The following is a 72,089-nucleotide window of genomic DNA, read 5'->3' on the forward strand; positions in this document are numbered from 1 at the left end:
ACATAACATAACATAACGTCATGTAACATAACATAACATAACGTCATGTAACATAACATAACATAACGTAACGTAACATAACATAACATAACATAACATAACTTAATATAAAATAAAGCCATACAAACTAGAATAGCATTGAGTAAAATTAAATAAAATAACAAAACATAGCAAACATAATATCATAATAAAAAGTAGGACAACACAACTTAGCTTAACATGGCATAACTCAATTATTCTGAATTACACTTCCCTTACCCACTTTGCTTAGTACTCTGTTCAGCACTCTCTCGGCTATTTACACAACGGCAACCTCGCGTGCTAAAACATATTTTTGCTCAAGGACATACCTCACCGATTTTAAACATAGTCTCAAAAAATGAATGCCCGTCTAAAAATTTAACTAACGACCCCCATACATTTCCCATGTGTACCCATGAGGCAATGCCCGTTGATGATATCTATCACTGTAATAATGGAAGATCGGTTTAGATTGATGGGAGTCCTAGTGCTGCGCCCATTCCTTCTAGATCAGACCGGCCTAGTTATCTAACAAGTGAGCTCCACGATCCACCTACTGCTTGAGAAAAACGGAATGCCCACATGTTGGGCGTAATTAACTGATTTAAGACCAATTCCCTTCCTAGCGAGCTCATCCGTGATGCAATTTTCAGAAATGTATCTGTGTTCAGGAATTCGTGCAAAATTCTACTTACATTTGCCACTTGGCCACTCGCGCTGAAGATATTTTATTTAGAGTAGATAGTGATCGGTTATTCTGACCCACAACACACCCTTCTTTATAGCTACAGCCTAAAGCTTGAAGGACGCTGCCAGCTTGTCAGGTTGCCGTAGACTTAGGTTTAGCTGCAATACTTCCGAATGGAAGAAGCGAACCAGTTCAGTTCCGATTTTCCTGCAGGGTTAGGATTGCAAGCTTTCTTTTAGGGAGCTAGAAAAAAATTCTACCATTTACAACTCTTATACTTGCTGTTTATATGTGCTTGTAAATAGATATGTGTACACATATGTATGTATGTATGTGTTTTACAAACGGTGCCTGCAGCTGTAGTTTCCTGATCTATGTACTTAATACCGTTTTTTTATGATTACAGCTAAATACTTATACATATATGAACGTTCTAATATTCATGAAATAGCAAATTAAAATTTAGGTTAATAAGGCTAAGTGGCATTTCCGAGTTATTTACCAATTTGGCGTTAGTATTTACATTATCAGAGCAGCACCCAAAGCACTTCTTCCCCCTCCGTTCTGTTGAGCTGACTTTAGTTTCATACAAAATTTACCATAGGCATACTCGTATATGATACCTTACCTCCACAAAATTGTTGCAGAACAACGCTATGCATTTCTCTTCACTTTCCTCTTACATATCTGCCTGCTGCACCGCAGGATGCTGTGCGCCCGAAATTGCTATTTTCGTTTATTGCCTGACGTCAAGCCGCACAGCTGGATTGCTGTTAGAAATTTGTACTCTAATTTGATGAGGGCTCCATTTTTGCATACACGAATGCATGCACACATACATCTGCACACATGTATGTATATACCAACTGGTGTTGTTGGTTTGCAGTTTGATGGCTTTTGATTTTTTATTGTTTCTTATTAATTGATAATATGCAAATTTGATGCTTATTTTTTATGAAAAATTTGTTGCAGTGTAAAGTCTGTATTGTATGAGCAGATGCAAGAATACATAAACTTGATTATAATCTGGGCTTTTGTTTTTCCTAACCCTTTTCATTTCTCAGCCACAAAAGTACGCTGCTCTATTTTTATTGATAGTTGTAATGTCACCATTCACACATAAAAAATATTAATTACCCTGTTTTCCAACTGGCCGCTGTTGTTGTTAAAATTCTGTATGCAATTTAAAAGGTGGCTTATTTCTTGTTGTTGTTTTATGCCTGATAATTGAACATTGCTTCCAAATTAGTTCCATAGAATTTGAATCAATTGAAAAGGGTGTGCCAAGGAGAGAGTGGATGAGTGGATAGATGGATGTGTATAAACAAAGAGTTTAAAAAGTTTATAGCGCCAACTTGCGCCCATTTTTTTAAAAGAGTAGTACAAATTCTCTACAGCACATTCACAGTGGGCTGGAAAAAATTGTAAGTATTTTCAAGTAAAAAAAAGTAGACAAGTTTACCCAACTCTTACTCTTAATCTTACCCTTAACTGCCACATACTGTGTTTTACAAATAAAAAGTTTACTTCACAATCTAATTTTCTTTCATGAACTAAACTACCACTAGCCGCCCAAGGCAGTTTGTCCCCTACCCCCTATTTTTATTGTCTTTTTTTTTGCTGGCATTCGCAAATTTGCTCATATCTTTCACTGCTCACTGCACTCGCTTTAGTAGTAACACAATTTTTTCGGAAGTGCATCAGTGCATGCATCACCGAGCATTGAATACATTTACCAACAAATTATAGCCAAACGAATACTCCCAATATGAATAGTTGGGAGCACCCAGGGGAGAGATTGGCAAAAAAAAAAACAACCAAGTCAGAATAACACCTGCTGCCAGCTCACACGGCGCAGGTCAGTGTAAGCGGAGCAAGGTACTTACTCGTATGTTGCTAGTGTGTGTTTGTACAGGGTGGGCCATTGCTTTTTGAACCACTTATTTTTTTGAGAATGGTAACACAAATGACATGTCAAATGTGTTCGTAATTTACTTAAAGGTTTGACATTTACGAAATGGGACGCTTACCGCTTGAACAAAATTGGGAAATATTGAAAACCTATTTGCAAAGTGGTGAGTCTTCTTCTTCTTTTCTGATTTTCACATCGGTGGCTACGTCTATAAGCAAAATTGTCAGATTTGGGGCTCAGAAAATCCGCACGTTACTGTAGAGAAGTGATGCATCCACAACGAGTCACTGTTTGGTGCGGTTTTTGGTCTGGCGGCATCATCGGGCCATTTTCGGTTACAGTAAATGGCGAGCGTTACCGTGACATGCTCAACAAGTTGGTTCCAAAAATTGAAGAGGATGACATGGACGACATTTGGTTTCAACAGGACGGTGCAACTTGTCACACTGCCAAAGTTACACTCGAACTTTTGGCTACCGTTTTTGAAAACCGAATAATCAGCCGAAATTCCGATATCAATTGGCCGCCTCGGAGCTGTGATTTAAGCCCGTTGGACTATTTTTTGTTGGGAGCCGTTAAGGACAAATTCTATGCGAACCATCCAGAGACGATTGATGACTTAAAACTCGAAATCGAAATTGTCATTCATGAAATTGGAGCCCAAACAATCGAAAATGTGCTTAAAAATTGGGTTGATCGAATGGCCTACTGTAAAGCCAGTCGTAGCAGTCATTTGAACGATATTATTATTCATTCATTAGGGGCAATGTTCAATCTTCAAAAAAAATTAGTTTTTTTTATAGCTGATTTAAAAAGCAAATTTTACATGGCCCCCCCTATATTTGTTTGAAGTAAGCGGAAATCATTTTCTTGATGTAAGTATTTACGAGGGTGGATTGATAAGTCTTTAGAATGAAAAACTAGACATTGGTTTCTTAACAAAAAATTGATTTATTTTTGAACATAATCTCCTTTAAAGTCAATACATTTTTTCCAACTCTTTTCTAACATATTTATATTATATTACATAAAATAAGTTTTTTCAAAACCTTCAAAATAAGCATTTGTTTCAGCTATAACTCCACTATTTGACACAAATCTTTTTCCGCCGAGCCATTTTTTCATATTTGGAAAAAGGAAAAAGTCACTGGGAGCTAAATCTGGCGAATATGGCGGATGAGGGAGCAATTCATAGCCTAACTCATTTATTTTTTCCTGCGTTTTCCAAGATGAATGTGAAGGAGCGTTATCATGATGAAAGAGGATTTTCTTCTTCTTCAAATGTGGCCGTTTTTGCTTAATATTTTGGTCCAATGTATCCAACAAAGATGAATAATATTCAGCTCTGATGGTTTTACCCTTTTCAAGATAATCTATGAAAATTATATCTTGTGCATCCCAAAAAATAGATGCCATAACCTTGCCAGCTGATGCAACGACCTTTGCCTTCTTTGGAGCACTTGAGCTACGTTCTATCCATTGTTTGGACTGTTCTTTAGACTTTGGTGTATAGTGGTGGATCCACGTTTCATCCATCGTTATGAAACGACGCAAAAATTCCGATGGATTTCTGTTAAACATGTCTAAACCAACTTTTGAAGTCGACATTCGGTTCATTTTTTGCAGAGGAGATAGCAAACGCGGCACCCATCTTGCTGAAAGCTTTTTCATACCCAATTCATCATGTATTATGTTATGCACACGTTCATAACTAATGTTCACAATGTCAGCAATCTCTCTCAATTTAATTCTTCGATCTTGTGTGACAATTTTGTAAACTTTTTCTACCGTTTCTGGAGTCGTTACCTCTTTTGGCCTCCCAGAGCGTGGCTCATCTTTGGTGCTTATCCGACCACGTTTAAACTCGTTTATCCATTTGTAAACTGTTGCATTTGAGGGTGCATGTTCCCCTAATACTGTCTGCAACTCCTAAATAATTTGTTTCTGGTTTAAACCTTTCAAATGAAAGTACTTTATAACAGCACGAAGTTCACTTTTTTCCATTTTTAATAAAAATACAATAGTGTTTTGCAAAAATAATTTTCAAAAAAGTACCGTTTGACATATGTTATGAAATTTTGACAGCTCGATTTTGACAGTTAATTTTTAACGATCACAATAATTAAGTAAATTAATGACCGATAGATGTCGCAATTCTAAAGACTTATCAATTCACCCTCGTACGTATATTGAATGGGTTCACCTGTAGATGATTCCGGTGCACCTCAAATGAATATTAAATTGGTTTTCTACAAACTTTCAGTTTTTATGATACGTATATGCGTATATTAGGTGCAGTAAAAAGCTCTGAGCGTTCAGTCATGAGTCATGATTATTAATTTAATTTTAGAACCTGGGAAATGGACTCTAATGGACTCATAAGCCACACTCGACGGTATACCTAATTTGAACGACATTTTTAGTCTACCAGACCGTCCTCTTCGATTTCCATATTACATTTAGTACTGAGTTGGTTCCATAAACAGCAAAAATATATGTTTTGGTTGTCAGCTTCGACTTTTCACTTTGGTAGAAGTGGTCAAAAAAGAAAGTAATGGCGATGTTAAAGGTTTTTTCCTGGAGACTATCCACGCTTCTCTGTATAAGATTTGCAAACTCACTTTGCATTTGCAGCGGTAGCAGGTAAATTTGCTTCAATTTGGCCATATCTGTGATTGGGCTGAGCTCCTCCTGCCAAAGACTCGAACCGTTGTACTACCAAAGGGTAGTTACGCACCAACCCTTCGGCGATCGTTCCTGTGATTATGGGCACCAATTATGATTCTATAGGTGTTAAGATAATTTTTTTTTTGTCATATTCATATTTTCTTTTTTCAAACTCTCTTTGCTTCTTACGTAAATTACAAGTCGGGTCCTTTCCTTCATATGGGTAACATTTAATTTCCAATCCTATTGCATACATTTTAATGAATAGTAGATTTCTTCTGATTATTCAGCTCCAGTAGTATCTCAGTGTCTAGTCTTCTTATGACAGAGCCACCGAAGTTCATGAATAAATAGTGGGAATTTGCGAAGAGAAATTAAAGGAACAGATCAAATAATACAGATCTGTAAACATTTTGTAACAAATTTACAGAATTATACAAACTTCCAAGTTGAAGGTTCATTTCGCACTAGATTTAAACTCGCTAGGGTTATATTGTATTTATAGTATTCTTTACTGACCAACTATCTGAATTCCTCCATATCTGCAACTGAGCAACACTTCAGGCGAGCAATACTTATCGAATACCCTTTGAGTAAAAACAACGTGAACCGATTGAGAAGGAGCGACTTAAGTTAGAGGCAGCACATGTTACTTTACCGCCGACTGTGTTCGCATCTTGAAAGAATGGATCTCTTTAATGAAAAGAATGCTTTTTAAACATGTTTGGAGGAGATGCCTCAACACTTGTTTTTGTGAGTATTTAGACAGAGGTGGGTTGTAATTAACTTTATTGATCCAAACTGATATACCGTAAAAAAGAACGATAAATCAAATCAAGCTGCTGGCGTCGCCAGTAAAGCTCATTTTCGCCTCAACAATCTCATTAGTAGCTCATATCGAGTTTTGACAGAGATTTAAGTCGCTTTACATGGCATACAAGAACGAAAGGAAATTAAATAAAAGAACTAATTGGCATAGAGGATTTGCGAAAGCAGCGAGTATTTTACGTATATATGTATGTATAAATATATACGTATGCATGCATGAATATAATGCCATGTATACCGCCACAAACATATGTTGCAACTGCTGCTAACAGCATGAGCAGTTGCAACATTTCCGTTTGCCGCTAGCCAACAACACTTGCTACCTTAACCGCTTTTAATCCTTTAGAAACACTAATCTTTTTTACTTATCCTTATTATAATATACAGGGTGTTTACGGGTGGTCATATCAATTTTATATATACATAATTTCAAAAGCAACATCAATTATTTGCTTAAAGCAACGTTTGAAAATTATTAAAAACTATAGAAATTTCTAAAATTTTGCGAGTATTGTTTTTTTTTTGGTTTAGTGCACACCTTAGTACCTTAAATATTATATACTCAAAGGTTTCAGGTGGAAAACATTTATAAATACTACTTTGCCAGCCCCTCGCAGTGCAATGCGTATCGGACCAAACTTAAAACACTGTTTTCTCGAAACTTCATTTTCTGTATTGGCCAGACTTGAATAAATTTTGACCGATCGACTTGAAATTTTAATTCCATATTCAAAGTTACATAGTTTTTTATAAATGATTTTCGGGTACTTTTTTAAGTTTTAGCTTTTTTCTACCAGACCCAGCCTTGAGGTCGGAGTATCAATAGAAAAATAAATAAAAAATATATTACAATAATAAAAAATTGAAAATTGCGGCGTAAGTCCGGCCACTCTTTGAAGAAAGCCATATTATTTGAAGCAGCAAAAATATTGCAGCTTTAGCTTAAGATTCTTAAAATCAGGTCGCTCCACGTGAGCTAAGAGCCCCTACCCTTACAAGATCAAATTACCTCAAGTAGTGAGGCCTCTTGGCCATTTGAAGCGCTGTAACTGCTCCAATTGGCTTCTGCAAAAGTTACGCAATGTTCCTATTGGAATCCTCTTTATTATGCGGCCATGGCTTCTCTTCCCCCTTTGCAGTAAATACTTAGTTAAGTGCCAAACAAAGCATGCTTTTAGTTTTAAGCTGTATTAGCTATGGTCAGATACATGTGTGTACGAGAAAAAACATCCATACAACAATGGCTCCATACTTTACAATAACAAAATCTGCTCGGTTAGCATTAACTGCTCCTTTCGGTTTATACTCGTATATACATATGTAGATATGTACACAATATTCGTGTAGCTAGTGCTTCCATGATTTGGTTTTATCTCATCCACTTTTTCAACTGTAACTCTCTCTATTTAAAAACATATACTCACACTCATACAAACGCATTTTATTTGTTTTGTTTACCTCTACTCCACTCCGATGTGTGGTGAGTTGTTCTTGCTGTTGTATTACCTGCTGCTCATTTATTATCCTTGCCCTACAGGTAAAACGTCTTTGTATCCCTTTTTCTGCCATTTATTTTTCAAATAACTGTACATACTCGTATTATATTATGTTCTCCACATCACACTTATCTGCTGTTCTTCGACTTGGTTGCAGTTGATTTTTAATCCTATTGTCTTTTAAAATAATTACAAGAATAAAGCTGAGTATAATCGTGCTAACCAATGGCATTTTAGGCAAGTGAAAGCTTAGGTTTTCAATGCTTTGGGGAAGGTGATTGAATTCAAAATGATTTGATGGGAAAGGCTTGAGATGGAAAACGGCTTACATTTTTAAAGGTTAATCAAAGAAAAATAAAATTAAAAAAGTAATACTTCTGCGCTTGAACGTACAAAGGATATTTTTTCAGCATGGAATGTAGAAAAATGAAAGTTCAAAGAAATTAGAAGTTTTTAGAATCGCCAACTTTAATAATGGAAATTGCTTAGGGACATTCATTCTGAGATACTCATAAATACTTCAGAACCAATTATCGACTACTTTTTCGAATGTTTGTTGCTGTATTTCCTAATAGCTCCAATGTAAGGCAAATAACTTAAAATAGTAACAAAATAAATATTTCAAGGACTTCAGAGTACATGACGTAAGTAAATTTCCGGAGATAACACAAAGTGAACAAATTGTATAGATCTTCAGAGCTGAACACAAGTTCAACAGACGTTATCGCAGAAACAAATGAAGTAGTTTTTATACAGCAAAATGAGGTTAGGAAGGTAAAAATGACAAGATTCAAAGACGCATATTCTGATATGTAGGGTACCGCCATCTTTTATGTCGGGATGTAAACGCTGAATAACTTTGTCATTTACCAACCGATCGACTTCAACATACGAGTACATGTTTTCGATGTGTCAATTCAGTACAATTGCATCCATGGATCGCTTTACACCGAAACGACGCACTGAAATAGTGACCCTATACATCGAAAGTAGTCGTTCTATTGCTCTAACTCAACGCGCATATCGCAAAAAGTCTCGCGGCAAACAGGCATCGTCTGACAATAAGATTCGCTGTTTGGTGTAGAATTTGTTGGTCACGGGTCAGTAGGAAATCGTCAACCCGCCGTTCTTCAACGATCAGACGTTCCAATAAACTTGTTGAAGCAGTGAGGGGAGTGTTGCCCAGGAGCCAACAGTGTCGTATCGACGTCGCACTCAGCATTTTGGCGTCAGTGAAACCACACCGCGGCGCATTTTAAAGGATGATTTAAATTTGTTTCCGTATAAAGAGCAATTGACACAAAGAATATTGCCGACAGACCATTCACGTCGCTTGAAATACGGCTATACAGTCGCTCGAATGGTTGACACAATCCAATTTTTGGAAGCAAATTTTAATGACTGACGAGGCTGCCCTCTCTGGCAGCGTGAATAAACAGAATTGCCGCATTTGGGGAACTGAGAATCCACACGAGATCCATGAAATGCCATTGCATGGCCGGAAAGTAACTGCTTGGGCAGGCATTTGCGCCAAAAATATCATTGGGCCATATTTTTACCAAGAAAACGAAACGTTCAATGGACACCGAGTCCCTTCACTGGATGGATGTTGGCTCATAATGTCTGCCCGCAAATGCGTGAGAAAGGATTAGACGGTTACTGGTGCGCCATGTCACACTACGAATGCAACAATTGAATTTCTGCAACGAAAATTCCCGGGCCCCCCCAGATCACCTGACTTAACCCCCCGGACTTCTTTTTGTAGGGATATCTGAAAAGTAAGGCTTACGCTAGCAAACCGAAAACTACTGACCAGCTTAAGGCAAACATTCGTGCCGAAATCGACGCTATAAAACCCTAAATGCTTGACAAGGTGATGACAAACGCAGAAGAAGGATCGCAGTTTGTGATTGCTAATAAAGGTGGCTTCTTGATTAATATTGTATTCAAAAAATAGTTTTAGTAAGTTGTAAATAACCAAACCAAATAAAAATACCTCACTTATACAAATCAGTTTGTTTTTTTTTTCAAACCGACATAAAAGATGGCGCGCCCTGTAGAATAACCTCAAATATGGAAAAGTATCGCGTTTTCCTACGACCGACGTGGCGAAAAGTTTGTGCGTGGCTACCATTGAGGCCTAAAACACTAAATGATTTTCTAATAATAGTCCTATCGGCAGGCTCAAAAAAGATTGCAAACCTCCGAGTGTATTTCTGGCTTTAAAAAAAAATTCCTTACAAAAACCAGTTGCCAAAAACTGCAGGTCGTCTATTTGTGGTATAACTTTAAGACGCACACCATAAATAAGTGAGGGAACTCAGTGAAATACCCAGCAAAAGATGCACTCAACAAAACACGTACCACTTATGGTATATACAGGGTGAATGATATGAAGTGTTACCTATTCAAAACACCATAACTTTTTTGTATGAAATTAGTTTTTATTGATTTCAAAGACACAATTGTTCAAAAATGATTACAATTTTAAAATATATTCACTTTAGCTCGATATGACCACCTTTTGCCTTGACTATTGCCTTCAAACGGTCAAAAATGATGAGTTGCATGCTGCACGAATGTGATCTTGAGGTATTTTGGCCCATTCTCGTATAATCGCTTTTGTCAGCACATCCATACGGGCATATTTGTTAGTCCTCACCTTGCCCTCCAAAATGGACTAGATGGAATAGTCCATCGGATATGCGTCTGGCGAATTCGAAAGCCATTGTGTGGCCGAAATGAAGTGTGGAACATGATTTTTTAACCATTCTTGGTTCACACGAGCTTTATGAGACGGTGCCGAGTCCTGTTGGAACGTCCATGGTCTACGACCGAAATCTTTGCGTGTCCACGGCTCTAAAGCAGCTTCCAAAACAATTTCCCGATAATAAGTCGCATTCACTTTGACACCAGGCTCGATAAAAACGATTGGAGAGCGTCCATCAGCGGTCACTGCGGCCCAAACCATTACTGGCGATGGGAAATTGCTTCGAGTGGCCATACGTAGGCTTAAATTCTCGTATGAGTGTTCGATCAAGTAAACACGATCGTTTTGAGTGTTTCTGAACTGCTCAATTGGGAAATTTTTTCATCAGAAAACACAATGTTATGAAATTCGCCACGTTCGTGCAAGCTCAACAACTCCTTTGCTCTTTCGCACCGAACTGTTTTTTGCTTGGGTGAAAGGCCGTGTGCTTTTTGGAACTTGTAAGCCTTGACCTTGAGCTCACTTTTCAATATGCGTCGAATGCTGTCTTGCGATATTTTCAGTTCTTTGGCCATTTTTCTTCCACTTCGACGTGGATTTCGTTCAAGTCGAGCCTTCACTTTCCGAACCATTTCTGGCGTTGTTGCGGTTTTTTTTGGTCCACCTCCATAGCTTTGTGCAATGCTACCAGTATCATTGTAACGTTTTATAGTGCGATACACAAACATTTTATTCACTTTAGGTGACTGAGCTCACGAACAATGGCTGGTTGTGATTTTCCAGCCAAATATAACGCAATTCCACTATTACGTTTGAATTCCATCACAGAAAAAAAATTCAACAAAACTGAGACGCAAATGCTTTTGATGGCTTATAAACAATATTTTTTTTTTTTTTGTTTTTAAACTTTATTTTGTATTCTGTCTATACTTACAATTCTTAGAAGACATTTTACAAATATTTGGTTACATTTAAGAGTGGCTTTGATTTTAGTATTAAAGGAATATTTCCAGTGAAATATCCTTTCTAATAAATAAATTCAATATTTTATAGATGGCTCTTGGACGAGCTGAATTGGTGTTTTTCTTTTCAACCTTAAAAAGACACGTGATGGTGACATGAGGGTAAAAGCCAGTTCATTTGGGTGCGATTGAAGTCGATTTCGGTATTTACTGGTTACATTTTGTATTTCCTCTTTTATTGAAGGGATGTCTAAGTCCCGATTAATTTGGGCATTTGTCACGTACCACGGAGCGTTGACTAAGGTGCGTAGAGTCTTGGACTGGAAACGCTGCAGGATTTCCAAGTTTGAATTTGACGCAGTAGCCCACAGTTGGATTCCGTAAGTCCAGACTGGTTTTATCACAGATTTGTAGAGGATAAGCTTGTTGTCCATTGAGAGGGTGGATTTGCGGTTTAGCAGCCAGTACATATTACGAAATATTAAACCTAGAGCTTTCCTTTTTGCAAAGATATGCGTTTTCCACGTAAGCCGTTTATCCAAATGAGTGCCTCGATATTTAGCACTATCACATTGCGGAATTGGAATACGGTTTAAGTTGATTTGTGAGCAGGTGGTTCTTTTTGTGATAAAGGTTACGTGTTGAGATTTATGTTCGTTTACTTTCAACCGCCAGCTCCGGAGCCATTTGGAGATTTTATTTATGCTTATTTGGAGCATATAAGAGGCTAAACAATATATTGAACTGACATTAGAACAATTTTGATGTTGATGCCATGAGCTGCTTTACAGATACAAGCAACACTTCATATCGTTCACTCTATATATCCAGTTGTCTCACAAATGGAGAAATCTGTAAGTTTATGCAACTTTCAATAATTTTTGATGAGCCCCTCCTCAATCATGACCTCTCTTCTTTCTTAATTGGCGCGATTAACCCTCGCGCCATTTTTGCCGAGCATAGCAAAGTGCGAAAAGCGTTTCTTTGAACACACCAGTTGAACACACCAAGTAAAAGCAACTCCTACTCCACCTGATGTTTCTATTGAAAAGGAGGCCTTCTTCTTCCGCTGCTGCCACTGGCAGATGCCACATCGAGAACTTTCAGAGCTTGAGCTTTTATATCCATTCGGACCTCAAGACCCAGCCAGCGGGGCTGTTAGAATTTTTATTCGCTGCCGTATGACTCGTGTCACTGCAAAGCTGATACAGGTCGATTGCTCTTTCATCAGCGTTATTTGCTGGCAGCAATGCTATTGTTTAATACGCGTAATGGGTATTGAAGCCAGTACCTGCTGCCGGCATTTCACATTCAATATACATACCTGTGTCTGCTGGGAGCAGGTGTGGATAGTGTCACAGAGAAATGTAATTTTGAACCCTGAATACAAACTCCACCCACCGTTCAGAGAATACAGAATGTTTTGCATGTCCCGATACCGCTGCTGGTTGGTGATTTTGACAGAGACTTGTTTACATATTTGTGTTTTTTGTGCTTACGAACAGCGTTTTTATTTGTAGTTTATTTTCCATTATCTTCTTTATTTGCATTAATCTAATCCTAATTTTTCATTTTTGTTCAGAAATCTGCGCTATTTTTTTCACTTTCTTCATAGCTCATTCGCAAAGCTCATCGCCACTAACTTCACGCTAATTTTTCATTTGTATTCATGCACTATTGTATTCTATCACTCTTGCCGCCCACTCGCATTCCCCACTATAATCCCAAAGTATTTTACGTGCTTACAATTTTTCCCTATATAATTTTTTATGCGTTCATTATTGCTGATGCGCGCAGTAAGTACTGTTATTTTATAGTGATCTGGCAGCAAACCAATTTCAAATTATTGCATATTCTCATTTCGCCAATTTTATAACCTCGATTACATTCCATTTTGGAAGACCACAAACTCTTTTTTCATTTTGATATGATAATATGGAGCGTATAAAATTTTGGTAGCTGTGTTGTTACGCTTATGCCAATGAGAATTTATGATGTGTAGCTATTCAAAATAATAAATGCATTCATATGTATGTGTGTGTATTTTGTGTTTAAGTGCTTACTTAACCCCGATTTTTGTTGAATACTCATCACTTTCGCTGCAACATATCCACGTTCACACATACATACATTCATACATCGTTGCTCTTAAAACTTTGAAGGTTTCGCATATCAAAACAAAAAGGAGAAGAAACGTATTATTCACATTAGTTGCGCCCATCAATATTTTGGGAGCATTTGCAATTCGTTTTCCTATCAATTGTCCATTTTATGTTGATAATAAGGCGCTCGCGGAATAAATACTCATCGACTGGAATGGGAGGGCAATATGAGCTCTATGAGCTCTGAACTCTTATGAGCATCGCTGGTATTGCAGCAATAATCGTTGTATAAGTTGCTAGTAACCAGGCGCTGTTATAAGTTGCTCGTATAACCCAACACGTAATTTCTTTTGTTTTTGTGAAATATCGACAAAAGAATATTTTTTTTTTTATAATTATCAACTTTTATTTATAAACCTAGTTCGATTACGTCAGATGTTTGCTCCCTAAGGAGGAGTGGTCACTTATATGGTAACTAATCTGTCTATTGGGGTACCATTAAAGAAAAAACAGGAGACCCAAAGTTTTTTTAATACGTGTGCTTTACATTTTTTCTCAATTTTTAAATTTTTACTAAAAAATATGTTTTTATTATTTTATTATTCAAAAATATGTTTTAAACATTAAAAAAGTGATGTCCCTGGGTGAATTCTAGGATCCGCTAAATACTTCAAAAATATTCCGAAATCTCGTGATCCCGGATAGACCGCTAAAGCTGGTCACAAACAGAGCACAATTCACAGCGATTTGTGCCTAGTCCGCAGCACACACACTGTACACAAATCCAGAAACCATCATTAGGTTGCAATCGTCGTACTGTTAACCTGCGAAACAAAATCAGCGGATGATGCGGTTGCTCTTGCAGTTATTTACATGAGCATTAAGAAAAAAAAATGACAACAAAAAACAGGTTTGAATGAAAGAATGGTTGCAAAATAGCATTAATCGTTCTCATATTAAGCTTTAAGGAAATATGGAAATGAGTATACAATTTTTTTTATTAACACTTGTTATTTTTCCGCTTACTCTTATCTCGGCGACGGTCAGTTACAAAAATGTGAAAATCCACAAACTGCGCCACAAAGTAGAAACAAATCCCAGGTAAATGAATATTTTCACTTATTAGCACTTCGCCATACACGATGGATTTTCTTCCAACTGCCGCAAATCGCTGGGAATTGTACCCTGTTTGTAGGCAGCTTAACATTGGCATCTCTAGTAGGTACAAAGAAGAAGAAATTTTTTTTAGATGAGTGCAAAGTGGGTGTAAAAAAGGGCGCATTTGTACTTTCGTTACCTATGAAAAATTAAAAGCTGTTTATACCAGCGAAATATGTTTCACTTTGCTTAAAGCCCCTCAAACTATGTATAATTTTATTCACTTAGATCCACTTTCTCAATATATACAGTGTCGGACAAAATATATTGAACTCATTCATTCTTCGATGTCATTATATTTTCCTAACGTGAAATGTCATTTCAAATATAAATTAAATACCCAGAAATTAAGACGAAGTATTGGGTAGTCGAAAAAGTCTTTTCGTATTTCTAATCAAACTTCAACTCATTTTATATTTATAATGAACTTTATTAAACCGAATATGTACCATTTTGGTCGACCACCTTTTGCCAGTTTTCTTCTAGAGACATTATTCCATCAGTGTAAAACTTTTGTAGTTTCTCGGCGAAAAACTGCGACAAGTAATTTTCACAGGCTCCTCTTGAAACCAACCTTACTCCATTAAGGGAGTTCTGCATTGACCGAAACAAATGGTAGTCCAATGGTGCAAGGTCAGGGCTATATGGTGGATGCATCCAAACTTCCCAGCCAAGCTCTCCCAGTTTTTGCCGAGTCATCAAAGGGGTGTGTGGCCTAGCGTTGTCCTGATGGAAGACGACGCCCTTTCTGCTGATCAGTTCTGGCCATTTTTTTTCGATTGCTTGCTTCAATCTCATCAGTTGTTGACAGTAAAGTGTATAATCAATCGTTCGAGCAGGCCAATCCCACCAAACACACAGCATAACCTTTCGAGGCGTCAATCCTGGCTTTGCGACCATTTGTTGAGCTTCACCACCCTACCGTTGCACCACGATCTTTTTCGCACATTATTGTCGTCCACTTTTCGTCTCCTGTTACCATTCACTTCAGAAATGGTTCGATTTTGTTTCGTTTCAGCATAGAATCGCAGATGTTATATTAACTCGGTCCATTAAATTTTTCACAGATAATTCACGTGGTACCCAAACATCGATCTTCTTTTTGTAACCAGCCTTTTTTAAATGGCTCAAAACCGTTTGATGATGAATGTTTAGTGCCTTGGCGATGTTATGGCAGCTTATGTGACGATCCTGGTCAATCTTTTCCATAATTTCATCGACTTTTTCAACGATAGGTCGACCGGAGCGAGGTGCATATTTCACATCGAAATTTCCAGAACGGAAGCGAGCGAACCATTGTTGTGCTACACGAACTAATGCAGCATCGCGTCCGTAAACTTCACAAATTTCATTGGTGGCTTGCGTGGCATTCTTCCCTTTTTTATGCAAAAATTTCAAAATATAGCGAATTTCTTCATTATTTTCACTCATTTTTGAACAGCTATAACTTTTTTTCAACTTCTCCGAATAAAATTTTTTTTTGGTTAAATGAAGCTTAAAATGTCACCTTTCTAACACCATATGAAATGACACAATGTGATTGGTAGCACTGGAGATAGATGACTCCAACGACATCTATTGACAAAATACGAAAAGACTTTTTCGACTACCCAATATTTATTTCTTGAAAGCAAAAAACAACTTAACAACTAGTTTACTTCATAAAATTATATGCGTAAAAAACAAAACATATGCGATATTGAGAGCGACAAAACATATTGGAATAATAATAATTAACTAATATTTTATAGCATAACCATTATTTTTTATAACTTCACTACATCTTTTTGGCATGGAGCTATTAACGTCGAGTGGAATATCCAACCAGGCTTGTTTGGCAGCTTCAGATTGCTTCTTTTTATCCCCATTTACTCCTTGCATGTCTATCCTCCTGTTGAGTATCTCCCAAAGGTTCTCAATTGGGTTGAGGTCCGCAGAGTGTGCTGGCCACTCGAGCACACTGATTTTTTCCGATGCGATCCAATTTGCTACCAACTTTGAGATGGCTTTTTTGCTGCTCCATAACTGTTCAGTCCACCTGCACATGCATGTTAGCAGTTCGGCTGCTAACTTTTAAGTTCAGCTCTTTAACTATACTTGCTGCCGACTTCTCTGGATTTTTCTTCAATTCTATCAATATTTTCGAGACTTCGTGCTGTGTAATACCTTTGGCTCGTCCTCCACGGTGAAGAGTTTCAACACTTCCAGTTTTTCGGAATTTTTTTATAATGAAACTAACTGCTGAATTTTTCACTGCGAACTTTTGATAAATCTCCTTTTGCGATAAACCGTGCTTGTAGTCGTTTATAATTAGTTTTTTCAATTAAACTGAATGCTTTTTTTCGATATTAGCACGTTTTTTTAATAAAAGTACAGAATTCTAGAATTTTCAATAGTAAACTATCATACTATTGACTCTTATTCCAACGCTCACATTAACCACAGCAACAAAAAAATATCTTAGTACACATGGCTATTCACCAGAAAATACAAGCCTCCACCTTTTAAGCTTCCTAGACTTAACAACCAGTGTCTTACTCTTTCGTCGGAAGTCAAGTATCTTGGTGTAATACTTGACCCCAAGCTCCACTGGAAGCGGCACATAAAAAATCGAGTTAAGAAGGCCAATATAGCCTTCTACGCCTGTAAATCTATGTTCGGCAAAAATGGGGTCTCCAGCCACGTGTGGTACTCTGGATGTACAACTTAGTGGTTCTGCCAATTTTGACATACGGTTGCCTAGTTTGGTGGGTAGCTCTTCAGAAGGGCTACAACACCACTAAATTAGAGAGAGTGCAGAGAACTGCATGTGTGGGCATCACTGGTGCCTGTAGAACATATCCCACCGCTGCGATCAACGTTATTCTCCACTTAATTCCTGTGGATCTACAGGTTAAATCCATTGCTGCTCAGAGTGCTATTAGGCTGAAGGAGATTGGTCTTTAGGAAACAACTTCCTGTAGGACATAGTAGCATCTTGAAGCAGATCTCTCCTTCCTTCTCTGATATTCGCACCGACCTCTCCATCCGCAAACTGTGCTTTGAGGGTTGTGCTAGGGCTATCTTTACGAGCAGGCAAGATTGGAAAGAGGGGAGAGTTGGTGCTGATATAGATGCCTCTGTTTTCACTGACGGATCCAAAATGGAGTGTGGAGTGGGAGCGGGGGTCTACTCTAAATCAGCCAGCATTTCGGTCTCCTTTAAACTGCCGGAGACAAACAGCGTCTTTCAAGCAGAGGTCTTCGCGATCCTGCATGCATGCAAAATGCTTCGGGATCGCTGTTGGGAGGGAGACATTAATATTTTTTCCGATAGCCAAGCTGCAATCAAGGCACTGTCGGCACCGTATTGCAGCTCTCTTCTCGTGAACTCCTGTAAGGAGGAACTCAAACGTCTCGAACGTGCACGAAACATTTCCCTCATCTGGGTTCCTGGGCACAGGAACATAGAGGGAAATGAAATTGCCAATGAGCTTGCCAGGAAGGGGGCGGCAGAACCGAATCCAGCTGCCCCCTTCTCAGACATCGGTATCCCCTTGGGCGTCGTTAAAGGAAAACTACACAACTTCTTTCTAAGAAAAGCGCAAGACAGATGGAGGTCTGTCTCATCGTGTGCCATTTCAAAAGCACTATGGCCTCAATACGATATAAACAGAACGCTTAAGGTGATGGGAATCTCCCGCCATTCAATTTCCAAACTCATTGCGGTGATCACTGGTCACTGGGTGATCGGCACTCATGCAGAGAAGCTTGGAATTCCGTACAACCCAAATTGCAGAAGCTGTGGGGATCCTGCAGAGAAAGAGACTGTGAAACACTTTCTCTGCAAATGTCCGGCTCTGGCGGCTAGGCGCTTGAGATTCCTTAGCGTGCCCTTTGGGGATGACTTGGTGAAATTCTCCAGCCTAGATCCCTTTTCTCTCCTCCGCTACATCAACAGCACTGGATGGCTGTATACGGTTTTCTCTCCTCCCTAAATCCTTTCACAGGTAGTGGTCCACATTATGGTATCAAAACGGCACGTAAGTGCTACTTGTAGTGTACCTGCGGTACTCTTGCCATCTTACCTACCTACCTACACATGGCTTGTACAATAGCAAAAAAATAACGAAATTTTGGTCGCCTACTTCGATAAACTGAGACGAGTCCAATATGTTTTGTCGCACTGGATATTGTATATGTTTGCCATTTTTCGCATATAATTTAATACAGTCTTATCTGAGGAAATATTTTTTATGTTTTCGTATAACACCTGTTTGTTTTTCATTTCTGTGATATTTTTTCTTATTTAAAATAATATTTGCAAGAGTAAAAAGAAATAGCTTCACTAATAGGTGATGTGAAACATGTGAAGTATTATATCTAAAACAAATCGCATTCAGAATCGATCTTGCACTTTAATTAATCTTCATATGGCCTTAGAAAAAACATTTGTTGCAGTCATTATGGGTAGAATTCTATCCATGGGTTTTTCTTTCAATTATGATTAACTTCTGTTATGTTTGATTTTACATCATGTTGCAAAACATATTATTTCACCCCCATGCGGTCCATGTGCCGCTCCTTTTGGGCTGATGCAGAATATCTATGTACATATAAAGGATATTTTTAAGCGTGGTGGCCTTCAAGTAAACTATCAATCTAAGAAGAACACAAAGTTACAATGCCGCAATAGGCCCGAAGGGTCTTAGATTCAATTACCAGCCGAAAACTCAATAATAACATGGTGTTCACACTTGCTTTATTGCACAATAATGCGAAATTCAATATTTTTAACTCACATGAAACAGAATGTGCCTAAAGCCATTTTATGAAGATGTTAAGTACTTGTACAGCTTACTTATCCGGTACTTGCGCTCATCATTTTTAAATCCGAGCCCGAGTCGCCAAAAAGTTTCTTAATCGACGGAGAATATTGCAAACAAAACGAATTTAAAGATATCTTAGGAAGTTCAAAAAATTGTGTATAATTTTTCAAATATTTCGATATCCCCTCTTACTCACCTCTCTCTCCTTCAACCGAGCCAATCTTCTACTATTTTTCTCTTAAAAAATTGTATATAATTTTTTTTTTAATTTGCTTCAATCGAGCCAATCTTCAACTATTTTTCTTTCATAAATTCTTTCAAAGCATTGGCAACTCGTCATAAGTCATTGCGCTCCATTTCACAATCGAAAGGCAGGAAGCATGAAAATAAGAATACCACCACCTGTGCCTACAGAGCAAATGGAGCGATAAGAAGCTTGAATGCTCTCAACATTAGCAACAACTATAATATCAAAATCAATAACTTTAGCGAATACCAGTCATATTCATGGCAGTTTTCGCCTTCGCCCAACTTGAAGGCATTCAAAAGTATGTAAGTAACCGCGTACACATGAATGGCTGCAGCTCGACTGGTCCTTCAGCGCACTTTCAAGTGCATGGCTTGGTGTTGCATTCAATTTCCACCGTTCTTCCTACTTGGCCACTACTCGACAGCTTTGTGTTGTTTTGCTTGTTCTTCTTTTTTTAAGTTCTCGGCTATTTTTGAGTTGCAATTTCTTTTGCAATTTTCATGTAGTTGCCACGTCCTTGTATTCATCGAACGTGCAACTAGCAGGCATTGCTACGTACTTGTGTTTAGTATGAATAGTTCTCGTCAGCTGTTATTTCTACCACTATTTGCTTCTTTGTTGCGCTTCTCACCATCATGCATACTTTTGTTATTGTTGCAGATTTCTTAGCACAACTTTTTTCTTCGAAAATTTTTATATTCATCATTATAAGAAATTTTCAGTTTCGTTTCATAGCAAATTTTGCACCTTTATTCTATATTCCTTTACAGTTTTAGTTATATTTCCATTTCTACTTTCTCGCTGGACCATAAAGTTTTCACTTTGTTCACTCTTTCCCTGCTGATTTCCTGCCACGTCTTCTACTCTCTCACACTACAATGACTCACTATTGCCAAAAGCTTTTCCAATATTTTTCCATCTTCCTGCCCGTCAGTTTGCGAACTTCTTGGAAGCGCTGAAAATAAAATAAATTATATTATCATCATCATCGAGTGGCCGTTATCGACTTCGGCTTCGTTATATTCACTAATATTATTGCAATATATTTGTGCAACGCACCGTACAAAGCGCAGCAGTTTCGTTTATCGATAATATTTTGCAACAATTTCTTCAATGATTTGTGTTTTTTGTCTTGCTCATATAACTTTTTTGCAAAGTAGGACAGCCAAAGTGCGTGTATACTTTTTCACACTATTTACAAAATTCTTTTCATACTTTCTGATATTAAAGATCAAAGAATTTCCTTTTACGGGTGCAGCGAAAATTACAAAATGAACCGTTTTGTAGAAAATAAGGGAAAAAAGAAAATCACGTGCTTTAAATTCCTGGCTTATAGTTAAATATTTATTTTCTCTCGATAGAAAGGCGATGCGAGATCAAAAAGTTTGGGTAATCGCATGTATTTTGAAGAATTTTTAGTAAAATGTTTGAGATGTCATATAAAAATCAATCAAGTGTTTCTGAAAAGGGCAGACAGGGTGGTAGTAAAGTTCCCTCTCCGATAGAGCAGAAGTGAGCTACGAGTCCTAATAGGACTGATTACGATGCACTAAAGTTGAAACGACAAATGGTCACCATAGTCATCATCGACGATCCACTGTGCACGTCTTGTATCGAATATGAAGATAGTGCAGAATATTTTCTTTGCCATTTCCGGCCTTCGCAGACATAGATGGTGTACTCTTAGGCCGAATGCATTGAGAATGGACGAGCTGCTTTCTCTTTCTCTGGAGAAACTTTTAAGATGAATAAAAAAAGTTTGCTACGTTTGCAGAGGAGCAACTAATGCTCAATTCACCTTTAATTCTCTATCCTTTAGGTCCTCTCTCTAGACTCTTATACCGGAAAATTCCGGCTATACACGATTCCATTCCAAGCTGAGATAAATACCACAGACCATTATTGCGGAGGAGAAAACCAGGTAACCAAATAGTTGATGCGTTTTTTTAAATTTTCAATCTACATCTTATTCACTGCTGCGTTATATGTGAAGACGGTTCAATGAAAGTCTAAGCATCGACACTTTGGCTAGCGCCGAGCACAGAACCCATTTGACATTAAGGGTTCAGAAATTCAAAGCTGAGCATGGCTTTATCTAGCCCAATTCTTAGAACTTATTCATTCTACGAACTAAAATTTCGGTGCATGGAAATCATATCGAGCATTGGAGAGCGTAGTGTTATGGAACGAAGAGCTCAAAGTGGTTTCTCAACTGGGTATAAGGCTCTGAAGACAAATGTTTTACTTTCTGTAGTCTTTTCAAGTGCGATGGAAAATCAGCTGCAGACAGTTCAGAAAATTGCTGGGGTAGTATTTAAGACAGTTTTGAATACCGCACATGATCATTTTGGTATGTCTACGCTTAGCATGGGAGGGATGCCGAGACCGCTCACACCACTTCGGAAGTAGTAGTGAAAATAGAAAAGACACTATAAACCGGATTGTTACTGGAGAAAAAATTTTTGATTTATCACTACGAAACCGAGCAATCAAACTTCTGTAGCATAAAAGAAGTGCAGTACAGTCTACGAAATTTAATGGAAGGTTTCACAATCAGTACAAAAAATTAAGGCTATTGAATTTGTGGGAAAACATCAAAGATGCTCACCGTAAATAGGAGGAGGAGCTCATCCAAACACCCCATACAGGGTGTAAGCACCAATTACTTATGTATATAATATTGCTTTTTGAGATCCAGAAGATAACATTTGAATTCAATTCGTGTCAATATTACAGCAGAATTCTACACTTAAGTTTTATATAAACCAACAGCAGCTATGATGTCAAGAGACACGGAAAATTAACCGAATTGACTTATTTTGCACAACAATACACCGGGTACAAAGTCCATGTTGCGATAACTGCCATAAACAAGTATGTCCTCGAAATTCTTTGAAATGAAATGGACTCTTATGCACAAACAAAATATTTTTTTTCGGAAATGCTGTTGAAGTGACAGTCCGACAATATGGGATCCAAAAACGGCTCCCATAATTTCAAGCCTCGCATTTGAAAGCATTGCGTCTATATGTCACGAAATTTCATGCAATCTTCAAGTTATACAAGCAGTTGATCCTTTTTACCGTGACTAAGAATTTTCACTAGAAATATGCGCATGGCCTATAAAATTCGGTTGCATACTAACTTAGATAATACTTTGCTTGATTTGCAGTTAAGTTCAAAAGCTCTTAAGAACCGAACCATGAGAATCACACTTAAATAATACTTAAATAGTAATAATTGTAAGTATACAGTGGAGTGAAAAAATCTAGCAGTAGAGTGAAATATAAGGCAACGCTATGAATAGTAGAAATTTATTGGTTGCTCAAAATAAAAATTAGAGTTAAGAATATAAGTTTAGATTAAAGCATTTCTTTTTTTTTGTATTTTACAAATATATTTCTTCCTCAATTTTGTTCTACAAAGCTTGAAAACGCACAATGGTGTGGTTTATATGACTCCCAAGTAAAGATGTTTATTATAAGCGCTAGTTGCATAATGGCCCGCTCTAGAGCACTGATCGGCAACATAATCCATGCAAACATCGTGGTGTCTGGTCACTCATCATATAGCGTTTTTCTGGAATCAAATATGTGTCTGGTAAAGAGTACGAGAGTACAGCTTTAGTACAAAATTTTCAAGCAGGAAAGAGTAGAGTGACCAATACCACCATACCACCTGGCACTGTAGCAGATGGTGTCTTCCCACGAGTCGGCTGTCACTAAACATATATTTTTGCTTGCTCGTTAGTTGGAGCGCCTTCAAGCCTGGAGCTGCAGCTATTATAGAAAGGCAAGAGACGTTTACATATTTACTGATAGCGAGGTTGTAATCAAAACTCGGGCTCGCACAATTTCAACGCTAAACTTGCGATAGCCGGAAGCAAATCTTAAGTAGGAGGAGGGTAATCACAGCACACTTCATTTCACAAGGGTATCAAGTAAATTTCTAATGCTCAGTTTTGCATAAAGCACTCGCTATATGGTGGTGGTCTGAATCAAGTTGCTAATGATGTTTTCTTTTGGTTCCAGATGAATACAATTACAACAGTCATTACGCTTTAAAAATATGTTGGCACTTCAGTCAAAATAAAAAATTAAGTCAACACTTATTTATGCACTTCCTATTCACTCTGCTAACATTAGTCCCAATACTGTAGTATCAGCCAACTGCTGAGGTCGCCTTATGCGCTCTAACAACTACAAAAGGCTTTTATGCAGATATTAGTAATTGATTGTATGCTTGTGTAAATGCTTTTACATATACATGCATACAAACATAGGCCTCCATCAATACAAATATGTTAGTAGAGGCGAGTAAAGACAATTTCTAGAGTAAAAGCAAAATATGCTAACTTTTCGGCTCCCATTAACCGCTGCAAGGTATTTCAGTTTTACTATATTTTACAAAACCAGCAAGTCAAGCAATCACCAATCGATCTCAGGTACACAAAGAGAAAAGCTGCAATTTCCAACGCCTCACAGAATGCACGGAACGCAAAGTCATAGAAATTATTTGGATGAAATATGGCTTGAAGCAGTGCAAAATGGTGCAATCTGTACGTGCATAAGGGGCACTCGTAATCATAATCAGTAAGCATTAACGTATATATGTATTTGTACGTATGTTTATATGCATTTGCATTAGTATGTGTATAAGTTAGTGCATGCTCGCTATCAGCAATCGCTGATACCTGATACCGGTTGCAAGTTCAGTTGGTAGTTTGATGCTTAAAGTGCAACATATTATTGCATCCTTACATGCACGCCCTCGTTCATACACATATACAAATGCATCTGAGCACACCCCTTCGCGAACAGGTTTCCGAAGTGCACTCACTCTTATTTTCCTTTTATCAGCTCTATTTAATAATATGCAATTGCTCTAGCGCAAAGATGTCTCTAGCTGAGGTGGAATTTGTGGCTTCCAACAACAAGAGGCGGCTGCTGTGGCCTAGTGTGTGTTGTGCGTAGAATGTAAACAATCGGTTCTATGTTCAGTTACCAAAAACAGATAAATTATGGAAGATCGCACAGGGTATGGTAAGATTTTAGTGAACTACTGCCGTCCAAATAACCATCTCTCGTTGGAAGGCGGTGCAAAAATTATGGGTCCTACATTTTCTAGAAACTGCATGTTATAAATTGGATGCGGAGCCTTTCAGGAGTAATGATACAAATTCCTATCACGAAGATCTCGTTTGATTTAGAGATTTATTTGGGTTGCATAGAGTAACAACAATCGAATGTAGACATACTTTTTGGAGATAGATTATTTTATTTCTTGCAATAAACGCCCTTGAGCTTCATAAAATTTAAGTTTTAGAAAAAAAAATTAATTGTGAAAAAAGAGTTAAGTTTTTTTTATCAGAAAAGCCAGGCAAAATTTAATAGCTTTCATATCATAGAGGTTGTAGAGCGATAAACAAGAACGGACTATGTGCATTTTTTCGGTCACTTCTTTAGATATACAGGGCGCGTACTGTATTAGAGCACAATTTAGGAGTAAAACTAATTAGTTAATGGAATTTCACAAATTTTGTACACTAAACTACCTCGATCCGGGTACGGAAACGATTGCATGCACGAATCACGTATTAGCCATTACGGTATTAATTGCAGCCCCCAAAGTAGAAATGGATCGAAATGTGAAATTTTACAACAGGTATGGGTAGATTCTTGAGAAATTGGCTTTCAAAAACTGTGTCGATCATTATATATACATATATATATAAATATATATATATAATTGGCGCGTACACCCTTTTTGGGTGTTTGGCCAAGCTCTTCCTCCTATTTGTGGGGTGCGTCTTGATGTTGCCACACAAAGGGACGCAGAAATACACTCGGAGGTTTGCCATTGTCTGCCGAGGGGCGACCGTTATTAGAAAAATGTTTTTCTTAATTTTGGTGTTTCACCGAGATTCGAACCTACGTTCTCTCTGTGAATTCCGAATGGTAGTCACGCACCAACCCATTCGGCTACCGCGGCCGTGTTACTGCTGTTTAAGTTTGGTTATCTTCTACTGTTGTAACTTTACAAACTGAAATTTTCATTACGTAAATTATTCTTTTGCAAGCAAATTGTCCCCATACCGGTGCAGCATACATTACAATGGATTGGGTAACTTTTGCCAGTAGTAGCCTTCTATTCTGGCTTGGCCCGCCTATGTTAGCCATTATTCGAGATAGCGCTCCCGTGCTCCTTTCTCACAAACTTTTTCAATGTGCACTTTGAAGTTTAAGCGTGCATCAATCATGACTCCCAAGTATTTCAGGTATGGTTGGGTGTTGATGTTGTGCCCGTCTATGCTTAGTGTGATGTTTTCAATTTTTTTTCTACTTGTGATCAAAACTGCTTCAGTTTTTTGGCCCACAAGCTGTTGGTTTGACGATCTAAGCCTGTTTTTTGGTTTATTGCCAACGCAACATCATCCGCGTATCCGATTAATTGGACTGCTTTTGGTATAGGGATGCGGGGGATTCTATCGTTGAGCACATTCCACAATAGAGGGCCCAGCACAGAGCCTTGCGGTACTTCCACAGTTACTCTATATTGCTTAACTCCTTCGTCTGTGTCATAGAGTAGTATTCTATCTGACAGGTAGCTTTTATCAAACGCAATAGATATGGTGGCGTGTCCAGGTTCCCTAAAGCTTGCATAATGTGGGACCAGCATGCAGAGTTAAAAGCATTTTTTACGTCCAATGTTATGACGGCGCAATACTCCTTGGTACCATGCATCCATTTTGTTCCTTCAATGGCATTTTCCGCTATTGATGTAAGTTTTTTTATTGCATCACTTGTCGAGCGCCCCCTGCGGAAACCATATTGGTTGTCGGACAAGCCTTCTTTTTCAGTAACGTGCTGCTCCAAACGATCAGCAATAAGCCGTTCTAAAATTTTACCCATCGTATTAATCATACAGAGCGGTCGATACGAGCTTGGTTGACCCGGCGTCTTATTAGGATTCGGCAAAAAGAGAAATCGTTGCAGTTTCCAAATTTTTGGGAAGACACCATCTCGAAAACACTTTTGATTGTACAGGCTGCGCCATCTTTTCTGTCAGTATGAAAACATTGAATAACTTTGAAAAAAAAAAAAACTGATTTGTATAAGTGAGGTATTTTTATTTGGTTTGGTTATTTACTATTTTTTGAATACAATATCATTCAAGTGACCACCTTTATTAGCAATCACAAACTGCGATCTTTTTTCTGCGTTAATCTGTAAATTTAGGCACCGTAACATTACGTTTGGTTCATCCCACCGCGCCAGTTCTGCTTACCAAAAGTGGCCCCCTAGGCACATTATATCATAACCTCAATCTTCATATCAAGAAAGGTGAGGTTCTTACCCATTTAAAGTTTGAGAATAGATTAAAATCGTTTCGACCCTAAGGCCTCTAATCATTCGTTTTATGGCGTCGATTTCGTTGTTTCGGTGTAAAGCGATCCATTGTTGAAATTGTACTGAATTGACGTATCGAATATTGAAGTCGATCGGTTGGTAAATGACAAAGTTATTCAGCGTTTACATACCGACATAAAAGATGGCGCACCCTGTAGTTTACTCTCATTATATTGAAATAGTATTTAACAGGTTTACTTCTTCAAATGATTAAACGGCAGACATATTTGGAGTAAGAATAATTTCATTAAAAAGTATTAACCCTCTGACTTGAATAGGGTGATTCATTTTGCGCCACCTTGTGTAACACTTTAATTAAAGTAATTAAATTGTTTTTATAAAATTTCTATACTTATATACATTTCTGGAAAGGTAAATCGAGAATAATTTAATGATTCAAGAGGACTATTCCTTGACCGCTACTACCATAAAGCTTTACTTGTTACTTTTACTTGTTATATTTTTTCGTATTTAAATGAAATGTTATTTTTAGCATCCAAATGTAAAATAAACTTTCCCGCCAATTTCCATCAAATTACCAACATATAATAAAAAAAAGCGAAAAATAAGAAAATGTTTCTTTGATAGTCACATTTTGCTGCTTCCTTTCAATCTTCTTCGTCTCTTTGCCACCTAAAAGGTAATAATATTTTCCTTTAATTTTCTTTCCAAATTCCACAGCTTTTGTCATTCAAAGGAAAATATGTAAAAATATAAAGCAACAGAAAAAATATTTATTGTGTGCCGCATAATAGACATCACTGCCGTTGCCACCTGTCATTCAAATACGGAACTTGGTCTTGGCTCTGCATATTTAAATGCAATACTCGTATGCAAGAGAAATATGTATATACCTACATATGTAAATATATATATAGTTGTATTTTGTGCAACATCTTCTACTTCCATTTCATAAAAACTGTGTGCTTTTATCAATATTTGCTTTCATGCTTGATCAAAACTCATTCAATTTTCTTACTATTTCTTATCCTTTCCAAGTGTTTGACAAACCATTGCCATCCGCGGTGAGAATACAAATGTGAATTGTTTTGTTGTGAAAATTGCATTTCGTTTGCATGCAGAATTACATTTGATTATCTTATGTGGCAAATGAATTTTTCATGAAGATGTTTGTTACGTGTATAGGTACATATGCACTTGCATATACTTACATTAGAACACTAACCTGTTCTATGGGATTTGTAAATGTGTTTATTTTTGTCACTCCTCGTGCGTTTTCGGATAGTTTGGGAGTGAAAATTAAGATGTGTAAAAAACTGAGCATCTGTAGTGCTATAAAACCAGCCCAAAAACTTACCAAAAAATGTTATATGTCTTTGTCGAGTAATATATCTTAACTTTGTCTCATAATCTCATAATCCTCATACTTATTTTTGACCTACAAGTACCCGTTATTAATTCGTAAGCGGTCAGGGTAAACCTTTTAAAAACTAATTTTTTTAACAGCAAAAAAAAAAAATATATATATATATATTGTATTAGGCCGGGTCGATTTGTGGGGAGGCAAAAAAATCGCCCATTGCTCTGTGAAAATCATATTCTAGGGACCAAAATAAGAAACTTTGCCGAAGGAACCACACCTCTAAACCGAATTCTGATGTCCCCCAATTTGGGTCGAAATTTTTAGTTTCTTTTCTCATGTAAAAGCCAAAAATGGTGATACTTTGAAATGATTGTATGGGGAACCCCCCAGGGGAGTTCCAGGGGGTGTGGCACTGGCATGGCTGGATCGGCCGTCCAAAGATAGTGGGGGTCAATCATACATTTGGACTCGATTGGAGACCCACTCTAAATGGGTCAAAGTGGGATTTTTCGTTCGACCCAAATTGGGGGGCATCAGAATTCGTTTTAGAGGTATGGTTCCTTCGGTTATATAAGCTTCATCTTGTTAATAAGAACTTAATGCAATTTCCATTTACATTTTATAAAATAAAGCCCCAAAATATGTGCGTGTGTATGCTAATAACTATGCACAGAATGTTACGATTTGCACAGGCTGTATTTTATTTTGAAGCTGATCTCCCCTTGAAGGCGTTTTAAATTACTTAAACGCACAAAAGATATGTCTCTATAACACAAAATATGATAAAAAGTCATAAACTAATTTTTCAAATTCTAACCAATGAAAAATTACTCGATTAATTGAAGCACTGTTTTTGCTGTGCAATTTTGAGACGTTGACTATCACTCTAAATTTATCAATTCTTTATTATTACCATCAAAATTTTGAAAACAAAAGTAAAATATGTTTCCACAAATTACTCTTTACTGTTTAGCGCATTCGTATTCAACTGCGTCCTTATTCGCTGCACATTTTTCGTAATTTTTTTGTTTTCAAAAGCTTTATTTGGTAGCAAATATTTTAGTTGCCAATTTAGCAACGTAAAATACGGTTGTAACAGCTTCGTGGCTATGTGGTAACCTCCGAGTGACAGGCGTAACAGAAATAAATGGCAACAGCAGTGGTCAAAGCGAAGATGCAACAAGATTCACAAGCCTAGCTTTTGCATGCACACACGCACACACCCATGCGATCGTACATTTACAGCAGCCAAAACGGTAGTAAAACCATTGGTAACTGCAGCATTTGCATCATGCCATACACTGCTACCACACGTACCAAAATGCAAATTGCAGCGTAAATTTCGCAGCACCACTGCCACTGCGCCTGCGTGCCATGCAACCCAGACACGTACAGTCTAACTAACTTGACCAACTAGGCAAGCAATTCACCAGCAGTGAAGTTGAGAATTTTTGTACAACCCGCAAGCATTTACTACAAAATAGAATGCCGCTCCAGTAGTTTTTTTACTTGTAGACTGGATTACGTAGAAAGACCCAGAGTTGGGCAAGTAAAGCAATCGACTGCGTCGGCAATCGGTTAGGCCAATCGACCAACATACAGGTCAGGCTATTTTTAGCTTGTTACAACAACCTGTGAGTGTTATGCACACGCCTCGAACACACATGCACACACCCATATACTATGCATGTGTTGATGTACAAAGTAAGGCGAAGATGCTGCATGTTGCACTGGGCTTTCGAGCTCTACGCTGGCATCCGCTGCTACGTGTAAAAATTGTAACAAATTGTCAGTCAGTGAGATGTAGTTGTGCGCAAAAAAGGAGTAAAATTGTCTAGTGGCAAAGACGGCGAAGTGGAAACGGTAAATGTAGCGCAGAAGTACATTGAAAGCTGTGGAGACTTCAGTGCCAATGTATCTAAGTAAAAGTATATAAATATGCATTTCTAGCTATGGTTGTGTGCAGGCCATGCCAAATACGTAGAGGCAGCAGGCACCTCAGCTTACAGAGAACGCAAAGTAAGTCACGTAAAATTTATGGACTACGCAAGAAGCCTCCACTTGGAAGCAAGCCTCTGAGAGGAATTCTCGATGTTGCATGTACATATGTATATCGATTTCCTTTGTACTGCTATATGAGTAAATAGGTACAATGCAATTTGAATAATGAGTGATTTGAAGCTCAATTAGGCATTGTGATTTGATAGTGAGAATTTTACTACGGTTTCAGAGTTTTGCCACTTTTGTAGCTAATTTGTGTGTGTTTTGTTTTTTAGCACAGTGGCTGAATAGCTTGGCCTATGAAGTCATTGCATTGAGTACAGCCGCCAATTTGGGCATCTATCTGTGAAGAATTAAAAATTTGCTCACTCTCCAACCTCTAGCGAGTAATTGCAGTGCCTCCAGTAATTTGCTATCATGTAAATGCTACACAAAGAATGCAGCTTGAAGAGTAGGCAGAGTAATTTAAATTTATATTCAAATATTTCGTTTTCTAAAAACAGGCGATAAATTGTTTCCATATTCGCTCTAAATCGAATTTCTTTTGCATCAGTTCCAGAAGGCTGAGTATATATACGAGGGTTGCCTTTTATATATCGGGACTTGGCAACCCTGGTGTTGCAATCTGGCAACTGACAGCTGTATCGCAAAGTTTGACATTTTTTGGCTTTTACGTACTCAGAACGTTTTGAAATACCAGCGCTATTTGTGTTGTTTACAGTAACTTAAAAGATTCATCTCAGTCCAAAAATGGAATTAAATCGTGAACATTTTCGTGCGATTATTTTTTACAACTTTCGACGTGCAACATTGCATGGATGAAATTAATTCATTTTTTGGCGATGAAGCTCCATCAAAGACCAGTGTTTATCGATGGTATGGTGAATTCAATCGTGGTCGTAGTTCACTCCAAGACGACTTTCGTGAAGGTCGTCCAAAATCAGTTGTTGTTCCGAAAACCATTGATGCTGTGCGCGAACTGATATTGCAAGATCGTCATGTGACCTATCGTGAGATTGAGACAATCTTAGGAATTAGTGGGACCAGCGTACATTCAATATTGCATAAACATTTGACTGTCAAAAAAATTTGTTCGCGTTGGATCCCACACAATTTGTCAATCGCTCAAAAACAGACTCGTGTCGATTGGTCGAAGGAAATGCTAAAAAAATACGATCGCGGGGCTTCAAAACACGTCTATGACATCGTGACAGGTGATGAATCATGGATTTACGTGAATGAGCCCGAAAGTAAACAGCAGTCGACTGTGTTGGTGTTTCAAGATGAGCCAAATCCAACAAAAGTTGTTCGCGCACGAAGCACTTCCAAGCAAATGTTCGCCGCCTGTTTTTTCGGAAAAACTGGACATGTCGCAACCGTACCACTGGAACAACGCAGAACAGTAAATTCTGAGTGGTACACAACCATTTGTTTACCAGTTGTCTTCCAAGAAATTAGGAAAACCAATCGCCAAAGACGGATCACTCTTCACCAGGACAATGCGAGCTCTCACACATCGGCTCAAACAACTGCATTTTTGAGCACCCAAAACATCGAATTAATGGGTCATCCGCCGTATAGTCCTGACTTGGCACCGAATGACTTCTTTTTATTCCCGTACGTAAAAAACAAACTTTTTCGACACCAGAAGAAGCGGTTGCGGCATTCAGAATGCATGTTTTGGAGGTACCTCATTCAGAGTGGCAAAAGTGCTTCGACAATTGGTTCAAACGCACGCAGAAGTGTATAGATCTTCATGGAGAATATTTTGAAAAACAATAAAGTGATTTTCGATGAATAAAATTTGTTTTTGTTCTCTAGTCCCGACATAAAAGGCACCCCTCGTACTACAGTATAGTCCCTACTAAAAAGCTTTATGCGAAAATGTTGACAAAGATGTACGTGCCTTTCCTCTTATACGAGAGATTCTTTTATTTTATGCCAGAGATGCGTAAGCAATTTGTGAAGTCGATTCATTGAATACAATATGTTAAAGTTATAAATTAATTTATCGTCCATTATTTTTTATTATTTCGAAAACTAATAAGAAATTTAAGTAATTTCTATTCTTTTGTAGATGTCATATGTTCTTGACGTAGATGTCATATGTTCCCCTGCTAAAAGATTTACTGAAAAACATTAAATTGAGACATCAGCTCCTGCAAAAAATGCCTTACATTTCTCAAAAGTTAATAATCAAACACGTCTCGACAAATATAATTTGAAAAAAGGTGTCAAAATTGCCCCAGTGTAGCGGAACACTTTATTGGCATCACATAACAACAAATTATACACTTCAACTGACAAATTACAGCTCATTGTAGTTGCTATGTTAAGTTCTTTTCTACTCTGCGCAGCTATCTTGTGCAAACATTGTTGGTATTATAGTTCCCTTCGCTGTTTGTGCTCTATGGCTGACATGAATCGCACCTTTGTTTTGTGAATGATTGACATTGACCAAACCACTAAACCTGGCAGCACAAATTCCCTCTTTTATTCCACTTCTTGCCAAAGTTGCTCGTAAGAAAGTCCCACGCGAAGTTCAGACGCGTTTTGGTTTCCTTTATTTTTTGGTTTTTCATTAATTTCTACACTGATTTCTTTACTTTGTTTCTTCTTATTTGCTTGTTAAGTAAATAAGTTGATTTGTAAAAATTATCAGCAAAATACCTATTGACATTCTTCGTGCACTTTGTTAGCTAACACCCTGTACAAGCGTTTCAGACTCATTAGCGAAAAGGTAATTTGTATATACATATTTACATATGTACATATATATGTAAAAGGACCAGATATGCTGCATACTAAACAATTTTGAGACTTTAAGACTCTAGCTCTAGTAAGAAAAAGATTCATTCAGTTTTTGTTATAGAGTTTGGTTTCTGTTTCTTATGCTGTGTGGTCCTACTTTTTTGGCAAACAAACGGTTTTGAGTTGTGTCTCTGCCGTCATCCATATATGAGTTGATCAATGTTCGGTTTATAAAAAACCCCAAGTGGTGTGTTGTAAATTTGCTTCTTAATTATTATTGATCAACTGCACCGCACCGTGGCGGAAGAGTGATCTCGAGATCAAGATTTTATTATGAAAGTTTGTATCTCCATAAAATGCTAGGTATCCTTTTCGAGGGAAAACTAAAGGGTTTTCCAATTTGGTTTTGATTTGATTATTGATTACACAGGCCGACAAAATTTAACCAACATTCAGACCCAGAAACCAGACTATATATTTCTGAAGGTTTATGATGCGCTGAATCCAAATCTGGCCTCGGAATCACTCTATCAGCTCTGGTTTTCGAGATATCCTAACCTAAAAGTGCAAAAAACACCGTTTCTGCCCATATTTGAGGTTATGTAGCCTTGCATATGTTTTCTTTCACCAAAATTAAAGGATGGCATCTTTAAATACAAGCCTCCTTTTTCTCAAATGGCGTTGAGTATGCTCAAATATCATTTTTTTTCGCAGAGATATCGCATTTTGAAATTTTCATGTTTCTACATGATATAGTCGATTACTAATTTTTTTGAATTGAGTCTTATTTTTCTTAAAATTTTGTCTCACACCATAAGGGTACCGAGTCACACACAGCCCTAAGCCTGCTTGCGGTATGGTAGGGGTGGTTTCTAGGGGTTAGGGCTGTGTGTGACTCGGTGCCCGTGGGTTAGAAAGTGTAGGGGTTGGGGAGTTAGCACACTTATGGTGTGAGACAAAATTTTAAGATGTTATTTTCCACTATTAACGGCATACCTTCCTCTTTATCATGAAATAAACATCCGATCGTTTATATTAGAAAATAGCATTTTTTCTTTGAATATCAAAAAAAACACCTCTCATTGGATAACCCTTTGTAAGCTATTATTTGAGGAGGCGGCCGCCGCAGCCGAATGGGTTGGTGTGTGACTACCATTCGGGAGTTCGTAGGTTCGAATCTCCGTGCATGAAAGAGCAAAATGATTGAAAAAGTATTTTTCTATTAGCGGTCGCTCCTCGGCAGGCAACGGCAAACCTCCGAGTATATTTCTACCATGGAAAGCTCCAATTTCTTGAAATTTGTTCACCAACCCTTGAATTGAGTCATTCGGACGATTAATTCCACCAAAAAAATTGTTCTTCCTACTATTTTCGACCGTTTGTATGATTTTCGCTTTGATATGTTTGCTATGATAACTTTAATGTAAATGTTTGAATTAGATTTTTTTCTTTCGAAGTGCCTACCTCAAAATTTTCGCTTTAGTGGAAGCGCACATGCATATTTCAATGAGAAAAATACCCAGGAACGATTGGGACTTGGTTAGTTATTTTGAGAACAGTATTTTGATTGGTATTTTAGCTGGAAAATTAGTAAAAACTAAGGCGACTCAGTATTTTTGTTAGTAATTTTCTTTGGCAAGAACGAGTTATTAAAGCCCAAAAGAATCCAAATAAAATGGCGAGCAATTATGTAGCCTCGAAAGTGAAGTGGCAACTGAACTCAACGCCTTAAAAGCATACTAAATTCTAAGTGGGAGTGGGAGCGGGGGCCTACTCTAAATCAGCCAGCATTCCGGTCTCCTATAAACTGCCGGAGACAAGCAGCGTCTTTCAAGCAGAGGTCTTCGCGATCCTGCAGGCATGCAAAATGCTTCGGGATCGCTGTTGGGAGGAAGACATTAATATTTTTTCCGATAGCCAAGCTGAAATCAAGGCACTGTCGTCGCCGTATTGCAGCTCTCTTCTCGTGAACTCCTGCAAGGAGGAACTTAAACGCCTCGAACGTGCAGGAAACATTTCCTTCATCTGGGTTCCTGGGCACAGGAATATAGAGGAAAATGAAATTGCCGATGAGCTTGTCAGGAAGGGGGCAGCAGAACCGGATCCAGCTACCCTCTTCTCAGACATTGGTATCCCCTTGGCCGTCGTTAAAGGGAAACTACACAAGTTCTTTCTAAGAAAAGCGCAAGACAGATGGAGGTCTGTCTCATCGTGTGCCATTTCAAGAGCACTATGGTCTCAATACGATATAAACAGAACGCTTAAGGTGATGGGAACCCCCCGCCACTCAATTTCCAAACTCATTGCGGCGATCACCGGCCACTGGGTGATCGGCACTCACGCGGAGAAGCTTGGAATTCCGTACAACCCCCATTGCAGAAGCTATGGGGATCCTACAGAGAAAGAGACTGTGGAACACTTTCTCTGCAGATGTCCGGCTTTGGCGGCTAGGCGCTTGAGATTCCTCGGCGTCCCCTTTGGGTATGACTTGATGAAATTCTCCAGCCTAGATCCCTTTTCTCTCCTCCGCTACATCAACAGCACTGGACGGCTGTAGACGGTTTTATCTCCTCCTTTAATCCTTTCACAGGTAATGGTCCACATTATGGTATCAAAACGGCACGTAAATGCTACTTGTAGTGCACCTGGAGTACTCTTGCCATCTTACCTACCTACCTACCTACTAAATTCTTAAAATATTACCTAATATGTGTACAACGTGGATTCCATGTGTGTATTAGTACTTTTTTATTTCATTTGGTTTTTTTATTTCAAATATGTTTATTTAATTTTTTTAATTTTATTTCTTAGTTTTTATTTATTTATTTCTTTATTTACTGTGCTTTTTATTTCCTTGTAATATATATATTCCTATTTAATTCATTTGTTTTTTTTTTTATTATTTTATAATCTGTTTACTTGATTTGACTTAATCAAGTAAACAAATACATGTGCAGTACGTATTGCATACAGATTTCTCTTTTTGCATGTGTGAATTTTTTTATGTTCTTATATATATATTTTTTTTTGTTTTGATGTGTGAGTTGATGGCATTCTTTTATTTCATTTCTTAACCATTTTTTATATTTTTTATTTCATTGTTAGTTTTTATTAACTTAATTTTTTGTACTCATATTTATATATTTTATTTTATGGTTAATTGTTTTTGTTTTTTTATTAACTTGAATTATACAATAATATGCAAATCAGAACTATAATTTAATTATCTACAATAAAAAGCCACACCAGAAACAGATGCCCTTCGGCATACGCAACTATTTACATGTAATAGAAAAATGCAATGTTACAATTATTCTTATATTTTTGTAAAAAACAAACCCAAAGCTTTTTAAAAGTAGCAAATAAACAACCAGAACTTGCTATTCCAAATTTTCTGAGCATCGTTTAAGTTATTAACATTTTCGTATGCATAACACATCATTTTTTAATTATCATTGCTTTTCCACGCAATGTTTTCTGCTTTAATTACGTGTCAACTCGGCAAGATACAATTTACACAACCATTGGTGCAAAGATTTACATTCTCATACCCTGCTGGAAAAATGTCCAGAATAATATAACAGTTTAACAAATTTCTCATTCAGAACAAAAAAAGTTGAAAGCAGTAAAGGAGAAGCCCTTTTCCGCTGCCTAAACCAACCTAAGGTGGCCGCATAAATATCAATTGGTTGATATAAGTGGGCTTTCAACTTAAAAAAAGCACATATTTAAAAAAAATCATTGACACACATTTATTTTTATTTTATTTATTTTCAAGAATTTCTTCACACTGACTACCAAACTAAAGAATAACGTCAATATATACATAATTCATAGCTAACTAAAAGATAGAGTTCAATAGTACAGAAAATTCTTTTTTTAGAAACTGAGAGTTAGAATTGGAGATCTCATTGAAAGCACGAAGAGCATGCATTGCGAGTATAATTTGTGTTGAACGTATTTAAATAGAAAGGAACAGCCCTACGAAGAATTCTGGGAAGTGTAAGAAAATAATCGATCTTCTACTTTCTAAAGACTGCAAGTTGATCAATAGCAAACGAGTTGTGTAAGATGGGATTGGATCAGAGAATTTCGCTGATCCTACTATACATTTCAGGTACACTTTTTGTACACGTACAGTCGACTTGCTGCCCTATTGAGAAGACACTAATGCATTGGAGCAACATTAACACAACACACACAAGTATGTAGCGATTATCTACGACTTATGAAGGATTGATATTGATAAAGATACAGACATGGATTCTTTTCCGGATGGCATTTAGACATAAATGGAGTTCTATTGCGGCAATTTGAATCTTGGGGGAATTGTTTTTAATTAATTCAGATAAATTCTATCTGCGAGATACTCGTAGACCCAAGATGAAAATAGTTCAAAGGCGATCAATCGAGAGCTCTTATTCACCAAAATTTACCTGCTGCAGAGTATCGTGATATTATTCTTCTTGGGAATTTGATTTGTAATAAATTACAATACTTGTTTCGTTAATTGTGTGGTATGCCGCGCCGTATAGTAGAAATGTAGATACCATAAACCATAGAGCAAAAAAACGTGGTTAACAACAGCCCAATTACTGTGACCGCCATTTAGTGATAATTTTTTTTCATTTTCAGTGTTTTCCATTTGAGAATCGATATTTTCAATTGAACTGTGGGAGGAACGTGCATTTGAACTGAACCAGTTGACTCACATTTTTGGCATCACTCTCTATTTCGGGCTCTGTTTTACGATATAGCGACCGAAAATATTCACTATTGCAAACAGCAAAATCTACTTTTCAAAATTCACTGTAGCACAATATAGTTCGCCTGACTATTGCAGTTCTTATCGAGTTAACAGACGTTTTTTGTATCAAGGTAAAAGTACAAAGCAAAAAATGAAAACTTTTTTTGGCCGGCCCTGATCGATAACCAAAATAGTTCCCCAACGCTCCACTCTATTGGTTATTATCAGCAATTATTTCATTCTGATATCATCTTTGCATATACATTAGTGTGCTCACCAAAAAAGTTTCCTGTTTTTCCATCGGAAGTATATATTAGGTTAGGTTAGGTTAGCCTGGTTGGCAATAAGCCACGCATAGACCTTTTGGTCCCTAGCGATACCAGATGGAGACCGACCTCTATGAATACCTAAAGTAGACATCATGTAGGATGTCAGCGCTTTTAGCGAATCTAAGTAGAGCTGGTAGATTCGCTTTTGAGACTCAAACAATGGGGCTCCCAGGCATCTTAGACGCGTTTTTAATAATGCCGGTCAAACGCACAGAAGGTGTTCTAAAGTTTCCTCTCTGCATTTCCTGCATTTGTCCGTGTTAGCAATCCCTATCTTGTACGCATGTGCAGCCAATAGATTATGACCTGTTAGCATACCTATGATAGTTCTGCAGCCCTTTCGCGAGAGCATAATTACGAATTGAGTCAGTTTTTTGTCGTTAGTTCTACATATAATATAACTTTTGCTGTTTTGCATGTGGTCAAGTTAGTCCACCTAGCTTCCACTTGCCTTTTCATGTGGTCGTCCATTTCGTTGTATATTGTGTTTAGCGGTTTTGGTATGCCCTTCTCTTGCTCAAAAGGTAGTCTAACAGCACTTTTTGCTATCTCATCTACTATTTCGTTCCCCATAGTGCCTTTGTGACCAGGTACCCAGTAGATATGCAGCCTACTATTGTATTTGCGGCTAGCCTTTCTATGGCCTCCCTGCTCCGTCGAAAATTTTTGGACTTAAAACAATATGAGCTTATTGCTTTTATTGCTGCTTGACTATCCACGTATGTATATATTAATTGTTGAATTCTTTCTTGTTCTAGTGTAGGCTAGCTCCGCGGCTTTCAGCATAGCAAACACTTCCGCTTGGAAAATACTGCTGTGGTCTGGCAGCTTGATAGGCTGCCTTATCCCTAGTTCTGAGGAGTAAATACCCGCTACCACTCCACTAAAGTTTTAGAGCCGCCTGTATAGATGTGAAAAGGGGCTTGCATGCCTTTTTGCCATCCCTCCTCTTCAATTGTAGTGCGAAACCTTCCCTCCCAATTAAAGTACGGAGTCGTGTAATCCGTGCAACCTGAGCTCCACTTTCCTATTGAGCTGTGACCTGTTGGATCTGCAGGTGAATACCCCCCCAGCCACTAGCCTCCTCGCGGATTTCGCTTCCAGGTTTTCCGTCATACGGTCAATAGGTGGCATGCAGAGTATCATTTCCAGCGCCGCCGTTGGAGTGGTTTTCATTGCTCCTGTTATGCACAGAGTAGTGAGCAGTTAAATCCTTTCCAGTGGCATTAAGTATGTCAGTTTTCTTGTCGCAGTCCACCATACTAAGGCTCCATACAGCAATATCGGTCTAACTACTGCCGTGTAGCACCAATGCATCAGAGAGGGTGATAGAGCCCAAGTAACGCCCAGCATTCTTTTACATGCGTACAACGCATTACTGGCCTTTTTCACCCTCTCCTCAACATTGTGCTTCCACAGCTATTTGATGTCTAGTATTACTCCGAGGTACCTCGTATGATCTTTGAGAAGTAGTTCGTTGGTGACTAGCTTCGGGAGGTTCCACGCCGGGACCTTGTACTTCCTGGTAAAAAGTACCATGTCCGTTTTTCCCGCGTTTATGCCTAGCCCTGCGCGAGTTGTCCATTGGTGTGCCGTTTTGAGAGTGTTGTTCATCACATTACTGATGGTGTCCAGGTACTTTCCCGTAACCACTATAGCTATGTCATCGGCATATGCCACTAGTTTTGGTGCCCCTCCATCAAGTTTCTTGAGCATTTCATTTGCTACAAGTAACCATAATAGCGGCGATAGTACCCCACCTTGCGGAGTACCTCTGCATGCATATTTGGTGACGCTCGCATCGTTCCACTCCGCTCTGATCGTTCTGCTAGCTAATAGCTGCCTTATCCATAACTGCTACAAAAATAATGACAACAACAAAGAACCTCTACAGTGGTTCGGCAGGAACGCGAACTAGTTATGGTTACCTATTCATAAGAAGTGCACCACTACAGAGTTACGTACATTGAGACATTTGCGTTTATGTACCTGCGTGTTATATGCGTGTTTTCGGCGAGTAATTGGACGTGCAGTTATCAGCAAAACCAAAAAAAAAAAACAAATAGTTAAACGAAGTGTAAATTCTTCAAAAACACAAAAAAGCCACGCGCAATATTTTTTTAAATTCAGGTTCAAATAATTGAAAAAAAGGAATTTCTTACAGCTAAAAAAACGCCAACTGACTTCATAAACAGTATCTCGAGTATATTTGTATTTATTTATTTTCTGTCAGTTCATTTGCCATAACAATTACTCAGCGATAAAGCTGTTTGAATTTTTATTTTTGATGCGACGTTTCTTTTACCTCGCACACGCCGAGGTAATTAAATACGTTTTTTTACCAATCAGTGGAAGGAGCCGAACTCATTTACATAATTCCCACTCCTCATAAGCATTGAGCTTACTTTCAGTCTTATTTTGTTACACTCTATGGATTCAATTTGAATTTTTCGCTGTTCAGATTTTGTTATTATTTATTGCTTCAGTGCATGCGTGGCTGAAATATCGATCAAAAACAGATAAAATTGGAATAATACAGATCTATATGGCCGATGGAAAGATACAGAATCAAAGTAAGCAACAAGTAGCCGCTGTTGCGCTCAAATTTCTTGTTATTTTGTTGGGCAACCCGCTGCTTTCTGTAGCAGCTGAGACGGGTGGCGCATGCGTAATAAAATATTTCTGTGTACTTATGCAGTTGCCTGATATTTGGGCCGCGTTTTTGCTAAGAATTCGATTGTGCAGTAAGGAAAATAAGTCAACTTCAAACGTTTTAACGAAAAACAAGCAGAAGAAGTATAAGTACCAGATAATAGTTTGAGCAACCCAAGAAAGCGAACACCGCATTTTATTAAAATTTAAATGAAAAAAAATAATTAGTTTAGTGTGAATGATTGAGTTCATAGCTAGTCATGATAAAAATATTAAGACAAGAAAGTGCCGCTTATAAGTTCTCAGATGGCTTTTAACTATTTGATGGATACTATGGCTCACTTCATATAAAAATAAAAGCAACGAAACCAAGCTGGTCATACAAGAAGCAGCTCATAAGTCAATACCTTCTCTGAAAGACATAATCTACAAAAACCTCGCTAACTGTCCTATGATGAAGAAACTTGTTTAAGAGAAGAGGGAACTTTTGAAAAAATGGCTACAAACTCGGTATCCCCCAGACAAAACAAAACTAAACAGAGTCTTAAAAACGTAATCCGAAAATGACATCTCTCCCTATTTAAAAAAAAGGTGTCGGCAACAGCAGAAACTAACTACCAATCTGGAAAGAAACCAAAAAGCTTCTAAACAAAACAATTCACCAACCGCCTACAAGGCAGGAAAACGAAAACTGGGCAAGAACGAATAAAGAAAGGCAGCAACACTAGCAGATTATTACGCAGAAATATTTTCAAGCTCTAGAACTCCCAATACTTTCTCGTTTGCGTCAGAGCGAACTCATATTCAAGATTATAAATTAAGACCAGTGACTACACGAGAAATCCAAAAAATATTGGGAGGTTGAATTAGTTTTAAAGGTGACACACAGATGGCGCTATTTATCACTTTATCGCGTTGGCAATACTGAATATATATTCATGACAAAGCCTCATCCCTAGGCTTTGTTTATCTGTATCTGTCATTTCGCTGAAGTATAAACAACGCAGTGTTTTCGTGCTCCGAGTATGTCAACTTTCGTGCCGTCGAAACGCAATTTACGGGAAGCTTTGCTTTTCTGTTTCAATTTGAAAAAAAATACAGCCCAAGCCCGTGAATTGCTGCAGGAGGCCTACCCAGACCATACTCCGTCGATTTCAACATGTGAGTACTGGTTTCGACGATTCAAAAGTGGTGATTTTCACACCGAAGACAAGGAGCGTCTTGGCCAGCCCAAAAAGTTCGAGGGCGCGGAATTGGGGGAATTGGTAAACGAGGACTCGTGCCAAACCCAAGAAGAGCTTGCTGAATCATTGGGCGTTGATAAATCAACCATTTGCAAGCGTCTAAAAGCGATGGGAATGATCCAAAAGCAAGGACATTGGGTCCCGTACGAGTTGAAGCTGCGTGACGTCGAACGGCGACTTTTTACGTGCGAATTGCTGATCGAGCGACAAAATCGGAAGGGTTTTTTGCATCGGGTGGTGACTGGCGACGAAAAATGGATCCATTACGATAACCCAAAACGCAAAAAATCATGGGGTTTGCCCGGCCACGCATCAACGTCGACGGCCAAGCAGAATATTCACGGCAAGAAAATCATGCTCTGCATTTGGTGGGATCAGGTCGGCGTCGTATATTTTGAGCTGCTCCAACCGGGCGAAGCAATCACGGGGGATCGCTACCGACTGCAATTTATGCGTTTAAGCCGGGCATTGAAAGAAAAACGGCCGGAAACGGTAAAAAGGCACGACAAGGTTATTTTGCAACATGACAACGCTCGGCCGCATGTTGCTCAACCTGTCAAAAAATACCTTGGAACGCTTGGCTGGGAAGTGTTACCCCACCCGCCGTATAGTCCAGACATAGCTCCCTCCGATTATCATTTGTTCCGGCATATAAGTCTCGATTTGGCGGACCAGCGGTTCTCCTCGTACGAGGCTACCAAAATATGGGTTGAGTCATGGATAGCCAAGCAGCGGCCAGAATTTTGGAGAAACGGCATCCGGAAATTGCCCGAAAGATGGGCGAAAGTTGTAGCTAGCGATGGCCAATACTTCGAATAAAATATTTTGTACCGTTTTTTCACAATAAAGCCCCAAACACACACTATGTGCTAGCGTTGAACGTAAACGGACGTGTTTTTCCGACCTCCCGCGTTAACTAAGTTTATTGGTAATATACCTAATCGTTCGTGCGACAGTGACTCGATTTAACCTATCGTTTTACTTGGACACTTTTTTATCCACAATGCCATGCATATGCGGTCAAAAGGTTGACCGTGGGCAGCCAAACAAAAAAATTCACTGTGTTAAGTGCAGTGAATTTTACCATCTTACTTGTGAAAATTTATTGCCTGCTGACATTGAGTACCTGCTGAAAATAAATAAGCAGTATTGTTGTAAACAATGCACAAAAGCGCGCCGTAATTCGTTCCTACTGTCGCCTCGCTCAGTTTCTCCGCCAATAGATGCCGACAACAACAATCAACATCAAAATATTTCTGAGACCACCAATATTTCATCGCTTCCAGCTACTTCGGTACCCGTAAGACCGAATCCATCAGAGGAGTGCAGCAAGCAAGAAATCAACCTGCAAGCTGTTTTCGACGAAATTAAATCTCTTAGATATGCTCAGGAGAAAATGATAGCTGTAATTAGCTCTTTGCAAACCGACAAGAGAAATCTAGTTAAAAAGGTAGAAAAACTACAGTTTGAGGTAAAAGCCGTTCGTCACAAACTTTGCGATCTCGATGTCGCTGCTACTATTCCCGCTTTGGCTAATGATATAAAAGCCCTTCACAACAATTTACATGTACTACACAACAATAATTCTGCAACAACAAAAAACAAGGATCGAGTACTTGTTTCTAACTCAACACCACCATCTTTCTCTTCTGCTCCATCTACCTCTTATGCTGCCGCTGCTGCAGCCGCTGCCAACTCTCCATGCAATACCGTACGAAATGCTAAGGTTTGCAATAAGCTCTTTCTCGCTGCTCCGCCTAAAGCCAAACAATCTAAAACAGTAGAATCACAAAAACATGCTACGCACTCTTCAGCGCTGCTTACGTCGTTGCTATCACAAAGCAATCAAGCAGTGCCGTCGGATAACCCTTCTCTTGCTGATTCGCAGCAGCAGTCGGTTAATGATGAAATGTTTACAACTGTTGGTGCTAAGAACAAAAATCCAAAACGTAAACCGAAAAACATTGTTGTTGGCTGCAATGCAAACCGTGTCCTGGATGTAATTGTAGCTATGAAGTGGGTACATTTGTCATATTTCAACCCCACAGTGACCGCTGAAAGCATAATCGAATATGTACACAACCACGCAGCGATCGATAAGAGCGAACTTTCTTGTTATATGCTAGTAAAGAAAGACGTCGAACTTAAAGGACTAAAGAGAGTATCATTTAAACTTGGTGTGTCTGAAAAAAATTATAACAAGATTTTCGACGCTTCTCTCTGGCAAGAGAATATAAAAGTGCGTATTTTTAAAACGAATTTTATTGATAGTTGTATAAATAGTATTAACTTACCCATAAATGCTCTTATAGAAAGTATAATTGTTAATTAAATGACAAATACGTTACTTTGGGGAAAAAATAAAACCGAGCTTAACCATTTTTTTTTTTAAGTGCCATAATACCATGAAAATTACAAGCTCAATGATTAGGGATAGAAAAATATTTAATTAAATATATTCCCTCAGTCCGATACGTGCAGTACCGAAAACATTAAATATGGCTTATTTTATTCGAATCCGCATTTTACCGGAATTTCGACCGGAAAAAATTCTCATTTCTTGGCATTCCAATTTGCCAATCGAAAGAGACATGGAAGGGAGTAGATCGCTTAATTTTCGTCAAATGCCTATCAAATGCGATGAATATTACGTGGATGGGTAGTTAAGCGGTATGAAAAAAATCGTTCCAGTTTTGGAGTTACTTATGACGGAGTTTTCAGAGCTACTTGACTGTCCAAAAAAACAAATTATCTTAGGCATTTTACAGGTTCCCATATTGCTGCCAATTTAGTTTGTGTAAGTCCTATACTTAGCATCATAAACTCGAAATAAAGTGTTTATGTTCATGAAAAACTCTGCAAAAAGCAGCACGCATCTTCAAACAGAGTTACACCTTTGAAATTTATATCTGTATTGTACTCTTCTTCTTGTTTTTAAAGTTGAAAATGTTCTGCGCTTTCGAATAGATTATTGGGAATTTTCACATTCTTCAGCACATTTCGAGTTAGTCCTCACTAATCAAGAAGCTGTCCGTGTATAAGATTTTTCTTCCATCGGACCCCGCTACGTGTTGGCTTAAAGCACTGTTAGCTATAAAGTGTTTCAAAGATATGTACAGGATTTGATTGAAAAGTAACGAGCCTTATTTTTTTTAAGCAGTTTTATTAAACCTTTTGGCTTGTACATGATGAAGGGTCCAATTGTTGACGAACCCGAGCGACACGGTTTTTCAGCCGAAGGAGCACTTCAATGTTCAATATTCGGTCAATGTTCAAAAATTCACAAACCCGGTTCACATCTTCGTCTGTTTGCGTCGTCGAAGGCCTTCCAGATCGCTGTTCGTCTTCGACGTCCTCCCGGCCTTCCTTGAACGACTTGTGCCACCGTTTTACCTAGGCACTGGACAGAGATTGGTCAGCGTAAGCCTCCTTGAGTAGCCCAATGGTTTCGGTACTCGTTTTGTTTAGCTTTACGCAAAATTTGATCGAGTAACGAGTTGCTCCAACGATCGCTGCATTTTCGCCACTGCAAAATCCTAACACACTTTTAAAACAGCTTTCACGCGCGAAGCGATGTTGACTGCCCCGCTGTTGCCAGCGAACTGGGACCGGTTTCTAGTGGAAGGGGAAGGTCCAACGTTCATTTTCCGCCACCAGCCAATTCGGTTGATCGCTTGGCAGACGCTGCGCGCGGGAAGGCTCATTACTTTTCAATCAAACCCTGTATGTAAGTTTATAAATGAAATGTGTGAAGTATCTTCAGCGCCAGCTAAACATTTTGCAAGCTAAGCAAATGGATTAAGTGTTAAAAATCTCTTGCCAGACCAACGCACCATGAGTGAGAATGAGACTTAGGACTGCTGCATACATCCTATAAGTGTTAAGAGCTTTTGTTTTCGGCCGATATTTCTTTCTCATGAAAACTTAAAGTCAAGAACTACTGCCAGGAAGATCGCCTATTTCGAGCAAGTTCTATGAGATAAAGTTCTAAAACTAAGCATCTATATTTTATATCATTTCCTGTATAGGTCTAATTCGGCTCGGATGTGGGTGTGTCATTAAGTCCCTAGAAATTGTGATAGAAACAAAGTAACAAGAAACGGCATAAAGTAAGTTTTATTTTCCAACATTCTACGTTTTTCTAATATTTTGTTGCTATCCAAATAATACTACTTGGGTATTGCTGCTGACGGGTTTAATTTTTCTTGCACTTTTTTCATTTCCGCATTATATTGTTCGTACTTCATTATACCACCGAAGTATGCAAGTGAGGCAGGCAAGTAACCCAGTTTGGAAATGTACTATTATGTACCCAGCTGTAGAACATCTTGTGCGATAATTACAATCTTCGTGTGTGCATCGTTAAAACTTGTTCCATTTTATTGGGTGCTTCAATACTTTTGTAGGTACTTAAGTATGTCATGTCATGTCAATTTTTGTAGATTTTTTTTGTATTTCGTAACCCACGCATCTGAAAATGTTGGCAAACGACCCAGCACTAAAATTCAAATGAGCCTAAAGTATAATTTCGCACAGGTAGCAAATGTAAACACACATATTTACATGCATACATCTACACCGAAATATTATTCTTCGAATTTAGCATCCGCTCCGCTATTCATATAAAAAACTGCACCATTTGAAATTCGTTTTTTTTTTTTCTTGTTTTGTTCAAACCATAGCGGAAACGAATGTGGGACAATTGACACACGCAGGCGACACTACAAAGTACGTGCACACGCATGCGTATAAACCTACCCTGCAGGAAAGTTCAGTAGTAGGGAAATGGTTAACTGCTAGTAAATTTAGAACCAGTACCTGCTCTTTTCCGTAAAAGTAACTGATGAATTTAGTACGAGGATGTCTTGAAATGTACGATTTAGTTCGATTCTTGAGAGATTCAGATACAAATGCTATAATAATATAATATACAAATATAAACATAGCATTTTTTAATAGACATAGCATTTCATATTTCATTAAAACACTGAATAATGGAGACATCAGTTATATCAGAGGTAGATGCCACTCGCAATTGACCTAATTTAATTTAACGATTTCAGTCCACAAGTTAGTTTCACTAGTTCAAATGTAGTATTTCTTGCAGGGTATCCGTTTTTTTTCTTCTAAAAATAGGCGAAGAGTGTATGACGATTGAATTAGTGCGATGGGTGCGATCGCTGTTACTGAAAAATCGAGTTGCTAGTAAATGATACTCGTATCGAATGTGGCATCATGCTTTTGTGGCATTTGTTTTGATTATTTTTTCAATGAAACTCTCTCCAAAATAAATCTCCAAATATTAATGAGTCTATTCAGCGGCTTCCAATTGATGAGATTGACTTTTTATGCATCAAGCGTCACGTTTAAGCCAGATTGATCATGTCCGATAAGCGCAATATATATATATATATATATATGTATATGTATGCATGCAACAGCTTGAAAAATTGCTGGAAAGCAAAGAAAATAATCAAATTAACTTTCCTTAATGTTCAGTGTTCATTTATTACTTTTCTCTTAAAAAAATTACGCTACAAACACAGTTATTTTCTAAATATTTTGTAGTTTACAGTCACGATAGGAACTGGAATTGTTGTTTATGTGTGAAAGTATTATATCTAAGAATTTAAAGTTTAAATATTATACATACACCTAACTTATACATACATTGTTATGCACACACGGCTATATTAAACACTATAATAAAATAAAAAACACTCATCAATGAAAAATAAAATCATTGAGTCGGAAATTTAATGTAAATTTTTAAAATTCATAATTTTTAAAGCGATTATTCGCTGCTTTGCTGCACTCTCACAGCCTTGTCACCTCCACTTCGTTTTTCTGCTTTTTACTTAAACATGGGAAATAATACCATTTTTGATCTCGACAGAAATTCTCGCCATCCAGCAGTGTTTCTGGCAATTTCCTGCAAAAAAGAATCAAAATTTAAAGTTTTCAAATATTTCAAACATTTCGCAATTTCACGAGCGCGTTCGCCAACTCACTGATTCAGCGTCTCCGGCAATAGTAGACACAACGCCGCTCCGATCAACATCAGCACTGCTAAGACAATCGAAGGTAGTGGTTTGAAAAGATTACTCAAATAAATTACATAGGCGCTCAAGAAGCTGAATGCATAGCCCACCACATGCACATTAGCCACGCCACGCCCACGCACGCTAGTCGGTATAATTTCGGCAGCGTATTGCGCCTCCGCCTCATACGAAACAATGGCCACATAGCGGCCCAAGCCAATAATGCAAGCCAAAAAGGTAGCGTGCTCCTTCAAGTCCAGCAGCGCAATCAGTATGCCTGTCGCGGCAGTGATCAAACCGCCCACAAATAGTGAACCACAAGCCATGCCTTTGCGGCCAATACGATTTTGAAGTAAGATTATTGTGAGACCAGCCGGTATATACGCCATCGACGTGAGTGAGAAGAGTAGGAAGGGCGATGAGCCGAAGCCCTCCATATTGCGGCTGATAATGTCGTAGGAGATCGTGGTGATCATGCTGTCAAGAAATAGTGTGAAGAAAAGTAAAATATAATTGCGAACATTTTAAGAAATAGGAAAATAGCACTCACGATTTTATGAATAATACTATGATAAAGGTGCGCAATCGCGGTGTTCTAAAGAGACCCATAAACGTATCCTTCTCTTCGGTCTCCTTATGCTCTTCAGCCATTTTTTCCTCATAGTGCGATATGAATTGATCGAAAACCGATTCCTCAACTTCCCTCTTATTAAACTTGGCCACTCGCTTAAGACAACGCACAGCGCCTTTATAGTCGCCTTTGGTGGCCAACCATTGCGCGCTCTCGACTATACAAAATGGATAGATGAGCACCAGCAGCGCTGGTAGTGAAGCAATCAGCAAATATTTGCGCCAACTACCCACCCATATGGCGTACCATGGTGACATAACCAGACCGAAGCAGTAGAATAATGCCATAATTATGTTCAATCCAAAGGTGCGCTTCTTCGGGTCCAAATACTCGAAAACTATTGTATAAAAAGGAGCGAAAGTTGAATAAATTTTTAAAATACAAGCAATTACTGTTATGTTAATACTCGTATACTGCTCACCCATTATGTAGCTGAGATAGAACAAGGTATCGATGCTCATGCCTGAGATGAAGCGACTCGCTGCAAAAGCATGTGGTGTAGTCACGAATGAAGTGATAAAATCACCTGCAGCACCGATAAGAGTACTCAACATCATCGATGGTAAACGTCCAATTTTATCCGCTAGAAAACCAAATAATATGGTGCCCAATACAGAACCAACATACAGAAAAGATTGGCCAATCGCACCCTTGACAGCATCGTCACAAACCCATTTAAGCTGGAGGTGGAGAGTGAAATGAATTAGTAAAAAATTATCAATACGAACGGAGAAAAGGGCCGGAGTTTTGAGAACCGGAGGTTGTTTATATGGATGCGTGGAGGTCATTGATCAAAACCCTTTCACTCAGACTGTTTATGACTTTTTCAAGTTTGCTCTAATCCTTAATCTTCTTGAGAAATTGAATGCTTGTCTTAAATACATTATAATAGAGCTCAAGCCTCAACTAACAATACATTTATTAAAAGTTTTACCCATTGAGAGGAGACTTCTCAACTTTAAGTGTCACTTAACCAAGTTAACTACAATTGAAGAGGAGGGATGGCACAAAGGCATGAAGCCTGGCCATAGAACTTTTCACACCTATACAGACGGCTCGAAAACTCCAGACGGAGTGGGAGCGGGTATTTACTGCTCAAAACTAGGAATAAGGCAGCCTATCATGCTGCCAGACCACAGCAGTATTTTCCAAGCGGAAGTTTTTGCTGTGGGGAGGGCCGCGGAGCTAGCCTACACTAGAACAAGAAAGAACTCAACAATTAATATATACGTGGACAGTCAAGCAGCAATAAGAGCAATAAGCTCACATTGTATTAAGTCCAAAAATGTTCAACGGAGCAGGGAGGCCATAGAAAGGCTAGCCGGAAACAATAGGCTGCATATCTACTGGGTACCTGGTCACAAAGGCACTATGGGGAACGAAATAGTAGACGATATAGCAAAAAGTGCTGTTAGACTACCTTTTGAGCAAGAGAAGGGCATACCAAAACCGCTAAACACAATATACAACGAAATGGACGACCACATGAAAAGGCAAGTGGAAGCTAGGTGGACTAACTTGACCACATGCAAAACAGCAAAAGTTATATTATATGTAGAACTAACGACAAAAAACTGACTCCATTCGTACTTACGCTCTCGCGAAAGGAATGCAGAACTATCATAAGTATGCTAACAGGTCACAGGATCTATTGGTTGCATATGCGTACAAGATAGGGATTGCTAACACGGACAAATGCAGAAAATGCAGAGAGGATGTAGAGGAGACTTTAGAACACCTTCTGTGCGCTTGTCCGGCATTATTAAAACGCGACTAAAATGCCTGGGAGCGCCACTGTTATTGATGGTCTGGAAGACGTCTCAAAAGCGGAGCTCCCAGCTCTACTTAGATTCGCCAAAAGCGCTGACATCCTACATGATGTCTACTTCAGGTATTCATAGAGGTCGGTCTCCATCTGGTATCGCTAGGGACCAAAAGGTCTATGCGCGGCTTATTGCCAACCAGGCTAACCTAACCTAACCTAACCAAGTTAACTACATAATAAAATTTCATTTTAATCTACAAAAAATCGAGTATATTCTTATTACGCTGGAGTTCAGAAAAAAAATAGTAATTTAAATAATTTTATTTAGAATACTGCGAGGAAAATTTGCTTGTATGTTTTTTTTTCTTTACAGGAATAAAAAAAAACACATGAAAGGTTAATTTCGGCCCCTTTTTTGTCCTTTGGCTGGGGACAATATTTTTTGAATGGATTTTTAAGGAAAAAAACGCTAATAGTTTCTCTCACGTAACATTGGGATTGTTACATTGGTTAATTTTTTATAAAATAGGACGTTTGTTAACAATATACGAAGCCCTGCAAGCTGCCTCTGAACTGCATACATTGTTAAATTAAAAATTTGTTCATGCCTATGTTGCACTCAGATGTGATTTTTTGTTTTGATTTTAAACGCTGAATCAACTGCCTCAATGTCAAAACACATTCGCTATAATGGTGATGGGGAAAAGCTCGCTAAATTTGAAGTCGAAAGTACTTTTTTTAAGCATTACTCCTGCAGTGTTTCACTCACGGCGTAACTCAATGGTTTTGAAATGTAAGGGATTATATATTTGAAAATGTTCTTCCTATTTTCAAGACGTGCTGAATGGGTCAAGTGTCAGGTCAGGAAGAGAGGAGCAAGTGACATAAAAGGAAGAAAACATCTATTGTACAAAAGATTAAAAATCGAAACATTTAGTTGAATGGAAAATAAAAACAATTCTGACTCTTTGCTTGTTTTCAGCAAATTCTTCTAATTTTTTTTTCCACCGTGGGAGTTAACTCCCTGTCCCCTTCTCTTAAGGCATCATACTTCTTAATTATGTTTTGCGAGACGAAGTACTAAAAATGGGCTTTCATTCTCGCAAGTTGGCGCCACTGGTTGGCCGGAAACGGAGTAAAAGCGTCTGAGAAGCAAAAGCATTCGTTGTCGGTGGTGTAAAAACACGAAGGTTAACTGTTTGCTTGATTTGAACTATAAGTTTTAGCCAACGAGTTTATTTTTTAATTTCTTTGTCATGCTGAGAGTGTTAAAGACTATTGTTATTTGGTTGTTGTGTGCATATCCGTATATAGGTATAAATATTACAGCGTTTGACTCACATCCGTAGTGACGCTTTGATAGCCTTTGTCATATTTAAATATCCAATCTTCGCATTCACCAAAATCCGCTGCAATCGGTGTGCCATTCACAATATCATCCAATAATGTGCACGATGGATTATCGGTTTGTGCGTAGATATCGCGTATTTCCGTGTATGTGAGATTCTCGAGCAGCTCGTGGTGGCACCTGTTGAATTAGAAATCAGTGCAAATTACTTCAAGGGGATTTCTTAGTCGTTTTTTAGCTAAATACAAATATGTGAATTTATATAAGTAAAAATATTGTTGGTTCGATTAAAAAATTTGTTGGGGTTTATTTAATAAAAGTCGCTTGACAAACTGGTGTTATGAAGAAACAAATATATTCCCTCTTTTGCCATACTTATGCAAATGAAATTTTGTGTTAATAAGGCAAATATAAACATTTAGTTTATTTGCATAAAATTCGAATTGACACGATTCACAGTTTTGCATTTGTAATTACCACCCGAGTGGCTAACTAGATGAGCAAAGCTAAGCGACCATACGTAAATTTGCTAATGTTAAATAACGACGAAACTTTTTCCTCAGTGTAGGTTAGACTGTTGAAAGTTTAAGTGTTATAACCGGCTCTATTATCCTTGAAGTGTTATTTTGTTATACAAAAACATAATTTTTATGGCTCCTTATATTTTTTCAAGTAATTTAAAGAAAATTAAGAAATTCGACTTTATGTGTCACTTTGGAGACCTTACAATTTCGGTAGGAGCCTCATTCAAGACTTCCTCTACGAATGTTCAGCACACGGAGACTGTATTTCGTTTTTTTTTTTTAAATCCCTCCCACATGGACCTGAACAAGTAGCCTTGCTAAAAGTGTAGTCAGATGTTTCACTATTCCTATCGACCGCAATATTACATATCAGATATATGTAGTTTTTGTTGTTGTGGCAGCTTAAACATTCCCCATACGTGCTGCTGTGACAGTCCTTGACCGAATACAAATCGGGGTAGTTGCGGTAACGTGGAACCGACTGTCATGGGATGGATCACCTACATATATGCAAAATCTACTGACTGCACACCAGGAGCGGCTAAGGCGGCTTTCCAATATAAAGGGCATATGGATGTGCGTGCTCCAGACACAGAGACAATTTGCTACATTATTTTCTTCATTCAGACAAAACATGCCTATTCTCGATGGGACCGATGATCATATCCTATGCTTGTTTTCTATAAAATTTTGTCGTAAAATAAGGTTTGCAAAGACACAAAATGGTTGAACGGTCAGTTTGGAAATGAAATGCCCGTTTTCCCTTTTTAACTTCTCGGTCAACACTTAGTTCTTAGCAGATATCTGAATTGCACAAATGACCGTTGAAACGTTTTCCACGAGATTCTTCATCTGCTTGACTTTTGTACATGGAATTGGATTTGGCATCATTTTGTGATCACTAATTCCGATTTCATTATCCGTCTTGAAGCCGCCAGTAAAGGTAGGTTTCCTAAACAGCTTTCAAAAATGAATTTCTGAATCTATGCGGCGCCCAAGAATATGAATGGTAGAGAAGCTCATACTCGTATCAGTGGCTAATGTTATATCTGACAAAGGCATATCAGTAGCCGAGTAGAAATTTTGGTAAGGCGGTGACTAGGCGCAAATAAGGCAGACCGCATTCCAAATTTGCGCCTCATAAGGCAGCCAAACTAGGCCCAAGTCCCGAAAGGTATCGCCACGCATCTGCCTCATTAGGCGCAGGTTCGAAAAACCGAACTTCGGTAATACTCCGGATGCCCTTCTACAAATCAGTTAGGGATTCCAATTTATGCCTGCCTCACTTAGGCACAGATTTTCGTGACCACAACCAAATTTGATATTGTTCTGGCATGCCAATCTTTGCCTTGCCTGGTAAGGTAATAGTGAGGCGTGCCTCAGTAAGGGCTGCCTAATTCGGGACTAACTGATTCTTCGGCATGCCTCACTGTAATTCTAGTCGGGTAGCCGAGTAGAATTGTGCGTGACTCCCAAATGGTTAGTCCAGGTCAATATGCCCTTTGGGGACCTAAAATATTAAATGCTAGAAAGCGGTGTTTCTAAAAGCGATCTCTCCTCTACGGTCAGTGGTCGGCATCCAAGGCATTATTAAAAAAACTTAACATTTTTAACTAAATTTTGCTTAAGTTAATTTATTCATATTGTAACTATTAGTTTTTTACACTTTTCTCTAAACACCCCGCTTAGGGGTATTCACATATTCTGCACTTTTCACTCACCAATGCTCGGGCGTAAAGCTAATTATCGTTTGTGCAAAGTAATGCATCGAGGACATTATATTTGTGTAACCATACACGAGCAACAACAAAAACTGATAACGTCCATAATTTCCACATTTCTCCAGCAACGAATCGAAATCCATTTTGTATTTGTTACAATTTTGTTTTCAATTAATTTTTCTAAATTTTTAACAAATTTCTTAACACCTTTGCTTATAACTACTCTGGTATTTGGCAAAACAAAATTGTATCTGTCTTGCCGCAGGCGCTTTACCTAATCAGCTGCCGAAAACGTACTAGTAAGTGCAAATTATTGGTTTCAGTTATGATCCATTTGAAAGCGGTCTACAAAATATTTTGGACAGCTCGAACTGTGCACGTTTAGCTCAGCAACGGACTTCTTCTCAGCTCAGCAATTCAGCCTTAGTTTGTTAGCCGCTATGTTAACCACAAAGAGTATACAAAGTGCTCATCTAATTCAAAGCGTGTTATATTTATTTTTTTTTTTGTTTCTGCTCAATCCGAAAAAGCAAGCAAAAAAACGCAAATGAATCTGTCGAGCAGCAGCCAACCCGATAGATTTTGATTTGGGATATCAGTTGAGCTCAGGTGAACTTGGGCAAAGCTTAACTGTTTGGGGTGTAACTAACACGCTTTTGTATATGATCACACACACATATGCACACAAGCAAATAATGTGAGGAGGTGTTGTAGTTTTGCGTTTGATATCGTCTTTATTGTTATGAATACCAAGTAGCACTCAAAGAAATTCGCATTTTTCTCACAGCACTGAGGGGCCCAAGTAACAGTATCACTTTTGTGAAAATATTGACGTGTTAATTGATAAACTAGTTAATTGTGGTCCAGTTGTGAGAAAGTAGGCGACCAACTTCAAATATATAGATATATATGTAAATATTTACAAGCATACGAATGTGCATATGTATGTATAAGTATATGTGCGTACGATTTGCAGGGTTTCAGCGTTTCACGCTTATCGCTCTTTCGGCGGCCAACTACAAAGCTGCCACTATTTCGAATCACATATCCGTGCACGTATGTAAAGGTAGTTCAAATCTAAACATATTTTTGAAAATTTAATAAAATTATTTTAAGTTTTTCAATAACTTATCAATCAAACCTTCCAAAACCACTATTATCCCATTTACCAGGAAAAGGGTTCTAAATATACGCATCCTGGGAATAAATGGAATAGACGTACCTCTAAAGGAAGAGGTTAAATATCTAGGAATTATCTTGGATAAAAGACTCACCTGGGAGACCCACCTCAACTCAATAATAAAAAAGGCAATGAAAAACCTTTGGACAACAAAAAAACTCTTGGGTAAATCCTGTGGTCTGAACCCTAAACTGACCTTCTGGATCTACATCAAAATGGTAAGACCTATTGTACTATATGGGGCCCTGACATGGTGGGTTAACACAAATCAGACTACTGCTATATCAAAATTATGTAAACTACAAAGGCTGGCGTGCCTAAGCATAACAGGGGTCATGAGAACTACCCCAACTGCTGGCATTTAAGCGCTTTTAAATTTACCACCGCTACATTTAGCAATACAAGAGGAAGCTGCTATGCAAGCACTCTCTTTTCATATGAAAGAAAAACTTAGAGAAAACCGGGTGATCTTACTGGACACCTCAATATCTTGAACAGGGTTCAGCATGCAGTATGCATAACCCAGGCGAATGACCGCACGGAACCCGTACTCAATTTTATAAAGAGATACAAGGTTACCTTCCCGTCTAGTGCAGAGTGGAACACTAATTCAACATGAATAAATGATGACTCACAAAAATGGTACACAGATGGTTAAACAAGCAAACAGACAGATGGTTCCAAAACGCTTCAAGGAGTAGCAGAGCAGGAATAGTGGGGCCTAGAGCACTCAAATCCCTAACACTAAGTACAGATACCACAATTTTCCATGCGGAGCGCTTCGCCATAATGCAAACAGTGGACATCATATCCAAAGAGGGTTCGAGAAAGTAAAAATTACAATACTTTCGAACAATCGGTTCTCAAAGCCTTGAATAGCTTCACATTCAAGTCAAAAGTCCTAATAGAGTGTAACAATGCACTCAACAAACTGACCACTCATAATCAGGTGTCACTGACTTGAGCACTTTTATGCCAAAAAAGGGGCAGAAGGGCTATTTATTTGACCAACCCCATTTTTCGGCTTTAATAAAAAACATATAGAACAGGAAACCAAAAAAATGGAGACCTTAATCACTCCAAAAAGTTTTTGAACTTCAGTGAAAACAGAGCAAAATCTGCTCTGGCCCTAGATAAAAAGGGCCACAGCTTACTCTGTAGAGCACGTGCAGGTCACTTTGCCTGTAATAAACACTTTAACACAATGGCGTTATCTAGTACAAGATTATGCAGGTTCTGCTGTGATGAAGAGGAGTCGCAGGTGCTTTATGGTGCTTTGTAATATAATATAAAGAATAAGGTTTTCGTGGTAAACGTCGTAGAACAGCAAATTTTCTACTCAATCGGAAGTAATTTATAAATAAAATATTCGAAAGCATAAATACATCAATACATAGGTTATTGGGCAGAAATGAGTTCATATTTCTTAATAAATATGCGTACAAATGCATAAATAGTCAACGGAAATTAACTATGTGGATAAACGCAGAGAATCAATTCAAGTTTCATACAAAAACAAAACCAAAAACGACCACAAATTTCCTCATTTCCACGCGAATTGAAGAGCATTTGTTTGCAAATAAATTTAGCAAATATCTACTTGTGTTGAATGGCATATGAAAGAAATTTCGTTAGCCATTGAGATATCAGCTAAACGTCGCTTTGATGTCGAAATAGCAAATTGACAGATTTAGACACTCGATAATTGATTGCTCGAGTTTTGGTGAATTATTCCAAGGCATCTTATTCAAACTTATTTGGCGCCTTACTATTTAGTGTACATAAGTACAGTCATATCTTTTCTTGTACATATACAAATATTTGGCATGCAAAGGACGTTAAATACTTGTAAAAAGACAGTATTACTTAATGGATAAAACAATCAATCCCGCAATTCGAAGAATATATAATATTTATATTGTATCATTCATGTGACTACTTCGGTTGCATTCACAGTACGTAACTCATCCTGTGAGGCAGATTCTCCAAGACCACACAAAAAGCTCAACTGGTGTAAGAGTCTGCATCATTTCCGGGTCGGCAGCACATCCTCAATTATTTAGAGTACCGCAAAAAAGTCTAAACAGAGTGAAATAGCAGCATCCCCTTGACGTCTAACAATCATCGCCAAGACGACTGCTTACCATACTTTTCCATATGGTATTTGCGACATTGCTGAAACCCAAAGCCCATATGCTCAGTTCAAGCGTCAAAACGTCGGTTATCATGGCTCTGTTTACCGAAATGGTGCTATCAGCAGCGTTTTCAAAGAAATGGACCATTGAAGTAATTTCTGGGCAATCAATCTTTGCGACACGTTTATACACTCCCAGAAAATTTGTCTCGTCAACAAAAGGAATTTCGCGGCCAGATTGATATGCCGGCAGAAACGGAGAATTGATAAGGAAGTAAGAATTCCAATCCAACCCAATGTTGCTCCTACGAGTGGAAGCACCCTTGGTAATCCTCCGAAATTAGCGCGTTCATCACCGACACAATAGCCTTCCCGACCAGCTTTTCACTGCCAAGATGAGTTCCCTTAAGTTGCGACTTTAGAATAAGAGAAATTCTTAGGGATCGCTATCAACAAAAGCGTGCAATTGCAAGGCAATATTTAGATTTTCCAGTCTTCCAGGAAAATATTCACCATGATTATGCCGTAGAGATTGATAATAGTCTTTATTGCCTTCAGGTGAAACTTGGGCAACAAACGGAAGTTTCGTAATGATACTTTCGAAAAAAATTCATAAAATATAAACCAAACTAACAACTTCAAGCTTCGGCTGGAACTAAATGAAGGTGCCCTCTTTCCAAATATATAGGTATAAGTAGATACTAGCGATGTCGTACTCGCAATTCTTGAGGTATACTAAATTCAGATTCATTAATTGCCACTATTCGTAGATAATTGGCTGACTTGCTGAGTCAATCTTGGCCTCAAAATTCTCTTGTTCAAGTTTGTAAAGGTATTGGGCAGCACAATCTTGGCTTTGGCCATAACATCAGGTGTACACGTCGGAGCCATGATTAGCCCATCTTTGAAATTCTAGTGGACATACTTCCTAACCCAAGCTTAAAACCACTCATTTCCGTGGAGGTATGATATTCACTAACATCCAACATTGCAAGCAGCTAAAAGCTGACAAAGCAATCTATTATTCAACAAGTCACTTGTATTTTGACCACCCTTTAAATATCATTCGGTGGCCTTTTTCCTTTTGATTAACACTTTGGGAAGTTGTGTTATACTAAAAATAGACCAGTGAAGCCATATTTTTAAGTAAACATGTTGTATTTTAATATTTACGAGTAAAATTATCACATAGTGTTCCTTATTTTGGGTGCATGCATCTTGAAGCTGCTTTAGAAATAGAGGCACCTACAGTTTTTATCTCCTCGAATTGCAGATGGCTTTAACTGGCCTTAACTGTTATTGTTCACAATCTCTTCACCTACGATACGAGTATATCTCTGCTCTTTTGTATTCAGCGGTGTAACAACAGACTGTGTTTTACATGGCGAGGTGTTTCCCCTTTTTTTGGAACAGTCACTTGAATCTTCTTCTTCTTCTTTCTCAGAATGAAACTAATAATCATAGAATTTGGATGTTATGACTAATTTGCACATCTGGGTGTACATACTCGTATTTGTCAGAGTTAATAAGAACCGGCTGTAAAGTAAATTCCTGACAATTGGCATTTTAGTTAACATACACAAATTCTCAGTACCCAGCTCCACAAATCAAGATACGCGGTTATTGGCTCAGAGCATTGCATGTTTTAGCATAAATTATTTATGTTTTTAATTTGAAATAATTAAACTAAAACAAAAATATGAACTGGTTTTATGTGAGTTTTGACTGTAAAGAAATCACGTGAGTTTTTATTTATGAAAAATTTGCATAAAAATTCATGAAGCCAAATTAGCATAAACGAGCCTCATTCTCCATACACAAAAAAACCTTGGGTTTAACGATAATAAAGTAAATATTATGTTGCCATATTTTTTATGCAACTCTCAGATGAAAGAAATATGTAAACTTGAGAGGTCTGCATCAAAACTTACATCATGCGCACAAAACCAAAGTATTTGATTTATTTAGTGATTTTAGTGGGATTACATATTATTTATGCGGATTTACGATTGGATTTGAAATAAAATAAGAAGGAGAGTTTAACATCAACAGACTCGGAATAGGAAATTTACAAAAGCTAGCTTTGGTTAAGTAAAGTCTATTGCACTATTTTGGAATATTATTTGAACTTCCGCATGGTTAAGGGAATCTATACCGATTAAACCTTTAGTGCTGAACACTTTTCGGTATACCCAATATAATTGCAGTACTTACATATATCAATTATGCGACACTACAAGTCGTTACTCGAATATTTGGAAATTTAAATAAAATGCACTCACTCTTAGAACTAAAACTTATATGTATAGACAGCGAACAGCAAGGTTAGGTTAGGTTGAAGCGGTTGTCCTGTGGGATCCACTCAGGCTCATAGCCCATTGTGATGCCGTGTGGGGAGCTTGTCCCTATCTCTCCTAAAACCAGTGTGTGTTTTTCAAAAATTTTAAATTATCTCTGATTTCTATAGAACTGAGGTCTTCTAACTCATTAAAAAATTGTCTACCCAGAATAGTAAACCTGCGTCTGGATAGAGCAGGGCAGTGGCACAGTAGGTGCGAGATTGTCTCTTCCTCGTCCTCGTCTAGACAACTTCTACAGAAGTCATGTGTTTCCACACCCATCTTTTGGGCATGTCTACCTATTAGGCAGTGCCCCGTTATTACTGAGATCAATGTGCTAAGTCTGTGTTTATTTTGGCTTAGCAGAGATTCTGTGCGTTTAGCATTTAGAGTCGGCCACAGTTGACGGGCGATTTTGCAGGTGGCTTCATTACGCCATCTTTCGTTTGCTTTCTTTACAATTTCTTCAAGGATGAGTAGCTTACATGTTTGTAAGGGTATCCCTATGTCATTATCTATGTGCTCGTCAGACAATTTAGTGCCGAGTCTTGCTAGTTCATCGGCTCTACAGTTACCCTCAATGTCGCGATGGCCAGGAACCCATGTTACCTTTAGGTGACATGACTCAGCCATCTCCTTAAGAGATGTGCGGCATTTCATGGCTACCTTGGAGGTTGTCGACTGTTTTGTGAGGGATTTTATCGCCGCTTGGCTATCAGTGAAAATGTACATATCATTTAGGGATATCGCATCACACTGTATCAGTGTCGCGGCTTTTATTATTGCCATCAGTTCAGCCTGAAAGACACTACAGTAGTCGGGGAGCCGAAAACTGAAGGAGATCCCCAGATGTTCGGAATATACACCTCCGCCCACCTTGCCCTCGAGCTTTGAGCCATCTGTGTATACATGGATGGACTCGCCCTGTCTCACGTCGTCCCGTTCCCACTCTTCCCTTGAGGGTAGGAGGGTCGTAAACGATGTCATGACAAGTAATGGCAATGCGAACAGCAAACCAACACCATAAAATGTCTGCTGTCCTCCATTAGACTTCTTTATGAACTCGCGTTTCTACTTAGACTGATGAACAACTAGAAGGGTTTCCAGAGTTAGCATTAAATCTAACAATGACTTTATAAGGTTCATAGGGCATTCGAATCATCGGCCCATATTACTTGAAAAATGAAGCCGTACAGAATGTAATTGTCAATTGTGAATGATATCGCAGCATAATGAGGGCTTACATGCGAGCTGAAATTTAAAGCTCCGACCGACCTTAGTAAGCAAGAAGGCGGCTCTACTTGCCATTAGTAATAGCAATGAACTCATTAAGAAATAATTTACGTGAGCGTTGATTTCATGCACCGTCAACTTACCGTCTGGATCGTGTATTATAACACTTATGGACTATTGAGATTATTGAAAACGTATGTATGTTCTTCTGAGATAAAGTAGCTTCAGTCGACGCTTTGGGAGCCAACATTTTTCAGCTTATTCGTGAAGTGCCGAACTCGTCGTCCAAGATTAGAATATCGTGATGGAGCATTTAAACCATATTTACGAACTGAATTCAAACAAAGTGACAATGGCAGTGCAACAACATTTACAAGCATTTTGTCTCTGCATTTTACGTGTAGACTGTCGAAGTCAGCTGACTATTGCCGTCCAGAAGGGTGAAAGAAAACTGTGAATAATACCATTGATCAGTATCAATGTATGAAATTTTTTATTTTTCAAGATATCCAAACGCAAGAGTTGTTAAAATTTGCGTAATTTTACACAGATTACGAATATCATAAGAAAATTTGAATTACATATTATCTTGAGGGCTCTACAGAACGTTAAAGTTTATTAAATCTTACATTTTTACAAGAATAAACCATATGCCGAAAATAAAACAAAAGTTAAATTCATAAGCTGGTTTATTATGCAAATTAGTGAACTACAGAACAGTAAAATAAAATAAACGAAGTAAAGCGGTCAATTAATAAAAGAATCTTAATATTTAGAAAGATTTTTGTGCCCAAAATTTGGCATTTCTGCTCGAGATTGTAGCCTGGTTCTAATGAAACCATCTCTAGAGCTTGCGGCAGTTACACGTTGTGAGGCCTCTGTTACCAGTTTTACACACCTTTCCACTGATTGTGTATGACAAGGAAAGTCATCGATTTCCAAGATCTTATCTTTTGCCATGTTTTTTAGCTCCTCGTCTGAAATGTGACGAAGAACAGGGGGTGTTGTAGTTAGGCATTCGTCCCATAGAATCATTTCAGTGTAATCTCGGGCCGAGAAGTTAAGTTTTGGTGGCCTGAATATTCTGAGTTTTGTTGAAGATTCATTTTCTCTAGCTGTTATTATTTTCTGTAATGCCAGCTCCCGAATGTGATCCCTCTCATCAAATAACATACTGACAAGTAGGTTTTCTGGGTGCGCATAAAAGGCGTTTCTTTCGATAACAGGATCCACAACAGATTTCAAATTTTCTGGCAGAAATCGAGAGTACTGAGTCAATTGGTAAGTATGCTTCGCGCCATCCTTAAAAGAACTTTGTTGCTTGATAAGGAACCACATCGGGGCGTATGCTTTAACAACATAATTGACAAGCAGTTTCAAATTTTCTGTTGGATGAAGAGTACTTATATAAAGTCTGAGTATACGATTAGCAGTAGTAAGCCATCTCGAGTGCGCCATTTTTCCAGGTTGACGGTTTGCCAGCTCAGGAGCACAGAAACCAGTTGATACAGCATTACTCATCTGATAAAGGTATTTTTGATCTGTACGAAGATCATCGATCACATTTCTCGGCAAGTCAGGCAAATTACCAGCCACCGCACAGAAAGACACGGGGGTTTTAGTTTCACAGCCAACTAATTGTTTTCCGATAGGTCCAGAATATTCTTTAGGCCCAGAAGTGGGACCATCTAAAGTAGAAAATAGATGACGAAGCGGTAATTCGTTAGCATGAAGTAAACAAACACACCATTGGAGTGGCCGTTTTAAATATTGCTCTAAATTTTGAATCACGCCACCCTTCCAACCGGTATTAGTTGCAGTTCCGTCACATCCCACGCAAATCAGGTCATCTAACTTCCAACGTTGTCCTTCTAATAAAGTTGTGATCGAAATCTGAATTTCCTTCCCAGTCCCACGATTCGGCGTTGTGTGACCTAAATAAATTGATCCAGGTTCAGCCAAAACTGAGACGTGTTCTTCTAAAACTTCTTTGCGACGGTAGCGATTCCCTATTTTCTCATTTATCAGAGTCTTGTCCTTACGTCCATCAAAGTAAATGCTTTTTATAACGGTGCTTCCAATATCTTTTGAGGCTTCGGTCCGGGCTTTAGATACCGCTCTGTGGATCTTGTTTTTATCAATAACCAGAGTTAACTCTTTGGTAGAAACCAAGCCAACGTCTGCCAAAACCGCCGAAGTTACAGCCGCAGCAGATCGCAACGATAAGCCGTATCTGTCACAGACCTTAGCCACGGTAGGCAACGGCAGTGTGTTTCGATTTGCCGTTGAAGTTGATGGCGCCTCTACTGAGGGCATGCTGGTCGATGATCCCTCTAATATCGGATTTATTTCCAGACAAGATTCACTCATCGCATCTTCATAACAGGCTGAGTCCGAATAGGTTTCTTGAGTAGAACAGAACTTTTTTGTTGCCCTTGTTGATTCTTCTATTTGTCTCTGCTGTCGTTTCATTAATCTAGTCGTTTCCTTCTTATCAATTCCGCCAATAGCCATTTTCCTGTCATTTCTCTGATCCAACATAAAATTTCTTTCATTGATGGGAACTTTTTTAGGTTTTAAACATGAACAAAATTTGAAAGAAGTGCATTTACAAGCAGCAACGTCGAAGAGTTTTTCTGATAACACTGAGAAACATTTCAGTTTATTTTCATAGCTATCACTTCTTTTGTTTTTGGGGTATCTTTTTAAACGGAGATATTTTTCGAAATGTTGTTTTTGTAATTGAATAATTCGTTCTTTTGTTACGATTGGAATCGAAGCTTTGGTCCAAATATCGCATATTTTTTCAGAAACAATCGCAAATGTATCTGAATTTGATGGATCTTTTCCATTGTACTTCAATTTTAGATCGTGTTTTACGAATAAAATATATTTAATGACGTCCTTTATGGTTGGTAGCTGTCGATCGCCAAGTTCTTCGTAAGGTCCCAATATAGCACAAGTAGTTTCACTACGCCTCAAACTCATTATTTAATCCACTTTTAAAAATAAAACAATCGCAACTGCACTTTAACGACACAAGAAACTGAGTGGCTTTGAAGAAAACACTCCCTAGTTAAGGTAAGAAACACTTCGAATTATGTTGAAAATTGAGGGTATTTGCAGGTTGAAACCTAGCAAAGATTTAGTGATTGGGAACTTGTCAATGCATGCGAATTAAAATATTATGTTTACATTATACTTGAATGTAATAAAAAAGTTAATATTTTTGTATATTCAATTCAGTTCAGCGAAATTAAAAAATGCGAAAAATTACAAAAAAAGGTAAAATATTCTAAAGTTTGAAGATCGGTAGAGACCTGAAGATATAATTTCATTTTTATTTAAAAATTATTTTTGGAATCTACAATTAATTACACAAATTTTAAGAGGTCTTGCGTTTAGAAAAACTAAAAAAAAATATTTCGGGACATCCTATTGATCAGCGATAGGCTGGGAAATTGATGAAACCAAGTTTTTCGGAAGGTTTGGGTTATATACATATATCAGATCTTATCTACGGGATGTTCGATTTATGACTATTTGCTTTAAGCCTAACAAAAATATTTTCTAATCTTCTAACTATTGTACATGCTTTATATGTTAATGTCAGTAATATTAAGGCGACCAAACGACATCTAATAAATTTGGTAACTTATGCATGCTCAGATTGAAATTACTTTATTTTCATTGCAAAATTCTACATTTTTACTAGTAAAGGGGGAATTAACGCATTTATGTCCTGCAAACGTGGAAAGGACAAAATATATAAGACAAATATTTCTACAGGAATATGATTTTGTAAACCATAAAAACATAAAATCAGCTGTTCTACTGTATTATACTGCGGTACAGCCCATACGGACTTTTCTAAGGCTTTTGACAAGGTCAACCACTCAATTTTAATCTGCAAATTGCATTGGGTTTAGGGTTTCACTCCAGTTTTTCAAAATGGGTAAAGTCGTATCTTTCTATCGTAAGTGTGCAGTTGTGGGGAATAATATTTCTGTTCATTATTTCACCCCTTTATTTTTCTTGTTTCTTCTGGAGTCTCTCAGCGCAGTATATATCATCTCTTCATCTTCCATTCCTCCTCTTCATCTTTATTAATGATATATCTGAGTGTTTTAAATTTTCCTAATTTCTTTTATATGGGACGACTCAAAATTTTCCAAATCAATTTCTAGTCTCCCGACTCCTTTAAGCTCCAGCCAGATTTGAAAAACGTCGTTGCTTGTTGTGTCAAAGTTGTGAAGTTTGAATTTGAAATTTTTATATAATAGAGTAGTTTTCTTTCACTCTGCTTTAACTTTAACATCATCAGCGGTGTAATCGACTGTCCTCTTCTTTTAGAGCGCATTTATTTTTTTCAATTTTTTTTTTTAGAGTGCTGTTATAGGGACCAAAAGTAAAAACAAAATACTTGCTCTCTTTGTTTTGTTCTACTGCTACTACCTGCCAAATGTGCTTTGATAATTACCACGGATTGTTATTTTAAATAATAATAAAATTTTCATACGACAGTATAAAGAGCGCATTTGGTTTAATGAGAAGCCGAAGCCTTAGCTGTAGTCCAGTTTGTGCACTTTAGTTCTTCAAAGCTCGTTGTCGGCATTACAATGGCGGCGTCACTTTAGGGCAGGGGAAATACGAGGGGTGCCTTTTATATGTCGGGATTAGAGAACAAAAACAAATTTTAATCATCGAAAATCACTTTATTGTTTTTCAAAATATTCTCCATGAATATCTAATATATACACTTGTGCATGCGTTTGAACCAACTGTCGAAGCACTTTTGCCACTCTGAATGAGGTACCTCCAAAACTTGCATTCTGAATGCCGCAACCGCTTCTTCAGGTGTCGAAAAACATTGACCTCTCATCAGTTTGTTTTTTACGTACGGGAATAAAAAGAAGTCATTCGGTGCCAAGTCAGGACTATACGGCGGATGACCCATTAATTCGATGTTTTGGGTACTCAAAAATGCAGTTGTTTGAGCCGATGTGTGAGAGCTCGCATTGTCCTGGTGAAGAGTGATCCGTCTTTGGCGATTCGTTTTCCTAATTTCATGGAAGACAACTGGCAAACAAATGGTTGTGCACCACTCAGAATTTACTGTTCTGCGTTGTTCTAAGGGTACGGTTGCGACATGTCCAGTTTTTCCGAAAAAACAGGTGACCATTTGCTTGGAAGTGCTTCGTGCGCGAACAACTTTTGTTGGATTTGGCTCATCTTGAAACACCCATACAGTAGACTGCTGTTTACTTTCGGGCTCATACGCGTAAATCCATGATTCATTACCTGTCACGATGTCATAGACGTGTTTCGAAGCCCCGCGATCGTATTTTTTGAGCATTTCCTTCGACCAATCGACACGAGCCTTTTTTTGAGCGATTGACAAATTGTGTGGGATCCAACGCGAACAAATTTTTTTGACAGTCAAATGTTTATGCAATATTGAATATATGCTGGTCTCACTAATGCCTAAGATTGTCTCAATCTCACGATAGGTCACATGACGATCTTGCAATATCAGTTCGCGCACAGCATCAATGGTTTTCGGAACAACAACTGATTTTGGACGACCTTCACGAAATTCATCTTGGAGTGAACTACGACCACGATTGAATTCACCATACCATCGATAAACACTGGTCCTTGATGGAGCTTCATCGCCAAAAAATGAATTAAGTTCATCCATGCAATGTTGCTGAGTTAATCCATGTCGAAAGTTGTAAAAAATAATCGCACGAAAATGTTCACGATTTAATTCCATTTTTGGACCGAGATGAATCTTTTAAGTTACTGTAAACAACACAAATAGCGCTGGTATTTCAAAACGTTCTGAGTACGTAAAAGCCAAAAATGTCAAACTTTGGGACACAGCTGTCAGTTGCCAGATTGCAATACCAGGGTTGGCAAATCCCGACATATGAAAGGCACCCCTCGTAAATAATAATAGTCGAGTCTACTCCTAGTAACAGCAACAACAAATGCAATTGCACACATATGTACATGTCTGATGTATAGCACATAAAAACATTTCAGTCATGCATGAAACTCAAGAACGCACAAAATTTGAATTTCAAATCAAAATTAACAAGTGTTTTGGGAAAATTACCGAAAAATCAAGCATTCAGAAAGCAGCGCAAAAAAGTATGCATTTAAAAATGAGGCGCAGCAAATAAACTCGTTTGACTATACAATCTTTTATGTACATATGTATGTGTGTCCTATTGCGGGTGTGGACCTATTGCTGGTTGATAACCATTAGAAGAAGATTGATTGCCGAAATTCAGCTGATATTTGAGACAGCAACGACGACTAACAGCCGGTTGTTCGAAAGCCACTGATAAACAGTTTGATAATATATTTCTCTAGAAGTTTTTGTACTTCTGTTATGCACTGATTTCGAAAACCAAGTAATTTTGTGCAGATATATAATTTAATTTTTTTATTGGTTTGTTTGTTTGACTAAATGGTTATCACTACGAATTAACATTGGTTGTTTTGTCATTTATGCAAATGAAGTAAAAAATAGACAATATACACAAAATCGTAAGAGCGAAGGAAATAAAATAAGTTTTACACTAACTGGTCATGTGTTTTGGTTATACAAATTAAATTGATTAACATAAATGTGTAGATATTTATATTTTCTCTCAGATGCATCAGGGGCAAAAAGTGGCATGTATGATATTGGCGACGATGGTTACCACATGTGTGGTATTGTTTTTTTCTTTTTCAAAAGTAAAATCTCTATTATTTGGTTAGTGACTACTCAATAGTCCACTAACGCTTGGAATCGCCATTGTTTTGTACTTCGGTGGGCAAAAAGTAAGGTGAATTTGGTTGTAAAATGAAAAATCTTTATTTATTCTTGTAAATCAATTTCATCCCCTTCAAAATAATCCCCTCTGGATGAAATACACTTTTGCCAACGATTTTTCCAATGCCCGAAACATGCCAAATAGTCCATTTCCGGTATAGCCATCAGCACCTTCTTCGATTTAGCTTTTATCTCCTCAATCGACTCGAATCGAGTGGTCTCTTGAGTTTTGGGAATAGCCAGAAGTCACACGGAGCCAAATCAGGCGAATACGGTGGTTGCGGAACGATATGCGTGGAATTTTTGGCGAAATGGTCACGAAGAACGAGTGCAGTGTGCGACGGTGCATTATCGTGATGCAAAACCCAAGAGTTGTTGGCCCAAAATTCTGGTCTTTTTAGACGAATTGCTTCACGTAAACGACGCATAACGCTCAAATAATATTCCTTATTAACAGTTTGGCCAGGTGGAAGGATTTCATAGTTTACCACACCACGAAAATCGAAAAAAACTGTCATCATGACCTTTATTTTTGAACGACTTTGACGTGCTCTTTTCGGTCTGGCCTCGCCTTTAGCACGATGTTCGTTTGATTGGTCGGTTGTTTCAAGGGCGTAAGCATAAATCCAAGTCTCATCTCCCATAATGATGCATTTGAGCTTGTCCTGATAGTCTCAAAGCATTGTTTCACACACATCAACGCGACGACTTTTTTCCAAGAAATTGAGAGTTTTCGGTACCAAACGAGATTTGACTTTTCGTAGGCCCAAATGGTCTTTCAAAATGATTTTCACTGATCCTTCTGATATTCCGATCATATCAGTAAGGTCTTTAACAGTCAACCGACGATTTTTGAGCACTAACTCCTTCACTTTATTGACGTGTTGGTCATCTGTTGACGTCGATGGTCGTCCGGAGCGCTCCAAGTCATCAACACGTTCTCGACCCTCTTTGAAGTGTTTGTACCACTTATAAACATTTTTCTGCGACATGGTCGAATCACCAAATGCCTTCTGCAACAGGCTAAACGTTTTCGCAGCCGAAATTTCATTCCGCAAACAAAATTTGATGGGACTTCTCTGCTCAATCAAATCAGACATTGTAAAAATCGAAAAATGCACTCTTGGTCGTTTGGTAAACACAAGCGTAAATATATTACTGATAATGACATTCACATGAAAGTTGGCACAGATGTTATTAACAGTGCTGCCAACTCATGAAAAAAATAACTAGAGCGAAATTTTAATCCCGCGAAGTTTAACAAATAAATTCACCTTACTTTTTGCCCACAGTAGTACTTCCCATGAATAATGATACCCCAATTCTACGGGAGTCAAATTTAGACAATCCTTCTTCGCTACCCTAAAAATTTACTCCACTCGCCTATTTTGGAATTCGATAAGTCTGTAGTTCATATTTTGTACCACACAGATTCCGGGCGTCCTATCTCTTAGGTTACTAAACCGCGATGCTCCGTAGGACAAGTCAAACACAATATGATCCTTCAAGTGGTGAAATTTTAGAAACCGCATAATGCCGAGTAATTTCGAAAAAGTTAAAATTTTTTTATTAAAAAAATGCGAGCAGTTTGCAATTAAGTGTAAATAAATATTGTTTCCTTGCTATTAGTCGCCACAAACTCTGTTATAGGGAAGTTCTATCCGCTTGGGAAATGTCGCTTGCTTTCCCCGACGTAAATGAATGTATCCAAGTTAAACACTTACCCAACCGTAGTCTATCTTACGCCCGCCCTTATATGGAGAAGTGGCTTCCTTGCCGCCAACTAAAGCTCTCTTCGATTGTTCTTGATTGGGAATATATCTAAAAGATCATGTCAGAATCTTCATTAGACCAAGATCCATCAGATGTAGACCAAGAGGAAACAGATACACAGGGTAAAAATGCGCAATTCTGTCGAACAAAATTGTATATTATGCCTTATCCTCACACCCGATGGTCTATGAGTCGTATATGCAGCTATACCACAAATACTTTGAAAACTCAGCAGTAAAAATCGTATAATAAAATAATAATTTCAATTATATAAAATCCCCATTACACTAAACGGTAAAATCAAGTTTTTTTTGGATATTGGACCAAATTACAATAGTTATTTTACAGGTGCTACAAGTTGTCAATGGTCATATCTTCGAAAAATTAGGGATCTTTTATATTAGTTCAAACAATGTTTAACCTACAGGTTAATACTAAGTCAAGTGCTGTACGATGTTATGGATCAAACGAAAGTTTGTGTGTTTGGGAAAGGTGCTTCAGAAAAAGACGAAGAAAGACTGGTAGGACTGGTTGCTCAAAATCGTACGTATGCAGGGCTAAAAGAGAAGTTGGGGTTAAAGTCGTACTAATTGAAAATAATTTGTGATGGAAATGCGATTCAGAATAAAATTTCAAAATAATGCACTAGAAGGCTGGACAAAATATTGAGAAATTCTAACTCTGCATAATGGACGTCGAGATGTGCATTTTAGCGGACGTTACTCAGAATCCTGTAAAAGAATTCCTTATTGCTAGAATTTAATTTGTTTTTTTATTCTATATTCTTTCGCACATCGAAAACAAAAATTAGATAGGAAACGCTTGGAGAAGCTAGATTACAAAATAGCAAACATAATTTAGCTACTGAGGTAAAAGCGTGAACATTCTTGACCTCTTTACTTGACGCACATATCAATTTATCATAGTGGAATTTATATTTAAATACATATATATATAAATACATACATTTAAATACATATATGTGCGCGCGTACTCCCTTTTTGGGTGTTTGGCTGAGCTCCTCCTCCTATTTGTGGTGTGCGTCTTGATGTTGTTCCACAAATTCCGAACGGCAGATATTTTTTATGAGCAACTTTTTCATGGCAGAAATACACTCGGAGGTTTGCCATTGCCTGCCGAGGGGCGACCGCTATTAGAAAAATGTTTTTCTTAATTTTGGTGTTTCTCCGAGATTCGAACCTAAGTTCTCTCTGTGAATTCCGAATGGTAGTCACGCACCAAGCCATTCGGCTACGGCGGCCGAACGGCGCACATTTATAAAGTGAATGGTTGTATTTTGTTACATTGTGTAATGAACTCAAAAACGGTCTGCATATATTACGCAACACACACAATAATTTAGATTACACGATGTAAGTGATTATCTATCAACGAAAATTTCATCTGAGTAATTTCCTCTCAGACGTGTTTACGAATTAATAAACGCTTTATATTTTTATTCTATGTAACGGCATTGCATTAGATTTTTTGTATTGTGCCCTTTTGCTTTTGGAATTTGCCACCACTCTTCACCGTTCGCTGCATTTCGCGCTCTGTTTACATTCTTTTATGTGCTGCTGTGATGTCTGGGTTTGATTGTCATTCATTTTGGAAAATGTCTACGTTTGTTTGTCAGTCATTCATAAATATGCACAACGTATTATGGTTATCTAACTGCCAAAAATGCGCAAAGCACTTGCGCTGACATAATGAATTTGCCGCCGTGCGCCTCATAAAGAATCGCAACACATGTGAATGTGCGTGTGTGTGCATGGATTTGTGTACGAGTATGCATGCCCAGACGATGTATGCAAGATACATATGTATATATGCGCTGGTATGCATTCGATCGAGTCACAAAACTTATGCGTGAGTCACCGCATTTCGTACTTCGTAAATTACTAAAAATTTAAAAGTATGGGTTAAGACGGCGGAAGGAAGTTTAATTCGACGAAAAACAGATAATAATGCAACATTTGAACAATATTTTCGTGAATTTTCTTTGCAATATAGCGAAAATTGAGTAAGTGGCAAAGAATCTCCGGAAGCACCTTGAAAATAAGTTTTTCTTGGTACACATTACAACTATCAACAGAACCATCTGAAACAAAAAAATCAAAGATGCTTCTCGGAGTATTCCTGTGAGAATATTTTCTTCCAGTTATTAAATTTTGCGTAATATTTGAAAGCCAAAAAACAGAATTACTTAGAAAACAATTCAACAATTCAACATTAAAGATTATTAAAGAAAAACCCCAAGATACCTGGTAAATTATCGTAATTTCGCTTCAATCGACTTCAAATTGTATGGTTTTTTATGGCATTAAAGAATTATGCATTCATTAAAAAAATTCCAAAGCAAAGTTTAAATACCTCATCGTTTTCAAAATCATACCGAATGTCTTTAAGGGGGTATTCTCCGTAGAGGCATGAATGTCGCCCGGATTTTGAAGCGCTGTACGAAGGAAATAAAAAAAATTTATTATTAATTATTACATTAAAAACTATATATG

At 38.0% G+C, this 72,089-nt stretch overlaps 1 protein-coding gene across 1 annotated transcript; it reads right to left on the bottom strand.

Moving 5' to 3' along the window:
* Window positions 1–47,588: 47,588 nt before the first annotated feature.
* Window positions 47,589–54,231, bottom strand: LOC128871813 (organic cation transporter-like protein). The gene is made up of 6 exons (XM_054113896.1): window positions 54,089–54,231; window positions 51,837–52,023; window positions 49,152–49,410; window positions 48,650–49,067; window positions 48,070–48,576; window positions 47,589–47,990 (listed from the first exon to the last, which is right to left on the bottom strand). The coding sequence occupies exons 1-6, from the start codon at window positions 54,229–54,231 to the stop codon at window positions 47,876–47,878; spliced, it is 1,629 nt and encodes a 542-aa protein (XP_053969871.1). The 3' UTR covers window positions 47,589–47,875.
* Window positions 54,232–72,089: the final 17,858 nt, after the last annotated feature.

Source organism: Anastrepha ludens, chromosome 2 (genome assembly GCF_028408465.1).
Source record: "Anastrepha ludens isolate Willacy chromosome 2, idAnaLude1.1, whole genome shotgun sequence".
Taxonomy (NCBI): domain Eukaryota; kingdom Metazoa; phylum Arthropoda; class Insecta; order Diptera; family Tephritidae; genus Anastrepha; species Anastrepha ludens.

Excerpts from the sequence above, each read along its gene's own strand:
- LOC128871813 (XM_054113896.1), bottom strand. The coding sequence starts at position 54,231 with ATGGATTTCGATTCGTTGCTGGAGAAATGTGGAAATTATGGACGTTAT. Across the intron at positions 52,024-54,088 it reads AGCTTTACGCCCGAGCATTG|GTGCCACCACGAGCTGCTCG; the intron begins GTGAGTGAAAAG and ends CTAATTCAACAG. Across the intron at positions 47,991-48,069 it reads TTGCCGGAGACGCTGAATCA|GAAATTGCCAGAAACACTGC; the intron begins GTGAGTTGGCGA and ends TCTTTTTTGCAG.